The 61,739-nt window shown below is 41.4% G+C and overlaps 1 protein-coding gene and 1 long non-coding RNA gene across 3 annotated transcripts; both read left to right on the forward strand.

Moving 5' to 3' along the window:
• Positions 1 to 11,998: 11,998 nt before the first annotated feature.
• Positions 11,999 to 24,630, forward strand: LOC138105421 (uncharacterized). The gene is made up of 3 exons (XR_011148463.1): positions 11,999 to 18,859; positions 22,705 to 22,813; positions 24,581 to 24,630. It is a non-coding gene; the product is annotated as an uncharacterized lncRNA (long non-coding RNA).
• Positions 24,631 to 30,938: 6,308 nt separating this feature from the next.
• Positions 30,939 to 37,267, forward strand: CCN3 (cellular communication network factor 3). Of its 2 annotated transcripts, XM_069005380.1 has the most exons (5): positions 30,942 to 31,156; positions 31,253 to 31,481; positions 31,743 to 31,994; positions 33,877 to 34,085; positions 36,073 to 37,267. In XM_069005380.1, exons 1-5 carry the CDS (start codon positions 31,088 to 31,090, stop codon positions 36,367 to 36,369), a joined length of 1,056 nt encoding a protein of 351 aa, XP_068861481.1. In that variant the 5' UTR covers positions 30,942 to 31,087; the 3' UTR covers positions 36,370 to 37,267. The 2 variants fall into 2 exon arrangements, with proteins under 2 accessions (XP_068861480.1, XP_068861481.1); XM_069005379.1 differs by having other exon boundaries at positions 30,939 to 31,481.
• Positions 37,268 to 61,739: the final 24,472 nt, after the last annotated feature.

A 61,739-nucleotide genomic window follows, 5' to 3' on the forward strand; every position in this document is an offset into this window, starting at 1 on the left:
CACCTCCTACTTTACAAGGAGTACAAACCTCTGTTCATTGCACATACAGTATATTCTGCTAAAATACTGAAGGAGGTAAAACTCTAAGGATTCCTGCAGGAGTTAACTCTAAAAAATTAAAGCACTGGAATCTACAACATTCATTATATTGAAATTTCTCCAGTATCTATAATGAGTCCTTTATTACTAATTTATGTCAAACATTTGCTGGCTTTGTGATACCAGCTCTAGGAAAATCTTCCACTTGCTCTTACCATTTTCTTTCTTTCTTGTCTAGAGGAAGGTTTGTTAGCAATCCTTTCTTGCCTACTTTTAAACTAATTCTCTACATATCACAAATATTTAGCACTTTTTCCTGGATCCTGGTTAAGCACACAGTACACAAACTCCAAACTGTAAGCCAGGTGCTTGATGAGGCTGGAAGAGGAAATAAGTTGTGGCGGAGCCATTGCCAGCTGTGCCTGGGGTCCTGCCCTAGAGGAAGGACATGCTGAATGGTCAGAGCTGGCTAAAAGCCACTAGGAGAGCTGCCTACAAAAAAGTGCTTACGTTCAGGTATTGCACAGATTCCCTGACCATGGACTTGTGGAGGAGACAGGAAAACGGAAGTAGTTACTAGAAGGGCTTTAAAAATGCCACAGGTGTGTTATTCATTTTATACCTATAGCTATATAAAACCTCAAGTCTGCAGAAGCCTAGTGCCAATATCTTAAACAAGCGAATTTCCAGTAACAACCATCTGCTTTTAGCCAGGATGTTTGGGAGACTGGAGAGTGTATTCAGCCTTCCACATGACTTGAAAGCTCTCTCACTTCTGTTCCCAAACTGGGAGGTGATCTTACCTGCAAAAAGCACATCACTTCATGTTTTCTTCTTGGAAAACAGACCACAGATATGGGTAAAGCAAGCCATGCTTGGCTTGCACCTCCTAAACCTGGGGAAGATGAGATTTTGGGGCAAAAGGAGGAGTGTTTTGGCATCCACTTCTGTGAATTAATTTTCTTTAAAATTCCTCCCATTTCTTGTGACCTGGTCTAGGCCAAGAATAAGAAATAAATAAATGTGCTCCTTGGGAGCATTTCAGTAATACCTAGTGATAAGTTGTCTCTGGCAGAGATTATTTCAGCAGGATCCAGAGAGGATTTAAAATCCAAACAGAGACAGGAAAGCAGCCCAGCACTCCATTTGAATTGGTGGTAGAATTAAATCAAATGACACAGCAGCACATGAGAACTCTCAGCAAATATCTCTAAGATGGCATTTTAACATAGGATTATTTTGTAACTGCTCCTTTTGAGAGTCTGCAGGGACATAAAGGAGCATAAATTACACAGACACTTGCCTGTACTGTGTCTCCAAATTCTAGTAGTACACAATGAATGAGAGAGCAGGGGAGGTACAACCAGTCCTCTCAGTCCTCTCAGCTCCTGGTTTGATGATTAAATTTCTGTGAGAGTAGGTATGGTCTCGATCCTGTTTTCAGGGTTTGGGCCATGAAGGAATGTGAGCACAACAGCTCAATAAGCTTGCTATGTACCCATAAGAGCTTGTGGGAATGGCTCCTATTGTGGGATCCTCATGGAAAGTGAAGTTATGGGCCATCTCACAGCCTGCCTGAAGATAGAACCTGGCTTTGCAGAGTTTTCTGTATTCATCTTTGCAGAATCTGCCTCCTATTTTTGTGTCTGGCCTGTGAACACACTAGGTAATGTTTTGCAGTTCCATCCTGTGTGCAGTGAAAAGCAGACATAGGTGTGGTTGTGCATGGGGATTTCTGCAGGTACAGCTGAAGTCATGCTCTCCCCCTTGACGTGACCTCAGCACTGGGAGAACTCCTCCCAGCTGCAGTTCATCTAATTGGAGGCATGAAAAACTGAGTCTGCAATTAAGAAAGCACTGAAAGCACAGGTCTCTAGACTGGATGCCTATCAGTTATACGTCAGACTCCCTCTACCAGCAGAATCATGTTGTGAATCTATTTGTAGAACTTGATTTATGAAGACTAATAAGACAGACAAATTATGTCAACTTATGGCAAAACCCATGTATTTTTCTTTCAGTTCAGATTCCAAAATGCTATTTTCTTTCTCATAGGGCTATTTTTAATGGCAGAGCCTATGTGTACCCTACCCAGCCCTGTATGGAATGCCAGGACAGCTAAAAAGCACTGCAAATATGTGGCCCACCAGAATTCAAGCAAAAAAAAATACAGTGCTCACCGATATTTATCAGTCATTTCTAAACCTGGGCAGAGCCAGGGGATTACAATGGTTTCTCTTCTTTCTTAGCACTTTGGGCAGAAATCCTTGTTTTCTATTCAATCTGTGTCTTCATATCTGATGTGATAACATAACTCAATGTTAGCTGGAAGATCCTGGTGTCATGATCTAGTAAACCGAATTCTGTTAAAACTCTACAAATATCAGACACCATGTATCTTGCCAGTCTACATTCTCACTGTTTCTTCTACCATTTCCTTAAATATGAAGCATTTAAGGTTGTGAGTAGCCACAGACCCATTGGTTACATCTATTCTGTCATGCAAAAGAAGCCTTAAGGCTAGGCTTTAGGCCAAACTCAACACCCATCCACATTAATTGCCTTCAGGGTAATTTCAGAGTTCTTTCTGAGATAATTCATTGGATTTGTTAGAGTGGAGAGTCCCATCCTGTTTGCTCTGCTTTCAGCCTTTGGTGCACTCTTCCTCTATGCATTTCCCCCTGAAGTGACACCACGTGGCTGACAGCAGACAGAAGAGTCACCTATGGAAGAGAATAAGTGGGAAATCTTTCTCAGGAAAACTCTCTGACCCCCAGTGTTAAATTATATAGATTGCTGAAGCCTCTATTCAGGTTTTCTATGTCTCATTAATCCAGACTAAATCAAAAGCAGTGTAAATAGATAAAAATGTAAACATGTGTATCTATACATATACATAAATATGCAAGCATTTGTAGCTCCTGGAAGCACAGGCTTGTTTCAAGAGAGGATAGCTTAGGTGTAATGTTAACACAGGCATGAGAGGAACTACTCCAAAATAACCTTCATCTGACTTTTTGGACCTAGGTAGATGTTAACAGAAAATCCATTTATAGCAGACGTTGGGAAGGGAAGGAACTCTAAGCTCTGTAATGTCTATTAGTTCAAAATCCCAGAACACACTCCAAAAGTAAAGAAACAAGACTGGTGATGGCACCTGTGTATTTATTATTTTATTTGAATATGTACATTTCTTTTGCTTTGCAAAATAGTAATTTTGCTAGAATTACTTTGCAAAGTAGTAATTTTGCTAAATTCGTTTCTGCTATCACATTCCTCTAAAAAGTTACACATTGCTTCTGCAAATGGGTCACTCTTGAGATCTCCATTCTCAGAAGGAAGAAAGAGTTCTGCATTACTACAGCAACCACAAAGTAGAGCCAGTGCCTGGCTGTGCTACTTGGAGAAGTTTGAAACATAAGGACTGCAACTGTATGCCAAATACAGACTAACAAATTCCTGGGGCAAAGACAGGAGCAAAGAGGGGCTCAGATGGGGCTGTGACTGACTACAAGGACCTGGTTATCAACTGGCAGAATAAGGGTTCAGTAATTGCAAAACCACTGGTTTAGAAAGATTATTTAGTTACTGGTTGCACTTGCCTTTTTTCACTGACAAGGCTTGAAAGCTAAGAGAGTTATGGAGAAAACAAGATACTTTTTAAGCTAGGGTCCAGTGTTTTTGTATTTTGGTGAGTAACAATTTCTTCCCAAAATTTGGAATTACTTGCTACATAAATATACATTCCTAATGTCAGAGTCTTAGAAATACTACAGTGAAATCTGCTTGCCTGGAGACTTAAAAGTCTCTATTTGAAAAGCTGGACTTTACAGGACAAATCTTGAAAATTTTTTGTGATCATATTAATTTATCATGTGTATCACACTGCAAATTTGAGCATGAACCTGTCTCTGAAAGACTGAGTGAATTCTTGTAATATTTTTCTGTATTGTGATAGTTTTCCATATTCCTGCTTCCCCTTCTACCTAAAGTATTGGCTAACAAACTGTGTATACAGAAAAATACAGTAGCCAGCTATAAACCTTCAGGTTTCTAACAGTTTTAACACTTAAACTTCTCTGTATCATTCAAATTTCAATATAAGATTTATTTCAATTTCTTTCTCACTTGGATTTTTGATATCTGATCCTATTGAAGTGACTTTGAAAGATACCACATTGACATTTTTGACTCATTGGCATAACGGAAGAAAGAGGAATGAAAGACTATTGTCTTGTGTAGGAAGAAGTAAAAATACTGAAGTTTTTTTAATATATATGTTGCAGAAAATAGCTAGAGGGGGATAGACACAATTCATCAGCACTTGATTTAAATTGCTGTATCTTCACTTTCCATGTGAACCAGTACATGCTTATTCCTGTAGTATGCAGACTGTGTGCTTATCACCAAAAGCTTCAGAAATATGTGGGTGTAGTCAACATCTGTGATTGCTTTCCTGAATGTTCTGGGCTGTTGCAATCTTTTCAAAATAGAGGCAAAGGGAAACACCTTTCACTGTGCCTTTCAGGCAAGAAATGCACATTTATAATAAATTCAATTTGTGCCTCTCTCATATTTTCCATTTTTAAAATCCTAAATAAATATTTTAATCCTACCAGAGCTTCCTTGAAGAAAGAAAGTAGATAGCTTTACCTCCACTGCACAAATGTGAAGACTGAGGCAGAAATATAATTCATTACAAAATATATCTCTAATTTAGAAGTCAGGAATCTGTATCACTTAATCCTGAATACTCAGCAGAGCGGTCAAAATGGACCAGTATACTACAGGAATGCCAAAATGACTCTTCACAGAGATGTATCTGCATTTTTCATACACAGAAAATAGAATGGAATAAAAGTACACCAGGCCTTATTACCAACATGTATTCACATTTCTGAACATTAAATATATTACATGTGGCTTCTGAAGTCCATATCAACTCTGGTTTATACAGTCAGTACCCATTTCTGATTAAATCATCCTGCAGTCCATTTTTATTTATGACTTGACATAGAAATAGTCTTTGATCCATTTGTGAGCTACCTGTGGATCACTATTACAGCTAGTTTGGCCTAGATATATTTTCCACCAAAGAACAAAGCCTTAGAATGAGGTTATGCCCAGCCTTGGGCTACTCCTTATATCTCAGTTTTTAGAAAATTATTGATACAGAAGCAAGGGGTGGATTATTTTTCCCTCTATTCCCCAATACAATGCTGCTCAATATTATTTGAGATGTGTACTTCTAAGAAACAAGGAGTTGGCTGTGTAGGAGAGGTGAGTCTCTTCAGCCCCTTCTCTGTGTTTCCAGGCTCTTCTGTGGTTTGTGCATCTCTGGCTGGTACCTCTGACCAGGGCATCACTCTGAACTGGGTATGCTGAATAATTTATGGATCAGGAGAGTGCTGCCTGTTCCAGCTGCTGTACAGCTAATTTCAAACAGAAGACATGCACAGATGCTCAGCAACCACCAGTACAGTTCTTTTAAGTACAGGGAAGGATTTGTGAACTCATAATTTCATAAAGGCCAGGAGGGAGGGTTACAATCTCTGTCTAACCCAGTCTCCTGTATGGTACAAGTGAAGTTAATCCTTTTTCCCCACTTTCTTTATTTGGCCAAGATCCACCATCCCCAGAGGACTCCACAAACATCTAACAGTGAGAGGTGTTCCTGGGCCTCCATGAGTCTTTCTGCTCCACTCAGGAATGAGCTAGAGCTGGGACTTTGCTTGGGTCTTAGGGCAAACTGGAGATTCTGTCCCTGCAGTCCCTGTAGCCTGAGTCTGTCAGCCAAATTCAGGAAACCACACTGGTTACATACCCATGAACCACACATGGCTAAAATGCTGCCAGCTGGCAGCCCCTGGCTAGCACTGGCTTTGAAAGAGGTGGCACAGGTCTAGCCTCAAATTCTCATCACCTCCCTTATTGTCTCCTGGCCTCCTTCACCTTCCTTTAACTCTCGTCCATTCCCCTACTGGCTTCACTGCAGAGGCAGAAACTGGACTGTGACACACAATTAATTGATAATTTACTTCTTGCCACACAAGTATTTTTCCTTAGAAATTGAACTAATATACAGTGTTGGAAGAGAGAGTCATGTCCTACTAAAATTCCTGGGTGAAGTTTGATAAGAGTCAAATATACTGAGACACATCACATTTTCCCCTGGAAAGAGGAAGAAATCCCCAAAGATTTTGAAGTCTGGTGCTACAGAGCAGGATTTTGAAATTCTGTCACCTTCATTTCTAGCAGATAGATCTACTGTGATTGCAATTTGAAGGTAAACTTCATGGTGAACATCCTTAAATTAATTTGGATATCAGTTTAGACATACACACACCTATTTTTAAGGACAAGGATATTGATCTTGGCAAGGCAATAAATTCCAGTAATATCTCTCTGTAGAATAAAGCCAAGACAATTCAAACATGATTATTTTTTGTCTTTGCAACATTTTGCCAAAACTATGATATTGTTGGACAAATAATTCTGATTTATATTCAACAAGAGTAGTAAAACGATTTTATAGAGGAGACAGCCAGAGTGACATTTTACCATAAATCACAATGATTTTTACTGCCACAAGATCCCACAGCTCAACTTCAAATACAACTGTGCTGTAAACTGCATGGATGAAGCTGCATTCCTTCTGAATGAGAGCCATGTTTCCCTTTCACAGTGAATGACTCCACATTCCTATCAGTGTCTAGCAGATAGTAACAATATCCAAACAAAAGCATGTTTTACAGCTGGTAAAGCAGTGATGGGAAAACTTGTTCAAAATGGTGTCACTCCATTGCATATCATTCTTCTAAAATAAAAAAAAAGAGATAAGCAAGGTGCATACCAGACAGTAAGCTAGTTTTTTTCTGTCTTGTTTCTGTTTGTTCTCTTCTGGGATAAATTTTCCTGCTGATAGAATATGGAAGAATATAACTGGAACCAGAACAGTATTTAACTACTGACCTGGAACATAGTACTCCTGATCTTTATATAACCCTCAAGGCACTTAATAAGATAAAGGGAATTGGGAAATACATATATTCACTTTTTAACCTAACAAAGGAAAGTCCACCAAGGACAGTTGAAATTAAAATAACACTAACCTCTTATATACTGTTAGGCATGTATTCCCGAAGGAAAGCTGACATTTCTGTTCCACAGTTCTTTCATTTTCTCACTTGAGAACTGTACTCACCAAAGCCAGGTGCACGAAGCAAGGTCAAGGGTGCAGTGTTCTGATCTGACTCTGGATTAGATTTAGGGAAAGGTTCATCTCCTAGGCTCAGGATATGATCTTGCTGTTCCAATGCCTCGCTGAGCTGAGATGAACATGCAGCCAAAACAGAACCTGAAAATTATTTTATTGCAGACTATCACATACCCTTTATTTCCTAACTCTAGACATCATCTCAGCTCAGGTGGCAAGGGTTCCTGCTCTTAGATTATATCTTTCTCAGGACTTCAACTCACTTGTGAGGCCTTATGTTCAACTTGGCCATGACTCTGTTCTGTGCCAGGATGAGGCCTGGGTACACGTCCTTACATCTACCTCACTTCTAGGATGTGAAACCAAATTGCCCACACTCCCCCTCGACACCAGGAGTCCAGGGCCACACACAGGGCAGCCTCACTCCAGAGCTGCAGGCAACTACAGTTTTGTCACTCATCTTCCCCTCTTGCTTCTTTCATTCGAGCCACAGTTCTGGGGACAGCTGGGTTCATGGATCATTTGCTAAGTGATATGTCAATGAAAATGTGACTATAAAAGACACAAGTATAAGAAAGCACAGAATAAACATTTTCTAGTGAGAATACAAAAGCCACTTACATGGCTGGCGGTGCATGGATCATGATTATTCATAATTTAAATCCAGGGGATGGCAGTCCTGAATCTCCTCTTTGCAGCACACTCTTCATCCCAGCCTCTCTCCAGTGCAGTGGCAGATAAAAATGGGAATTGTGTGGGAGTGCAAGCTCAGGATCCTCTGAAAACCTCTGTGTGAATGGAAGAAAGTTCAGATTTAAATCTCTAGTCATAGACAATTTTGGGATGGGGAGGAAATGCACTTATACCCATATGCTAATAAAAATACACCAGCTGTAAACTGCTGGCATATGCAGAAAATTGTTCTTCCACAGCTGCTTTAAAAGAAAGAGCCACGTTCCTTTCTCATGCCACAATTATCATCACTAAATATAAACAGGGATAAAAGGCTTTTTATGATTTGCACCTCTCTATGAAATAATATTCCCCTTTCTCTTTTAAAAGAATTTATTTTCCACTTCTATGGCTATAAATGTATCCAAATCAGGAAAATCTTGCAGGTTAAGCTACTCTTGTGAGGGCCAAGAAAAGAAACCTCTTTACCATAGAGCTATGGACAGTGGGCTTGCAGTATAGTCAGGTGACAAAAGTGCAGCTACCTCAGTCAGCTGTGGGGCGTGCACTGAGCTTTCCATGCAGTCCTGATATTTCTGGTGTGCTTTGAAAAAATAGCAAGTTACAAATTATTAGTGATGGTGGCCATAGAGGAATGTGAAAAAGTTCAGGGTCAGCTTGCCAAAGAGTGGTCACCTTTCACCCCTCAGAGCAGCACCACACTGTTCTCAGTCAGCTTTCCTCCCTCATGGCTATCTGGGAAATAAGATCAGTAGAAAATAATGGTCCTCTGCAGCTTAAAAAGACAACAACAAAATCAGTGGACTAGAGTGTATTGCCTTTACCTCCACTTACCAAAGACAACCTTCCTTGAGGGTCTTTGTGATCCAGAGAGCCAAATTAGGATGTCTTGAGATGGCCTGGAGGAGTCAGAGCCTTGTGGTGTACCCAGCCCCTTCCCCCACAGGCAAAATTTTGGGTTCGCTCCAGTCCCATTGATTTCAGAGATTACCTTGGCTCCCTTTCCTACAATGCTCATCACAAGCCACTTGCCCTTTCCTGGTGAGAGGTTGGGATATTGAAGGTGCATGTTCTCCTTTCCCATGGCTTGTGGGATGCAAGTGTGCCCAGCCACTTCAGCAGGTCAGGGTCAGGTTTGGCCTGTGCAGCTGCAGAACCTCAGCGTGCTCTTCATTGCATAGAGCAGCCAATCCAATTAGCAGCTTTACACTTGTTTTGGGGATTTTTTCTGACTTTGAAACACCAAGAAGTAAAGAATGTGCTCTGAAGCAAGCACATTTTGGAGGTGCTGCACCTAATGAAAAGAAGTGAAAAAACTTGGATTGCTCTTATGTTGAAACTGTCATGATAGTGTTTACTTCTACTGATTTTTTTCTTAACATCCTGAAGTAGTTCTGATTAAATAAATCTTGCTCAAATTAATTTTCTTTCCTTCTACCCTCCACCACCTATAAAGGCACCAAAAGTCAGGCCACCATTAGGATGCTGAACAGTGAGTTCTGGCAGCAGGATAAAGGTCCTGTTAGCTCTCAGTTCATCTGGAAGCAAAGCAGTGTTGTTTGGACATTGCTGTATTTGCCATTCTCAAGGTTAGTTGATGCAGAGCAAGACTTACATTTGGATGAGCAAACAGAGGTGCAGGTTAAAGGAAAGAAAAATGAAAATGCACATTTACAGTACCACTGGTAGACAGCAATCTAAACTGATTTTATCTTACAAGTCTGAGGGGTGGGAAACAGTGTGAGTCTGAGAACTGGAAAAGAAACATCAGTATGGGAATAAGAGGAAATAATTCAACCAAGAATCAAGACCTGTGGTATTCCAGCTGGGACCTGATTTGCCTTATGAAAGTTTCAGATTTTTGCCTCATAAGCTGCTCTTCTACAGTGGGGAAGATGGAGACAGAAATAATTTTATGAGCTTGAGATGTATTGTGTATTTTGGCACCCCCAACACAAGAGATTGGCACACTGGAGTGAGTGCAGTTGAGAGACACTGAGATGATAAATGCAGGAGCATGTCTTGCAGAGGGGCTGAGGGAGCTGGGCTGGGTCAGTCTGCAGAAGGGAAGGCTTTGGGAGGAGATAACAGCAGCCCCCAGCCAGTGCCCACGAGGAGGCTGTCAAGGACATAGGGAGCCAGACTCTGCACTGCTGTGCCTGGTGGGTGGATGAGAGACTCTGGGCATAAGCAGAAGGAGGAGAGGCTTCACCTCTGGAATTTTCCCCCTGAGGGCAGTCAGGCACTGGAGCAGATGACCCAGAGGCTGTGTGACTCCATCCTGGGGGTGGGGGAGTTAACCCCCACTGACCTTACTCAAAGCCTTCAGCAATCTGGTCTGACCCCAGAGCAATCTGGTGTGACCCTCCTGATTTGAGCAGGATGTTGGCACAGAGACATCCTAAATTCCCTTCCAACATGAGTTTTCCTCTGATCCAATGATTTATTATATTTTTCCCAAATTGTACATATAAGAAAGCAGATAATAGTTTTGCCTAATATTTTAAAATACATTTCATCTACTGTGTCCAGCAAATGCCTTCCTCTGACTGCTGAAATTTGCTGATAAGTGTGTCATTTATTATGGTGATTTTTATGATTTGGCACCACTTTCACAAAAACCATTCAGAAGTCATTTTATATCAAAGCAGGCAATCATACACAGTCATTTCAAGTGGAAACCACAGGTCATGGTGAACTGGACAATTCTCTGATTTTTGTGAATGAGAAATGAAGATTTAAATAGTCACCACCAAGAATTTAGTCTCCACATTCAATTAATCAGCACTTCTGTTTTTCTGTTTTATTGAGTATAGCTTACTTGTCTGTCTTAAAGAGTCTATCTTTTTAAAGACTAGTGGACAATTTATGACTAGAAATAAAGGCAAGCACACTGAGGCCAAGAAATGCTCCCAAAGTATTAAGCTGGTTTGAATATATGTCAATAGAATTGAAGCTGCTGTTTTCATGTCCCTGAAACAGCAAAACCAGAAATATTTGGAAGCTGTTTTGACATTCTTGAACATACCATTAAGCAACAATAAAAGAGGTTGTCATAGCTGCTGTGTCATAACGGAATGAGTTTGTCTCTCTTCAAATGGGTAGTGGCATTTTGCTAGTCAGAACATCAGGAAAAAATGTTAAAATCAGAGCCAGGGGAAAAAAAGGGTTCACAAGACAGTATAAATCACTATTGTTTTATATTCATTCAAGACTTACTCCTTTTTTCTTTCAATCTTCTAATCCTTCTTTGAAATAAAAAGCAGGGATGTCAAGTCTAAACCAACCAAGATTAGTCACATAGAGAAAAGAAAATATCTGTAGTTATTATTTCTATGTCTTGTACAGCTTGTCAAGAGAAAGTTGGTAAAGCAAAGTCTGGTTTCAGTTCTTTGCAAGTGAGTTTGCATTACCTGCTGCTGTTTCCAGGCCCCACCAGAAGCACCTCACATGCACTGGCCTTAACTGCATGTACCTTGTGTCCCACTCCTTTTACAGATTAAGCATATCTAGATATTAAATACTCAGAACAAAAATATAAACATGCAGCAGGGAGTGAATTGGATTAAATTATTGATGTAATGTTGTTTAGCAATGGGTTTTTCATTAGAACTGGCTAAAAATGGTAAATTGTAATAAGTAAAAAGCTAATCCCAGGAACGAGATTATGTCTGATATTTAATAAGTAGTAATATGGAAGCAGCTAAAAATATGTATCCTTAGCACCTTTGATTACACTTATCTACAACACTATGATGCTTATTTCACTGCCATGATATCTTTGTCACCATTCTATAATCAAAGTGGAATGAAACACTTTTGCAGAATTACTGCGTACTGGAGGCAGCACCTTTCCAGAAATAAGTTTTTCAGGAAAACAACATCTGCTACTCATAATATTCATGCACACCTATAAGTACAGCTGTTACTAGAGGTGTCTGACAGACAGGACAGAAATGGGTGCAAGATTTATCTGTTAGTTATATCACAAGACAGGTTTTAATACATTAAATATAAAACAAGTGAGAAAATCCTAGTTTAGAGATCAAGTTGAGGTATTAGGCTTTTCAAGTTCTTAGTAATGGATAATATATTATCTATGCACTCTCAGAGTTGTACAAACACAGACAAAATTGTCCCTGTCCTGGTCACTCCTGCTTGTGGATAGATCATAGGAAGCAGTGAGCAGAAACATCCTTTGAATTCAATTAGCCTATTGACGTGATGAAAATTCTCATAAATATGCCCTCAAATGGGCATTGGCTCTGTCATCTATCACAACACAGAGTACAGACAAGCCTAGCATGAAATTCTTCAAAAGAATTTGGGTTTTGATCTTTGCTTTCATCCAACCCTGAGTAAGATCTACAGCATTTACAGCACTGAGGATGAAGCTATTCAACAGGCAGCACTTTGGCCAAAACTGGGGAGAGAAGCAGAGACTGCAAAAACTGAGAGCACGGATCTGAGCCCTGAGGGAGAGGCAGTCATAGTGACTGCAGGTGTGACAGCTGGAGGCTTAGTACTTGGAGGTAGTGTCATGTCCTCTTGAGAAAAATCACCAAGTACAATTATTTTATAATTTAATCTTATGTTTCCAAGTATCTCTGCCACAGAGCATATTTGTGGACAAATATCAGTTGCTTACACCTCAGTCCCTAGGAAAAAAATATCTCAACTTCTTTTCTTTTCTTGGACTTTCACTGCAGTGATGTTACAGATCCTCTCTACCTTAGTCTTTGGGCATTAGAAGTGTTAAAAAAATAGGCAACAACCTAATATTTATCCTCATTTGGTTTCCCTGTGTTTCCCTACTTTGCTTTCTATTGTATTTCTGCACCTAACCTGCCACAACTGCTAAAGGATTTATTGCAGAGAATTTCTTTCTATGGTTACAACTTAAAAAATATGATTAAACTGTAAGGCAGTCTGTCTGGGCACAAGAATGAAAAGGCTGAGGAGACAAATACCTATTATGACCTGTTCCTAAACACCACCACTGACTGCAATTTCACAGTTTACTCAGGCAATCTGCCCAAATACTTCACAATCATTCCTGTTAAAAAGTTTATACCAATGTTAAGCCAGAACCTTTCATGCTGATTTAGGCTGATCATTTCTTGCCCTATTCACTACAGATTCTACCTTACACTTTGGAACTAACTCTTACATACTTGGAAGACTGTTAACTTGTCTCCATGCTCAGCCTTGTCTGTCTCCAGTTAATGAATCCCAAATATCCCATACATCCTTGTTTGTAGCCCTCTGATACCTCCTTGCTCCTGTAAACTTCCTCCAGTTACCCATACATTGCTTCAAATGCTGTGCCCAACACCAGACACTGTTTTCCCCTTGTGAACAGAGCACCTGGATTATTGCATCTTGGAGGCCACACTCTTATTTGTACATCTCAGCTGAGGTTTGCCTTCTCCCAGCATTGTGACACCTTTGGGTCACGTTCATTTTGAATCTCTATTCTTTTTTTTTTTTTAAAGATCAGCCACCTATCCAGCTGTTCCTATCCTCAATTCAGGATAGGATTCAACCAGGAATTAGTTGTTCCTGGTGCTAATCTGCACTGTTCCCAGTGAATTTTGAACAATCATTTGGATGATTTCTCCAACCTTTCACAATTTCTTTGAATCTTTACCTGAAGCCTTTTTTTTCTGAAGTCTCTTCCAGCTGCTTATCTGCGGTAAGCTTAATATTACAGTTCTCTGCTTCATCACTGTAATTTATTCCACTATTGAAGATTTCATGTAACATATTGATCCCTTCTCTTTGGCTTCCAACTCTGTCCTATATGTGGGCATAATAGTTTCAGCAAGATTACATCTTCCCAGCTTGCTTGTCATTAACACAATTCAAATTGTCTTAGAGTTAACCTATGTTATCTTTTGCTTCACTCATCTAGAATGACTTTTTCATTGCACAAGGAAATTTGATGAGTTTGATATGAACCTTCCTTGAAAAAACACATTGCTCATACTCGTGTTGCCTTCCAAATGCCTATAGATGGCAACTTTAATTATCTATTTGTTCTAGAACACTTTAGCTTAACTAGAATTTCCCAGCTCTTTACTAAGTTAAGTGCTGTATTTGCTGTTTTCATACACCCACTATTAAACTTGATCTCTATAAATTCTCAAATATACTTCAATTTTTTCTGAGCTTTCTTCATCAAGTTATTTCGGCACCTAGGATGACTTTTGTCAAATTCACATAATTTAAAACACTCAGCTCACCTCAGGGTTCTCCTATTTGTTTTACCTTTGTTTTAGACTGAGGCCTTACCCAGTATTGGATTAGTTACCAATTAGTTACTTTTAAATTATTATGGATGCAGAAAACATTGTGTTTTCTGGGCAACATCTTTGGTGGGTCTCCTCCCCAAGGAACAGCTAATTGGAAATGACATTGTGCTTCCTGTTAATGAGTTAATAAAAACATTAATAATAAATAATAAAGTAACAATAAAGCAGTAATAATATTAACTTAGAAGAAACAGAATATCAGCTAGTTACTCTGCTGTCCTTAGCCAAGGGCTATTGCTATTAATTTAGAATTAATTTATAGCCAGCCCAACTTCTATCTGATTTCCTATGTGCTTCCTTCTAGAGCTAAATGCCAGTGCAGAGCTAAACATGTGACCAGAACTCCTTTAACTCCTTTTTATCCTTTCACCATTCTTGGACAGGTTATGCTTGTTCCTTTAGAGTATTTTCTTTCAAGACTTCCTTTAGGTCCTAAGTCTCTTTACCTTGGATTATATATTTATGAAATCTTACCTACAAATCCTGAATTTGTTGATTCCTGATCTCAGGATGCCTCTCTTTTTCCTAAGCACAGGGAAGACACCAGCTCCTTGCTATGCTTGTTACCTTTCTCCTTCACATTCATTACCAGCTCCTCCCCTTTTGATTAGAATAAAAACCAGAACAGCAACTCCTATTTATCTTATTTATTTTAATTTATTTAAGTATTTAAGCCAATACTTTAATTCCTTCTGTCATGAGAACCTATTTTTTAAACAGTTGTTAACTCTGGATATCATAATGTTAAAGTCCCTTTTAACTCTTTTCTATAAGACTGTTAGGGGGAGTGTCTAGTCTGGTTGTCTATGCACTCCACATTATGTACTAAAATGTCAGACCTTTGTTTTGGTCCTATTTTAAAGATTTCCATAAAAATGGTATAATCTAGTTCTTCAGGCATGAGAAAGGCTTTTATTTCTAGTGTTTGACTTTCAGAGGCCTTTTAAATATTTTGGCAATTGGAACCATCATTACAGATTGGAAGTCTGTTGAAAAGATACCTTAGAGACTTTTGGCTTTACTTTGCATTCTTACAGATAGAAATCATTTGGAAGGAAGAAAAAGGAAAAGAAAAAAGGAATTTACTGTCCTGCTGAGAGTCACTTTACCTATTTTTCCCTTGACCAGGCCTCCTATTGGAAAAGCATTGCAATGGATACCTGGACTCCAATGTCATCTCAAGCAGAAAATGGATTTTGACATTTCTTGTCAAAGTCTTGCTTTTCTTTTCTTTTGCCACCTTCTGATAATATCACAATAGAAGGATCCCTTGCTCAGAACAGCTGGACACCCAAAGGTCTGTGAGGTGCTCTCTCATTTAATTGAGCTCATTCTGCTAGGGAAAACATGGAACCAGTGCTGCGTTAACATGGAAGTCCCAGCAGATTGAAATGTACAGTGATCCAGAGCTCAAATCCTTGAATCTCCAGAGCTACCTTGGAGAGGTCGGTGCAGCCATGTAAACTATGGTGTGACACACCTCTGTACCACCATCCTCTCCACAGGGAAAAGAGTAACTCCTTGATTTCTTACCTGAAGTTACCAAATAGCTTCTCTCTAAACCACGAGCAAGCATTTTCTTCATGTTCTGTTTAATTTGCTGTTTCATATTACCCTGGAACATCTGCCAGCATTACCCCTCACTCCCTTACCCTCAGGGATACCAGACACCTTTGCAAGGCCACCAGCTTGGACTAAGTATTGTATAATAACTAATCTGAAAAGCAATAGGGACCAGCAAACTTCCAGTTTCCTGCACCATGCTATGGGACTGTCCTCAGGAGGAATAATATTGTCCACAAGTTTTATACCTTTTTATCTGTAAGATCTTAATTGCTTTATTTTGGTGAGTATCATCATTATTATGAGAATTGTAGGACATCGGGATGCTAAGTTTTTAAGCGATTTGCTTAAAAAGAAGTCTGGAAAAGTCAGGATTTTCCCCTTGGTCTAACAGTTGTGCTCCATACATGTGCCTCCTACCTGCTGTTGTTTAATACCCTAGAGAACAAGCCTGCCCCAAATCTGCTGATTTTGATGGAATTTTTCTCTATTAACATCACTGGGTATTGGATAAGACTCAGAATGGGTGCAGAGACAGGACTGCTATGAAGCAGAAAAAACAGAAAGTTAAAGAATTTGGGAATGCATTATTTTTGAATGAAAGATGAAATGGCTGAAATGTCAGTTAAGAAGGAAAGAAGAAAGGGAAAGAGAGAAGAAAACATGAAGAGATGTCCTGAAGTTAATCAAAGAATTACAAAATGACTGAATCTGAGAAGTAAAAGCTAATGAAGAGATTTATAGTCCTAATTACTTTAAATCATTTAATTAAGAAATATGACTACAGACTATGAACTATACTCTCCATGGTTGCTTAAGAGGAGAGGCTGATTTTCCCCATATGAGTAGATGAACTGGGCTTGCCATCTGTCAGGTAAGAACGAGCATCAAAGCCCAATCCAGCCATTATTTATAAATGTTTTGGGATGTTTTTGTTTAAATTCTATGACCTTCCTTTGGAAAATGGATTGAGTTTTGCAAAATATGTAGATCTCTGTTTTGCTGACTTTTATATGGAAAACTCAGACAGCTGCATCCCAATATTTGGCATCTCCATCTCTTTCCCTCATCTACACTTCAGTGGTTTGGCTCACACCAAAGCAAGTCAGCCAAGGATATGCTCAATGGAGCCCTGAGCTGGAGTTAGTTTTCATGCTGACTCTAGGAAAGGATTTCCCAACTGCACCCACAAGTGAAACAACTGATGAACTAGGTTAATTCCCCTCACTGCCCTTCTTTTTGTCCTCCCCTGTTTTAAACTTGCTTACTTTCCTCCTTTGCCTTCCTCTAGGCTCAAGTATTTAATTCTTTTGTTTTCAAAAAGGCTTTTCTCTCCCCTGAATGCAGAGATCTCCTTGTTAATGTGGGTGACCAAGATGCTAAGCTCCACAGGTCAGGGTAATTCTGGATGTATTGGCTGACGCACTCACACTGAAACTGGGAACAGGACCAGTACTGACTTCACTGGGAGAAGCATTAAATCCTGGGGACAGCTATAGAGGATTTCCATATCTAAAATTTTCCAGTGACTTTGAAACTTACAATGAGGTTTGGATAACCAAAACATTCACAGTAAGATATAATAATACTTTATCCATTCCCCCCCCCAAAATAACTTGAGAAGTTCTCTGAGAAAAATGTCAACTTGGATAAAGTTAAAATCTGAAAAGGACAAAGAACAAAATAGGTTGTGAAAAATTTTGGTTGAGAACATTGCAACCTGAGCACATTAAAACTACTGGTCTTTAAAGCAGACTGCTGTGGGTTTTGGAAATCATATGGGGAAAAGTAGAAATTAATATTATTAAAAATAAAATGTTTTCCCCAATCACTGTATGTTACTGAAACAATGTTAATCATGGTTATTTATATTTTTGCTATTGGAACTGTTAAAAACTAGCAGTTGTTAAAAAATGGGATACTTTAAAGCTAATTCAATTTTAAGTCATAGAATGATATTGTAGAATCATAGAATGGTTTGGGTTGGAAGGGACCTTAAAGATCATCTATTTCCAACCTTCTACAACAGCTTCATCAAGGTCATGCTACTTGAAATGAAGGTTCTTTAATTTCACAGAAAGATTTTCTCCTGTACAAAATAAAGCATCGGCATTTTAAAAAGCTACCAAATATTCAAGTCATCACATCCTTTGTGTGAGAAAAAAGCATATTTTTGCTTGGAGAAAAAAAAAAAAAAAAAAAAAAAAAACAACAAACCACAATGGACTCTACTCAATGCAGAATCAAGACTGAGCTGAGAGAATAGACACTGATCATATAACTGCATAACATTATAATAAAAAAAAAATCCTTCAATAAAAGAATATTTATGGGAAATAATTTCTCTTGTTCCTGGGATTCCTAGGCAACTGGGCAGCCAGGGCACTATTCCCTCTGGGGCAATGAAAATGTTCAGGTGGATCTTGTTTTGGATCACTGTGTATGTTTAAACAAAGCCACACAACATTGGTCTTAACCCATTCTTCTAGATTTGGGGAGATGCAGACAGGTTACCACTGTTTCTAAAACCTAGCCCAGATTTACCACTCTGCAAATAAGTAAAATAAGATGTGTTTATTTTATTTGACATTTAAAAGCAAAAAAATTATCTAAAGTACAAGAGATATGAGTACACTTTGAAGCAGAATTGTGACACCTGTCTCAGTGTAGGAAGGGCTTTTATTCAATAAATTAAATGAACCTTACATACAAACCTTATATTACATTGAGTGTATGTTCTAGGACTAGAAATGTATATTCTCCAGTGTCTTCTCTTTGTCTCTAAGTGCGAGTTTGTCATGTTCCAGTGATGAAACATGGTGTGTTTACTAAACAAAAGGCATCTTTCCAGTATCGTGAACTGTTGAAATCTAGCCAGGTATTTCAGGCTTTGCCCGCACTGCTTTCTTCCCTGACTGTCTTGTCTCCTCTAATTGTTTCTCTGACGTATTGTCTTGGTTTGAAAGACAGGTGTCTGTGAAGGAAGGCAGGAGCCTCTCTTGGAATGGCAGATGCGACCCCCCTTCCCTCCGAGGTATTATAATTTGAAATCAAGGGGCTTTTAGGCAAAGATGTGGGAAATAGGAATAACAGTTCTTTACTATTATATATCTCTATGTGTATAACAAGCAAACAAACAACAATAACTCTGGCAGTAACAGCAAACAATCACAAACCCAGTCCCAGCCTTCTCGGCTGTCGGGCCCTCTCCCCTCGGGTGCAGTTCCGCTCGCAGCCGGCAGGGGCGCTGGCGGCTCCCGGTGAGCAGGGCAGGTGCGATGGTTCCCCCGCGGCTGCAGGGGGCGCTCCGGAGCGAGCTCGGGGAGCACGCGGCACTGGGGCCCTGGGATCCCGGGGAGGGATGGAACAAAGGCTTCACAAACCCCTGGGCAGCCGATCCCGGTGTCCGGCCGGACCCTCAGGAACAGCAGGCAGGAACAGCAGGCTGGAACGGCAGGCTGGAAAGGCAGGGACGAGCACAAATCCCAGGTGGCAGACGCGATGTATCCAAGCGGGGAACCCCCCAGAGGTCTGGGCAGGCAGGGTGAGCATGGCTACAACGCAGCGAAGGCTCGATGCAACAGCGGGGCAGGGCAGCCACAGCCCAGCTCCCAGCAGGGCAGGGAAGGCGGGCTTGGGATCTCTGACAGAAGGAAAAGCAGCCGACGAAACAGCCTCTCTCTCCATCCAAACGCCGGGACCGACTGACCGCACACCCAGGTGAAACAAAAGAGTACCAGATGCACCCCCCCACTATAGACAGCTCTTTTGTTTGTCTGAAGTATCCAGCAATTTGTCCCCCTAGCAATATGTATGGGGAAAATTCCTTTAATAGAAAAAAAACCTAGGAGAGCTCCTAAAACCCCAACACGTATTCAAAGCTTCTTTTCTAGGTACTACAGACCAAGATGAACCAAGAAGGGCTATAACTGGCAAAATCTGACAGTAAGAAAAATCTCCCCAAGTTGATCAAGACGTGTTATAGCAGATTAACACTCCTGCTAGTGGGTTGCTCAAATAAGCTGTAGATCTTTGAAGCCTTGTGAACCTTGTCAACTTTTCACCCAGACCACAGTACAGAAATATCTGGAGGAAAGGGCACTGAGTTTACTCACTATGAAAATAACACAGTTGAATACTCACATACCTTCTTAACCTCCCTGGGAAGCTGTTTTTGCTCTTTCTACAAGACAGACTCCTTATTGATTGATGATATGTTTCTTCATTCATATTTAACATGTTCATAAATGTTTTAATACCTTGTTTCCAGAGATTTTAATAAAAAGAGTATGCAGACAACCCATGAGATGAGCTTCTCCACCTTCCTTAATTATGTCAGAATTTTCACTGCTGCTCAGCCTGTGTACTTAGCTCTGTCAGCTGCCTCCACTCCTTTGATCCCTGTTCTGCCACTGCTGCTCACGATACCATTTATTGTAATGCTGTGCTATCATTACTTGTTCCATGGATGACGAACTAGAGATCTGCCTATTTCATAAAATAAGGTATTTCCTTGTAATTATTACTATCAACTAAGATAGACCATCAAACATCACCAAAACTTAGTTTTCATTACATCTGCTAATCATACATAAAAAAGTTAATGCCTATATTTTTCTCTCAAGCATTAAGAGCATAAAAATGACTACACATTTTCCTTACAAATTGCTGCTCCATTAAGCCTTTCTATAAGTTATCTGTTTAATTGCTAATAGAATCCTTATTAACTAAAGAAGATATTTTAGTGGTTAATTATCTTGTTGATTTTTAAATGGAAAATTTACATCATCTAGGCTACTAATTTTATACAACCTAGCACCTTTTCACTTCTTTACTGGAACTTGTGCTATCTCTGAAGTAAATGTTTTAGAGTTTAGTTGACCATTTTTGACCAATTTTGATATTTTAAGAAAAAGAATTGTCCTATAATGCTACCAGTTTCTTCTGTTCATAAGAAAGGTTTTAAAGGTTTAAGTAGACTTTGCATTTGAAACTGTCACACTTACATGTATATTAAATATCCTGAATTATGCTAACAGGAGATGTAATTAAATTACTCAAATTAAAACATTTTAATTCATAAAAACTGAATCAGAGTAGAAAAGCAGGAAAACATATTATGCAGGGAAGAGGGCATATTTTGTCAAAAAGAGGAAAGGAAAATAGATCATCTACTCAACACAGGACTCACATTTGTTTAAAAGAAGATGATATTGCTGAGACAATGTTTGGATGAACAGTATTTGGATGATGAACTAAACACATTTTTTAATCTTACGCTGTGGAACCCAGAGTGATGAACAGAACAGTTTAAGAATGCCTTGCCAAAAGTTTTTAGCATGATAAACTTCTGGTTTCATCTTCCACTAATATGATGAAATAAGCTTCTTAATTTTATTTAGGCCAAACCTCTCAGGATCAGGGATTGTGTCTTTTTCTGTATCTGTATTGTGCCTACCACATGGTATTCTAGGAATCTACAATATTATCTATTACAAAAAATATAATTATAGTTAATAATTATACTATATACCATAGCACTGAATTACTTCTGCCAAGCACTAGGGCAGTTTAAAATCAGCGTTCTTGAACTTACTAAGACCCCTGCATTAACCTCCAGTTTTATCATTGCTGTTTTTGAAGATAAGGTTAGAATTCCATTGCAACTGATTAAAAAGTTGCATTATTAATATAATACATGCCTCTTTTTCTGCTTGTATTTCTCTAGCTTTTCTTTTCATTTTTTCTGGCTTGTTCCTGACCTCTTTCATTTCTTTTTCCAGTTTATAAATTTTTCCTCTCTTCTTGGCAAGGGGAACAAACTTGTGGCCTGGAGACTTTAAAACATACTCCTGTAGCCATGGATTTCACATACCTAGCCTGCTGTCTGCACCGCATTCCAACTGAAAAACTACACTGAAGGAAATATTTCTGGAAATATTTATGAACTAAAAGAACTTTACAACCACTTCCAATTGCCTGGCACTGGTACTGAAGGATGAATAGGTGTCAGTAGGCAGGACACACCAACAAGCCTTTGCCAGTCCTGTTAACACCTGTATGAGCCACTGCAGAGATTCAAGAGCAGAGCAATCAGATGAAAAGAAACAGATCAAAGCATTGCTCTGCTTTGCTTTACTATCCTCCCTTTTTTTTTTTTTTTAAAGACTGTCAAACAGAGGGAAAGCAGCCTGAAAGAAAGTGCTTTCCCTTTCGTTAAACAAACAAGTGAACGGCCATTTGTTGACAAGATGTCTCAGTCTTTCTCACCAGGCAGAGCTTTCTTAACTCCTGCTCAGCAGCCTTCACAGCATGCTGGTGCTACACTACAGGAGCACCCAGCAGCAGCAGTTGCACTTGCTCTGCATCATCCATTAGTGGATCTGAAGTTCCACACTTCTCTAAAAGAAATCTACATTCAGGTGGATGGCTACATCCCTACGGATTGAGGAATGAATTACTATTTCATTGTGGCAGTACAGTTGTAAAGAAAGCAGTCCCTGGCAATCCAATTTTATATATAGGGTATTATTTTCCATTGTTAAGATTTTGTGACCCCATCTACACTTTAGAGTTCCTAATTTCTTCCAACAAAACTGCCACAGGATGTCCAGTACAGTACTTGTCATGGGTCTAAGATCTTCAACCCAATCTTGCCTATTAGAGATGTATGAAGTCATCAAAATACTGTGTTGCTAATATTTATCTGGAGATCTCCTCCTTTTTTTTTTTTTTTTTTTTAGCTTTCATTTTAGATTTTGTGTTAATCTAGGCACTAAACAGCCAGTCACTGAAATTCACAGTGAGAGCCCTGGTCTGCAGTTTTTGAAGCACTGTTCGCACATCACCATAAAAATTTTAGATTTTTGTAGTTTGCAGGACTAGTCAAGAGACCTCTACAACGTGGCAGAAGGATACAATTATATTGCAAATGCCCATGAGTACAGATGTGTATGAATACCAATGCAGGATGCTCCAGAAGCAGGAGGTAATATTAATATCAGTAATGAGGTGTGGTGATCTGTTTACCCACTGCTTTTCTGATCCTATATTCCACACACCCCCCCCCCCCCCCCCCCCGGCTTTCCCTTGCTCCTCGCCCTGGCCACTCCCTCGGGTTCTCCCTAGTGGTTCCTGTACCCCAACTTCGCCCATGCACCACCCCTGCAAAGTGACAAAACCCCCTGTGCCCAGATCACGGGGTCTCTCTGCCTCTGGAGAGCACTGGGACAAGATGTAAGATTAAAGATTCTCTTAAACCCTTATGGAGAGACCCTTCTCGCCTCCTTCGCCGTCACTGTGTTGTAGAGCTGATAGCTGGCTGGAGTAAGAGTGTGGAGCCATCCGAAATGGACTACAGGAGGATAGAACGGCTGTCCTGCCCTAAGCAGCTCCACTGAGCCCTCAGGGAACGCTGCAGCTTGCTAAACTAAACCTAGCACTACAACAATGCAGTCATTTCCTACACTATCAGGAATGCTTTTCAGTCTACCTCCCCAGCTGTGTGGATTCTCAGAAGATAATGACTGACAACACTTCCAGCACATTACAAAATTTACCTCTAAATGCACTAATAATCTAGAAAACTTAATGTTCATATTTACTTAGTATTTGCTTTAATTTACAGCTTTGTGTTAACAAACTCATTAAACAAATGGGATGATACTTGATTTCAGAAGTATCTTCCTGCACATTCCTCTGCAAAAATTTTGAGATTATAGTGTTCCAAACTAGATGGTTAGTCTGTTGGGATATCTTTCAAGTCTAGAGAAGTAGCTAGATTTCACAGACCCAGCATTATGTGCCAGATCAGGTGGCCACCACCTCTCCAGTCCTTTCACCCTGGTAAATTTCCTCCAGTGCTCTCTCCAGCTTTGGCAGAAGCAGCAATTTGAGGTTAGAAACACTGCCCTGGAGTTTCTTGTCACACCACCTCTACAACTGAACTAATAAAACAAGCAGCTGGGTTGAATTTTTTCCCTGGTAGCAACACCATCATCTTTGCATCTGCTCCCCACCTGAACAAGCTGCAGTAGTGTATGGTACATACTGTCGCAGTGAGCCCTGAGGAGGAACGGAGTCTCCCTTTCCAATGGGACAGGACCACTTTTATTCCAGGACGTCCTGCATGCCTCCTAAATCCCCTCTTTGAAAGAAGGCTAAAAACTCATCTCAAATTTTACCCACAGATTTCTCTACCTTTGTCCATTCCTGGTAACTTTCACAGAGCAAGTGACTGCCATGCTAACTTGAGTGTATATTTCCACTCAGCTTATTTTCAGCTTAGAAGTACATGCATCATATGTTATCAAGGAAAAAGTATGAGGGGGGAAAAAAAGTTAGTAGAATTCATATTTATCTTCCATTTCCACAAAAGAGAAAACAGAGGGAGTCTGCCCTGGAAGCCTTTTAGAAGGACCAAAAAAGGAACATGGGAAGAGGCCACGAACTGTGTTAAAGCACTCTCCATAAACAAGCCCCTGAATTTGATTCAGAAAAAATGGTATGCTGATCTAAATAGATTTTTTCTCCTATAGGGATATCAGTAGAAAAACCTGGATAGAATTTAGAGAACCACAGAAAAAGGCCTGTATAGATTATTTACAAGGAATATTGAAAGTATTAAATTATTTGAGCTTGGCTAAACAGCAACACAATAATATTTTCACTTCACAAGTATTTTTAAACTTTATTTTTAAATGCTGTTTTCATGATGAAGTGAAGCTAATATGTGGACCACTCCTTTTAAATACAGTATCTCCCTGGCAACCAGACCAGCAAAAACAGAAAAAGAGATTAAATGACCAATCATTCCTTCCATCTCTCATGTCTTCGATTTCTTTGCTGGATGGCTGATAAAGTGCTCGGACCCTGTGACTCCTGTGGGTGAAGCCCAATGCAGTGTTTCCTTTGGCAAGACTCAGTGTGTGCAGTTCGATGGTATGCTCGGCTGTTATCCCATGGCTGTCTGAAGGAGAAAAAACCTCTTTGGAATGCCAGCAATAAAGGCTTGGCTATCACAGGGCCAAAATTTCAGTATTTCCCTATGAGTATTTTTAAGCCCTAACTTGCAGAAACATCAAGGAGATTTTGGGAAGATCAGACAACTGGTCCAGGAACTATGGATGGGAATAGTTCCCTGGAAGGGCATCTAGCTTGCCAGCCCAAAATGAGTTACTCACAGCAATGCAGGAACTCAGAACAGATGATGGAGAAAATGCAGATGTGTTACTGACAGAAAAATGACAGATCCTCAAAATCTATCTGAACTGAAATGTATGGTCTTCAAAATTATTCCAGCTAGAAGGAGGAACACCTTTCTGCCAGGCATGATCCTGATGTAACCCTCTTTGTGTGTAGTCAGTGTCCCTGCCCTTCTCAGTCTGAGACAGGGTGGCTGTCATGCACTCTCCAGACCCCTCGCAGTGTGCAGCTGCCTCTGTAGGGAACGTATTGCTCTTACACTTCTCTGTCTTTTTCTGGCTACTCACTTGCTCTATGAACAAAAGCTAGTTTTAACCTTAAAAACTTAATGATAGGAATTACTTCTGGGACTGCCTCTATACCTGCAGTGCAAAGGAACAACAGAGACTAAAAAAACTGCTCAATCTAAGAGGGTCCAGTTTATTGTACTTCATTTGTTTTCCTCACCTCACATTTTCAGAAGTTTACGGTTTCTAATTCAGAGCTCTCCTAATTCAAAAGCCTCTGGAGCTGCTCATTCCCAGGAAAAGTTCTTTCTTATTCAGTTATGACCAAAAAAACCTGACAAAAGCATATTGGAAAATGAAATGAAAACTATAAAATATGTTCTTAGTACTTATGGCCAAATTATTCAGCACTTGGCAGAGACCCGTGAGGATATGGGAAACACGCACAAAGAACTGCCCTAAATTTGGTAACAATACTTACTTGGAAATGTTCAGTTAGCTGAATTAGGATCTCATTAGCCATACCCCTTTCTGTCACACATGCTCTGAAAAATGGCTATTCTTTAGTAAAGGCAAAAAAGATAGGGAAATCCCACCCAGCTGAACTAACCTGATTGCAGAGCACCCATTAGGTTCTTCAGTTTGTCAGCGTTTTCTTCCTGCCTGTGCTCACACAGATAAATCTTATTTTCCAAAGCAATCTGTGAGGCAACTATTTAACAGCTGTTTCATCCAGGAAACTCCACCTGTATCTCTTACTGAAGCTCTTGAAAGAGAAATTAGGTGACACATTCATCAAGGACCTTGTTGGCCCTCTGCACCAAATTAGTTTCACTCAGTGAATAAAGAAAGGAAAACTTCCCCGATTCTGTTTATCCATTATGATCTCATGCAGTAAAATGGCCCATCTTAGATTCTCAGTAATGTTAATTTGGTAATTTCAGATAAAAAGCATAATTATATATTTAGGGTTAATAAATTTTAAAATCAAATTAAATAAACAAAGACTATCTGATTTATTTTGAGAGCAAGTATTAATGACCTTTTTCTGGCACAAGTGTCATCCCTTTGGTTCCCAGCAGAGTAGAAACTGTCACTACGAAAAGTGAGTACCTGTTTCTGAATATAAACACCTCCTGCCATCCTCAACAGGAGCAGGCATTCACACCAATGCAGCGCTTACCCTCAGGTTCCTTGTATAAAAACATTATTTTGGAGGGCTGTAGCATAGCCCTTATGTGATTTCAAGCACTTTGTTCTGTCATCCCACCCTTACTCAAATAATAAAGGGTACAGAGAATTCCAGGGGCATAAAAATCAAAAGCTAGTTAGTGTGTACAGAGTATCTGCTCCAAAGAACGACAGCCCTAAGCATTGAGGACATGACACATTCCCACCCTACTATTTGTACTATCTCTCTCACAGGACAGATGCCATGTTTCTGCTTCTTGTCTTCTAAAAATCTCAGCCTGCATGAAATCACAGCACCTGCCATCTTCTGACTAAAAAGGGAAAAATTTCTTGCCATGCACCATAGCATTTTGACATTAGAACCAATTATAAATGAGCAAATAATAATAGCATTCTTAAAAAAATGTACATCTCCTCATCTATTCCCCAAAATAACAAAGTCATAACAAAGCCATATGTAATAATTTCACCTGCTGACTGCGCTGTAAGTATTCCCAGCAGGCTTTAAAGCTGAAATAGGTGTGGAGAAAATAAACTTTTTCGGTGGAACATGAATTGTAGAATAAACTGGAACTTGTGAATTTCTTTTGAGCACATAGAATTGTCTGACTCATAGATAGTGATGCAACTCCCCATCCTCATATAAGTAACTCTGAGAGGTTCAAAATAATGTTTTGATTTTAAATGCAATGTTATTTCATTCCCAAATTTTCTTCAGTTGTATGTAAAATATTTTAAAATAACACTCTGAAATATTTTACTTTCAATATTTTCCCCCAAATTCTTATTTGCTAAAGCTGTTCTTTCTTCTATGGATGACACAGGAGGCATATCTCAAAAGAATAAAATCCAAGTCACTGTCATTTCCACAATGCTTATTATTGCAAAACTCAGAGCACCACAGCATAAGTTCAGTGGAATTGTAGACCACCACACAAAATACTGTAGAAAATAAAAACTAGTAGAATTCTTCCATCTGCAAAAGGATAATTCATTTTTAATCTCATCTCAAAAGCACAACCATGATTAAGTCTGTGGGATTAATTCTGATAATGACGTTAAAAATAATTACAACTTAAATCCTACTTAAAATAATGGTAGAGTTAATAGATTTAACCATTTAATGAACCTGTTGCTTTCCTGGAATATCCATCCCTCAGCTGAAGCAGGATGTCTTTTGAAGAGGGAAGACATTGGGTTCAGTACATGCACTACGGGGCCTGGTTTATTCAGCAAGAACATCCATGCCCATCTTGATCCCCAGTGGCCAGCAGTAATTTTGTTGTCCCTGTCACAGTACACACAACAGAATTACCAGTCACTCGGCTCTGCTTTTCTCAAAGCGGGCTCATCGCTGCTGTCCTTCAGCACCAGCTCTTGGAGCCGCAGCTCAAAGGAGCGGAAGAAGGACCAGCGGGGGTGGGAGGGGGGCCGGCTCCACAGCAGCTGATCCCAACACCTTCCAGCTGGAGGGGCAGGCCAGATGGAGCACTTCCCGTTCTTGTCCCTGGCTTTTCCTGCCAATGTCGGGGGTGGTGTGGAATAAACTACTTTGTTACACGCACACAGCGGTAAAACTTGGTATCCTTTCTCTGTAACCAGGACAGTTGCACACGTAGCTCATGCGCAATATTAATAATGCAATAAATGTTAGGAATTTGCAGCTATCAGCTAGGCTGAGAAGGGATAGCTAAAAATCAAAACTTGCAATATTTTCAAGAAAAATACTGCCATTTGTGAGGTAGACTACCAGAGAAGGCATTATTTATGGGACAGTGCAGGACAAGTGCTGAATCACCCACCTTATATTTGTATCAGTAAAAAATGGTAGGACAAAAGAGCAGAAAGAGAAAGAGAAGGATATGGTGTTTATGATAATTTTAGTCTAAAAATAGCATCACTTCCCATACACGAAGAATGGATGATAACTTTGTGGAGCCACATTGTGAAGCAGTGACTTTCACAGGCAGCTGGTTTTAAACAGAGAGATATTACTATGAATATTTGAATTTTTTTAATGCTTGATAGATACCCTGACACCTCTGAATAGACATAGGATCAACCACCAGAAACCCTCTAACAGCTGAGCCAGTTATTTGTAACTCTGTTTCCAGTCTTTTAGATACAGCTTTCTTCAGCATTTTGGCGGCGCAGAAAAACCTTTAAGTGTATTCTTAATCCTGGGCTCTGTTCCTGAACTTACACTTCTCAACACTGTTCTCCAACTGTGTTTCCCAGCAAAGCGAAGAACAGAGGTTAATTTCTTTACATCTTAGGAGGGATTACTCTTTGCAACAGCTACAGCCAAGGTGGCAACCCAAATATTAACTCACTTAATTACAGTTCTTTTAAAAAAGCAAACACAGAGAAACTAAAATATTTATTTGTACTTACTAATTTTGTACCATGAATAAACGCTATTCATTGCCAGCTGAGCCAGCATGAAATCCCTCCACTGATCATTATTTTACTCTATGAGAAGTAACATAGGCTACTTTCATAAGATAACTGTATGGCACACTTTGTAAAGTTGTAAGATAAGTACAAAAAGATTCAAAGTGTGGAAGATGAACCAGCATCCGAGAACTGGTAGTTCAATGGACTCCAAATTATGCATGGTGGAACTGAAATGTCCGGAACAGTATCTTTGGGCCTACTGTACTAAAATGTAGCATAATCTCATTTTCATAACTGGTATTTCATAGACAAATAGAGTGCTCATAAACAAAGAAAGCTTTAATAAATCTATTAAACACATGTAAAAGAGGGGTTTTTTTTCTAAATTAAGTATGCTGGCAAATATTTTTTAAAATTTCTTTGCTTTTTTTCTGCAGTTTTATGTAGTGAAACCTTTTTTTGGACACCAGAAGATATTTAAGAATGGTGTGAAGTTATCTCATTCAACGGTAAGGAAACTTTCAGTGACTGTGAATGATTATCGGCACTGAAAACCTCAGCAGATTCACAAACAGAGGGATGTGCAAAAACAAGTCTTGTATGTGCCCTCTGGCTCACAGCCTTGCTTCTGGGAAAACTACAGGAACAGCCTTACTTCTTTTTAGCAAATCTTCATGCCAGGCCAAGAGCACTGGTTATTCTGTTCACAAGCAAGGTGCTGTAAAAAGTGTCTGCACTGACTGCCTAAGTCACAGATTAAAAAAAGCAAGGCAAAAAAAAAAAAAGAGAGATAAGGAAGGGAAAATGACCGTCAGGCAGTGGATGACTTAAGCTCAAACTCATACCCAAGCTGCTAATAATGTTTGAACAACCCAATGCTCCCCTGGGCTGGTCATGCTGTTTAGGACTGAGACAATTGAGGACCAATAGATGTCCAGAGATTACATGTTCCAGCACCAGTGAAGTCTGCTTCCCCCAAAATGCCAGGCTTTTTCAGAAACCCTGCTGTTGCCACTTAGCATGAAGAAAGGAATGGTCACTTTCATCCTAACCAAAACTTGTATCTTGCCATTTCTGGTTTTGTGTTGACTTTTGCTTTGGTATAGAACTACAGTAGCCTTGTAAATTCATGAGTACCACTTTTGTCATGTCTTAAAAGACATCTTGTTTTCACTAGTCTGTCAACAAGTTTTATTTTTCAAATATTTTCTCTTTAACAAGCCATAACAGAATCCAGTGTGTATTATCTGCCTCAGACAACTACGGATAAAGAATATCTGTATCCTAGCAAGACCTAAGAAGGCCTGCCTTAGGCAGAAGGCAATTCCTGATGAGTAAAACCTGTTAACAGATTTAGTCTCCCTTACAGTTGGCCTTAAATCTGTCCTGCACATGCTAAAATAACAGCACAGAGCACTGGAGTTACTTCTACAAAGCATTCCTGAGGCCTGGCCTGTTTGCTCTGTATCCCCTGTGGTTGCACACACCATGTAGGCACTGAATAGTCTATAACCACTCCAACACACCCTTTTACACAGAGCAGGAAGGACTCCCTATGCAACATCTGTTTCCCATAAACTCGTACACCTGCACCTCTGTAGTAAAGAACAGTGCCTCTGACTTAAAACTAAAGAGTTCTGTGCCCAAAACGCTTCAACGCCTGGGTCAGGAGCAGTGTAGGCCCGAGAGGTGTTTGGCTTTGGGGAGGCTGGTCTCCAGCGCCAAGCACTGCCCAGCCATCCCGGCGATGCCAGAGACCGCGGAGTAGCCGCGCAGAGCTGCGAGGCAGCACCGTGCCTCCCCAGGGCGTGTGGCCGCAGCCCGGCCCGTGTGGGGAAGGACAGTGCGGGCACACGGGCCGGGAAAGGGGCCGTAGGGCCGGGCACAGGGCGGTAGCCTCCTCGGCGGTAGCTTCTCGACTTCAAGCACTGGGCCAGCCCAACCTCCGGGCAGGGGCCGGCTCTGCCCTCGGGGCTCCGGTCCCCGCTCCATGCACCGCCCCTGGGCAGAGGGGTCGCGCCCGGCGCCGGGCAGGGCAGCGGCTCGGCGCCGCCGGGGCAGGTGGCGGAGGGAACGGGGGGGAGCGGAACGCCCGGCCCGGCTCCAGCTCCCCGCCTCTGGCCCGCGCTGCCCGCCGTGTGGGGGTGGTGGCGGAGGGGGGTCCCCGACCGCCTCTATAAAAGCGGCTGCAATGGCTCTGCCGGCAGAGCCGAGAGGGCGGCGGGCAGGCGGCGGCCGGGACCATGGTGACGGGCGGCGGGCAGGAGCTGCCCGCCCTGCTGCTGCTCCTCCTCCTCCTCCGGCCGTGCGAGGCAAGTGCGGGGCGCCCGGCGGGGCCGGCGGCTGTGGGGAACCGGCGGCCGGTCCGGCCCCGTGACCCGGCCCCCGGGGCCGCTCTGTCCCCGCAGGTGAGCGGCCGGGAGCCGGCATGTCCCCGTTCGTGCGGCGGGCGCTGCCCGGCCGAGCCGCCGCGCTGCGCCCCGGGCGTGCCCGCCGTGCTGGACGGCTGCTCCTGCTGCCTGGTGTGCGCCCGGCAGCGCGGCGAGCGCTGCTCCGCGCTGCTGCCCTGCGACGAGAGCAGCGGCCTCTACTGCGACCGCGGCCCCGAGGACGGCGCGGCCGCCGGCATCTGCATGGGTAGGTGGCGGCCGTGGGACGTCCCCCGCCTGCGGCGGCCCTCGGGGGGCGGCGGGGAGACCCTCTCCGGGCCGGGCCCGCTGTCCCGCAGTTCTCCCGCCTGGCCTCCGGCGAAGCGGCCGATCCTCCGCACCGCCAGCGCCACGGGAGACTGCCCCTGATGCTGCGGGAGGTGCCTGTGCGGCCGCCGAGGGGCTGGGAGGGCCGGGGAGTGCCCGAGTGCCCTCCGCCCTTGCGAAATGCCTCCCCTTTTCCTACTAGTGCTGGAGGGAGACAACTGCGTGTTTGATGGGATGATTTATCGCAATGGGGAGACGTTCCAGCCCAACTGCAAGTACCAGTGCACCTGCCGCGACGGCCAGATCGGCTGCGTGCCCCGCTGCAACCTGGACCTGCTGCTCCCCGGGCCCGACTGCCCCTTCCCCAGAAAAGTCGAAGTCCCTGGAGAGTGCTGTGAGAAGTGGGTCTGCGACCCTGACGATGAAGTGATTTTGGGAGGTTTTGCTATGGCTGGTGAGGAAATTAAAATGAATTATCGTAGCAATTGTGAGGAGGAGGTGATAGCATACTGAAAATATCCACAGGGTTGCACGTTGCTTGCATGGTCGATTTTTTTTCTGATCTTTTTTCTCACCTCGAGTGACTAGTAGATATACCAGTGGTTATGAATAAAGGCAGAACTCAACAGGTAAAAGAAAAGATTCAGAGGATGAACATGCATAGCAGTTTTAAAAGTTAATTAAGTTAGTTCCCAATTTTTTAATTTCTTTTTATCTGGTACACATTAGTTCTGTGACCAGAATAAAACAGCGACAAGATACTAATCCTCTGAACATTCCCACACCAAAAAAAAACCCCAAAACAACCAACCCAAAAAACTCCCTTGCAGTCTTGCTAGTTGCTCTGCAAGAATATGTTACAATGTATGTACTATTATAACAGCTTTGTCTACAAGAGATTTTTTTCCCCCCTGAATTCTGCAGCTCTTACAAGTGGTCAGCATGGCAGCTAAAATGCCAACGAATTCCAGCCTGTCTGTGCTAGAGTGCTCATGTTTATTGTTGGCATTAAAAACACTACAGAGTACTTGGAGAGGCAGTGGTTATAAACACAGTGAATGGATTTGTAAGAAAACCCAACCCACTCCAAAGTGCAGAACTCAGGCTTTTTAAAAAGCTAGATAATATTTTCCCCTTTCTCAGTTTTTCCCTATTTTCATTTTTTCTACTACATTCTATCTCCACCCCCTTTAAATTATACTATTAGTTTAACATGAATTTTCATAACTTTCTACTGAGAGTAGAGGGCACTGCATTCTCTTCCAGGCACTGACTGCTCTTTGTGATCCTGGGCAGTTAGTTATGCCAAAACTCAGCTAATCCGTTTAAAAAAGAAGTGAGAAAGGATTGAGGAAGAAAAGCTTTAACAGCTTTTCAGTGTGCTATGAAGTGTTAGTTTTAAAGCCCATAAAGTAGAAACAAAAAGTTTGACACTTTTTATTACCTTTCCTTTTCTTTGGTTGGCCTGACAGTGACAGGGTAATCCATAAAATACCTACAGACAAATTGTCTGCATTCTTTTAGCAATGGCCATCCCTCTTGGGAGGCCACCTTTTCTGGATCTTTGCCATTCAAAAGGCAGAAAGGCTGTTTTAGAGGAGCTTAACAGCAAGAGCTGTAACTGACGGCTCAGTTGTGTTGTCTCCTGTTTGCTCCTGCTTTGATCAGTGAACCATACTGTGCCTCAGCAATATTTGCATAGTGCAGCTTAACGTTGCCAGGAGGGCAGGACAGTGGTCAGGCTTGACCATGGCTTTAAGTACCTGTGATAGCTCCTGGAAATGGCTTCCCTGCTCCCTCCCCACCATCACCCTGGCTGTAGTCTGTCAATAATTGACAAGATGGGGTAATTTTACGACTCTCAGGAGTAAAAGGACTTTAGTTCCATGCTGTTTATTAGTTTAGATAAATCATTCAGCCTCTGTCCACTCATACCTAATATAAATATTTTTATGACATAGCTTTAGAACAGATTCGTGATATATTTCTACTAGAAAGGGCGAGGAATAAAAATCTCTTAGGATTCTAAACTGGTTTAAAAGTTGTTAGTAATTCTTCCAGCTGTGGACTTGAGGGAACTGAATCTAAATGCTTTGCTGATTACAGTGATACGCACCTTTCTGGTTTGGGTTGGTTTTATTTTTTAGTTTTAGGAAGTTGCCATTCAGGATTCCTAAAAAGACAGCTTTTAAAATTTCTGAATCCTGTCAAAAGCATGGATTTTGAACCTTGTTTTGTCTCACATGTTCCTTCCCAGATATGATAGAGCTCAATTACATACTGAGGTTTCATGTGACTTTTTCTTGTAATAAAATTCTGTGGGGTTTTGTCTCCAGCCTACAGACAGGAGGCCACACTCGGAATCGATGTGTCAGATTCAAGTGCCAATTGTATTGAGCAGACGACAGAATGGAGTGCTTGTTCCAAAAGCTGTGGAATGGGCTTTTCCACCCGTGTTACTAACAAGAATCAACAGTGTGAAATGGTGAAGCAGACACGACTTTGCATCATAAGACCATGTGAAAATGAAGAGTCATCTGATAAGGTATGCTGCAGGGAGTGAGGCAGAGCAGCAGAATCTCTTCAGCTCTAGTTCTAAAGTTGGAATTTTATGGTCTATAATGCTCCAGATGCAACAGCACATGTGCAGCAAGCTAAGTGGTTTTGGTACAGCATTAGACTTGCTGTGTTTGCTCAGTAGCTTTGTGCTGCAACTCCAGCAGGTCAAGGGAGGTGATTCTGCCCCTCTGCTGCACTCTGGTGAGACCCCACCTGGAGCACTGTGTCCAGCTCTGGGGCCCTCAGGAAAGACATGGAGTTACTGGAGTTAATCCAGAGGAGGGCCACCAAGGTGGTTAGAGGACTGGAGTACCTCCCCTATGAGGTAAAGCTGAGGGAGTTTGGATTATTCAACTTGGAGGAGAGGAGGCTTTGCGGAGACCCTACAGTCCCTGCCAGTACTTAAAGGGGGCCTAAAAGAAAGGTGGAAACAGACTTTTTAGTAGAGCCTGTAGATAGGACAAGGGGTAATAGTTTTAAACTAAAAGAGGTAGATTCAGACTAGATATAAGGAAAAAAAATTTGTACCGTGAGGGTGGTGAGACACTGGAACAGGTTGCCCAGGGAGGTGGTAGGTGCCCCATTTCCAGAAATATTGAAGGTCAGACTGGACAGTACTCTGAACAACCTGATCTAGTGGAACATGTCTCTGCTTATTTCAAGGGGGTTTGACTGGATAACCTTTAAAGGTCCTTTTCAACCCACAGTGGTCTATGATTCTATGATAATTTAAGTCATCCCAAACAGATCACATATATTGCATATGCAGATTATTTTGACAGTTCACAAAGTGTAACTTCTCCCACAAATGCAACTGTACTACCTGTACATATACATCAGAGTTGCTTCAGTAATACAGAATGGATATATCACATTTCTAGTCTGTTGAGTATCTGGAACAGCAGAGAAATGTATGAAATGTCTGTTTGATAAAGTAAACCTTATCTTAATCCTTATGATGTTTTTTCTCCAAAAACAAACCCAACACTGACATTTCTGATGTAAAAAAAGAATTTTATCTAAGGGAGATGACTTTTTTTGTTTCTTCTCCACATTAAGTGTTTCTATCAGGGAGAATAACATGTATCTAGGTAAGAAGCCCATCAATTTCTGTAATGTTCCAAATGTCGGAAAGCATTTCTAAGGCCTTTGCTGAACAGTCTCTGCAGTTTTAAGTATTGTGTTTTGTAAAGGAGATGAAACATGTGGGAGGGGTTGAGGTGATTAACAAGAATGATCAGAGGTCTGGAAAACATGTTCATCTAGGGAAAACCAGATAGAACTGAACTTCTTCTGAATGCAAGAGAAGAGAGATGTGTTCTCATAACCGTGTTCAGATATTGCAGCCTGTTTTGAGTCTATGGAGGATATAACAAGAAATGGTGAGTTTAGACTGCATAAAAATTAAGATGTGAGTGAAAATGTTCCAAGCAGTAAGAATAGTGAAATCTTAGGGCTGTCTGCAGCAGATGTGGAGTCTCTGTCATTGAAGACTTCCAAGGACAAGTTAATCAATCATTTGTTAAAACTAATGTGGCTAAATCTGGTTCTGCCTTGAGTCACAGGAATGGGTGATGACTTTTGCAGTTTATTTTACCTTCTTTTTATTTCCCTGAATCTAGTCCTGTAACTTGCTCATTTGACTTGCTGATTCTCTGATGGAACTACACTAGACTGAGAGGTTTTTCAGTATAGTTTATTAATGAATGTAGACTGGGTTTGTCTCAGATGACAAGAGTGGACTTTAATTATTTTTCTTTCATTACTGGTCCGGTAACACACTGCTGTCGAAGGGCAGATCTTGCAGGTGTTACCTGTAACTAACTACTGAAGCAGTTCCAGAGTTTTCTTGCTGTTGAATGAATAAAGACAACAAATTCAAATTTTCAGCATAGACCTGTATCTTTGCATGTCAGTTGTTAAATGCTGTCTTATGCAATGATATATTTATTGTCTCTTCATATTTCTGTTAGAAAGGGAAGAAATGTAACCGAACAAAGAAGTCAGTGAGAGCCGTTCGCTACGAATACAAGAACTGCACGAGCGTGCAGACGTACAGACCCCGTTACTGCGGCCTCTGCAGCGATGGGCGCTGCTGCACCCCACACAACACCAAAACCATCCAGGTTGAGTTCCACTGTCCCCAGGGCAAAGTCCTAAATAAGCCAATGATGTTGATCAACACCTGTGTCTGTCATAACAACTGTCCTCAGAGTAACATTGTTTTCTTCCAGCCATTAGATCCCATGTCTAGTGAAGCAAAAATATGAAAAGCATGAATTAGCGCAAAAAATACAAGCAGTTTATACAACACTTGACCCACAATCAGGTGAACATAACAAATGCATATATGAAACATCTAAAATATTTTTCTGAATGGTCTTTCAAACTAGGTGCTTTTTTCCCCCCTGTAGTTTATTAAATACCTCATTTTATGTTTGCCATCTCTGAATGTCTTTTATTCACTTGAAGGAAATTTTGTACCTTGGACAGAGCCTTCTTTTTTTCTTGATGGTGGCATAAAGATTACAAAGCCAATAGCTAGACTTTCCCCTTGAGTTAAGGGGATTATGCTGCAAGTTTCAGTAGGTGTAAGACTGGGCTCCTTGAGAGTAAAGGGATTCCATGAGGAATGCATGATACTGTATCACATACGCTTCCAGGCTTTTAACTTCACTTTCCATACTGCATATAAACACTTCAGCAGTGTTCTTTTTTCTTTTTAATGAAACTCTATTTTTTGATGACAGTAAAAATCTTACTGATGAAAGTGTTGCTTTATTGTGGCTTATAAAATACCTTCTGTCAATACCTCTGACTTTGAGGATTAAGTTTGCACATAGCCCCTGAAACTACATAGGTAAGATCTCTTATCCTGAAGCACAGCAGATTGATAGCTGGCAGCAATTAAATTTCTCTTTGGTAACTTCAATAGAAGTCTAATCCAAAACCAGCTGAAGTCAGTGTTGTATAAGAATTTGGTTCTAACCAATGTGTGTCTGTAGATAAAACTATTTGGATGCAAAAATAATATATCTGTAAATTCTTCTAAAATACTAACTGTATCATATGGTGCTTCATTTCTTAGAAAGGTGTATATGTAAATAGAAACTGTACATACTGTAATATAACTTGACTAAGTAAATAAACTTTATGTGATCCAAAATATTTTTTCCTAAATTTGTTTTTCTTAAACTACCAGCTTTTAACAGATAAAAGCAATGGGAAGAAAAAGGGTCGCAGACTCCTAAAAACAAGATGCTTTCTTGCGTTATTCTTTATGTTAATCGCTGCGTTAAAAGTCATGCAGTGCCTTGCTACAGGGAAGCATGAATAATTTGTGGGGCACATATAAGAAAGGAGGTTTCTTTCAGAGTAAGTTAGCATGGGAGATAGGATGATGTAAATAAAGTTAGTGTGCCCTGAAACATAGTGGTGGTGGTGAAGAATAATTACACGATTCAGAGTTCATATTTGGTTCTGAACAACTTAACAGAGTATTTCATTGGGTTGTGCAACACTTCAAGCCTCACAAAATCAGCTTGTGATCATGTTTGTGTTAGATACTGTATGGCAATATCCCCAAGAAATATAGAGCCTGAGGAGAATGGCAGTTTCATGTATGTTAGATCATGTATGTAGCAGGATTGTGCCAATAGGTCCTAAGTACAGTTGTGGAGACATTCAGCTGCTTCGACTGAGACCAAGTTTAGCTTGGTGTGTGTCTATCTCTGTTAGCAAGCAGAGTTGTTCTTATGCCACAATTGTTCTATAACCATATGATAGGAAACAACTCTGTCTTGAGAAAAAAAGGCAGAAAGCCTAATCTTAACATATTTGGCCTAGTGTTCTTCTCTGAAGGAGCTATCAAACTCCAGTTTGGCAATTCCTGAGGGGTGGAATTCAGCTGGGGGCTGAGACTCCTCATTTTAGACAATGAAGCCTAAGATAAAGATAACTATGAGCAAGCATCAACAGCTGATGGGTTTTTAGCAACTTTTAGGTTATCCTTGAAATTATGAGGCCCTGGTGCTAAAACTGATTCAGTTCAGGTTTAGATAGATCAGGTCCTCACCTGGGCTCTTGCATGTCTTTCTCCACTAACTTCACCAGTGATGAATTTCTCTGTAGTCATTGCTATTGTTATCAACACATTCCTGCCTGTTTTATACTTTTCCAACAGCTGGAACAAGACTATGTTTGTGCATACATGCAACACTCCCTGCCCTTGCACTGTTTATAGTGCAATCCCTAATCATAGAATAGTTTGGGTTGGAAGGGACCTTTAAGGGTCGTCTGGTCCAACCCCTCTGAAATAAGCAGGGACATATTCCACTGCTTCAGGTTGCTCAGAGTCCTGTAACCTGACCTTGAATGTTTCCAGGGATGGGGATCTATCACCTCCCTGGGCAACCTGTCCCAGTGTCTCACTACCCTCATTATACAAAATTTTTTCCTTATATCTAGTCTGAATCTACCTCTTTTGTCTTAAAACTCCTTTCTCTCAGCCCTTCCTTGAAGAAGAGGTACTCCATCCTTCTTACCAGTTTTGTGGCTCTCTTCTGGACCTGGTTCAAAAGGTCCGTATCTTCTAATGTAACACCTTCTGTGCTAGGAAATGCCAAGAGCTAGACAGGACATGGCCAGGACGCCTCAGAGCAGCTGAGAAGTGATTAAGGAGTAGATCAGAATCCAGGAGAGATGGAAGAAGGGCTTTTTTTAAACTACTTTCATTGTACATCTCCTCCTGCATCCCCCCACCCCCCCACCCCAAAAATCAGGCTGGCTTGTGCAATGCTTCTCTACTATAATGCAAGCTATCAAGTATTTCTCTGGGTCGTCTTGCAAATTACAGGCATCCTGATTTTCAAAAGATGCATCAACTACTGAGCAATGCAGCAATAATGTCTGGACAAATTTAAACAGTTTTTGGATTAATAAAACCCAGCTAATGCTGAGCCAGATGTAATTAGAAAGGAATGCAGTCAACCACTGATTTCCTATGAAGTAAAATGGTTCATTCACTTTATTTTGACAGTTCCTCTATTCCATTCACACCCAAAGTTATTTATACTTGGGCATCAGCTTATCATTGTTGCATTGCTTCTCCTCTATTCCCATGCTTTCCCTTAATGTTATCTGGATTTTCATGTCATTCCTTAAGTTTTACTTTTATTGGATCATACAAGCAAAGCACAGGCACCAGGGAGAAGCAGTTCAATAAGTAGCTTCCACTTTGCAGGCAAGTTAAAAAGCTTGTCTGGGATATGAACCCACTACCCTTTGTACATTGTCATCCACTACTCTTAAGTTTGTCAGTTTTTTTCCCCCAACAAAGGCAGGAGTTTTATTTCTGGTATTTTTGAAGAGACATAAATGCAGCTTCCTGCTGGGACTCTTCTTGTGGATTGTCCATCACTTCTTTTGGAAAGGGGAAATACGGGCACTATGGCATATGAGTTCAACTGCAACTTGAGTAACTCCTTTTGTCTATACTGTTTCACCAGCACTTTAAACAACAGTCTGCACTTCAGTAAATCAGTGCCAAAATGCCCCCATAACCTTTCGTAGTGCTGCTCTACCTGATTTCTATATCTTTAACTCATTTTGTGAAAAGGTAATAGTGTTATTATGAGCACTGCAACCTCCACAAAAGAGAAGTGCCACTGTGTTCAAATCCTTACTAGCCATCTTTATAAACACCAGAACCACAGCAGTCTTGATGTCTTCTTATGTTACTATAGCATTTCAGCAGGAAAACATATCTTTTGGAAGGAATCATAAGTGTTTCCTCTGGACAAAAGGAGCCAAAGATCTGACCCAGTTTTACTGTCTTTTAGACTATATACATAATACCAATTCAGTGGCTATTACCTCAGCTCAGTAGAGACAGATTTTCATCTGCTATCAGTTTGGTTATATGCATTTAGATTCATTTTACTTTAAGATGGACAGTTACTATCTTAATCTTTGGGCTAATTTCAGCCTGTTTCTGAAAAAGCTCTTGACACTGATTTAGTTAAAACACAACAGTGGTGTGTCAAACCTGTGAAATTTATAGGAGTAAACTCCAGTGATAAAATCCTGAACATTTCTGTAGAGCTGTTATTTTCCTAAAGAAGCAAAGTTAATTACTCAGATTGAGAAAAATTAAATTATCCAAATGTCAGCAATTCATGTTCATATCTCCAAGGATTCATATCTGAGCATCTCAGGGAACATCGCTCAGCGTTCTATGTATGGGTCCATACAGCAATGTGAACTGTGTGTTGATGAAACAAGCACAAAATGCGCTGGTCAGCTTGTTCTTCCCTCTAAGAACCCAGAGTGCTGAGAATATTTCTCTGCCTGTTTTTAAGGGTTCTTACGCCCCTGAACAACACTGTTTTAGCCTCCAACCTTGGAAAAAATTACCAACAGTCAGACAAGAACTAGAAAATACAGTGGTGTGAATTAGGTGATAGACTACTATGTAAGATTGTCACAGGGTGAAAAATTTAGAGATTTTGGGCTTCTCTTTGTAGTAAATAGATAAGAGTAAAAAATATCAAAATGGAGGATTGTTGTTGTTCTCTAAACCTTCTTCTCCTTCTTCTACTACTCCATGTTCTGCAGTAAAAGTAGTTTGGAATGATTGGATAGAAAATTCCGCAGTTCCTAATCGTGTTACTGAATAATTGGTAGGAAAGTGAAAATAATGTACGTTTTTAGTAACTATTCGTTAAAATCTCTTTAAAAGGCTGTGTAAATCTTGATAGAGAGGCTTCACTCCTGCTTTTCTGTGCTCTATGCTGTACCTGGGTCACGCTAGTGGCTGTGTTCCTCTGGTAAGACTTAATAAACAACTATCTGGAAGCATTGAAACTAAAGGAGATGTCTTGGTTTATCTTTTAAACTCCTTGCAAGGACTTTCAGCAAATTCTCTCCCATCCAGAGGGACTTGATTTACGGCACGGTTCAGTGTCATTCCCATGTTCTCTGAACATATGTACCTTTCCTTTGCTACCTCAATTGAAGGACTGCCCCAAAAACAAGTCACTTAACAGTTTTTGGTGTTAACAGCTGGTAGGCTAAGTACACCTTCAATAACTGATGTTGATGATACCCAGTGTTACACCCTGTAGCCTGAGATGTTTATAGCTACTTCCAGGACTCTTTAATCTCTAGGACTTCATCAAAACAGCATGCTTCTTGTATTTAATCTGCTTTGAATTTCTCCAGGGCAGTAGTCAAACACATTGAAAATGTCTTTTTTTTTGCCTTCACTGTGTAAGGAGACCGGTTGACAGCCTCCTCAACTGAAGCCTGACACTAGAGTGAAAACCTCAAAATGGGTAGAATTCTACAATTGATTTCACTAAGATCATGGCCTCACCCTTTTTGTTTTCCAGTATATTTCCAGGAGTAGTATAATGTATAATGAAATAGATTATAATGAAATAAAAAAATAGAATGTTACTATTTTTTTCTTTCTAGTCCAAGGCATAATTTTTCTTCACCCTATTTTCAATAATTTCTAGGTGTGTGGGAAGATGGATGGAAAAAAATTCATTTACTAATTCTAGTCCTTGTATTTACGTATTACGACAAATGTGAACTTCATGAAATAACATTTTATTTCTCTCCTCTGAGAACTCAATACACTGGCATTTCTTTTTCTTCTTATTTTTTTTAATAATAAAATAATTATTTTGTACTAAAACTTTCTGTGTTGGCAGAAGCTTTGTTTCCTGTCTCAAAAAATAATTCTAGTTATGTCCACCATGCTAAATTTTGTAATATGAGATGTCTATTGAAGGCACAAAATGTAGTGTGACCTGAGGGAAAATTCTGCTCTGATTGTCCTGCTATCAATCCCAGTTCATGCATTACACAGGTATGTACACCTGTTCTATGACCAGAGCTACTATGCTGGTATCAGTCAAGAGACCTACCATACAACTACAACATAAAGAGTTTAGTTTCAAGTATCTAGCAAATATTTTTAACATTTGTTTTACTCCATGATGTTAAAATTTTTATTTCTATAAATGTGTAAAGTTAGAGCTAAGTCTCTTTCTTTGTCATTAAACCCATGTTTAAAGATGGGTTTAATGTTCTCCATGGACTGTAGAGGGAGGCCAGCAGATTGCCTGCCAGTGAGCTTGCTGGAGGACACAAAATTAATCTCACACTAAGCCTCTCCACTCAGAGAGGACCCTTGCTGGTCAACTGACTTAACTGAATGATTTTTAGATTAGCAAACAGGCAAAAAAAAAGCCCTATTTGTGTCCCAAGAAATTGATTTATTCTGCCTTGGACATGCAAATGGTCACACTAAAATAATGAAGAAAAATGCCCCACTGACCTAAAACTCTTCACTGTTAATGGACGTTAATCTGGTTGTTGTTATTCAATGTTAGAATAAAGTATTTCCCCCAAAATTTTGCATTTCAGTTCATACAGGGAGACCTGGATCTCTGGTCTCATCTGTCTCTCCTCTTCTTTAGCCTCTCGAGCTATCACCATGTGCCAAGACTGTTTTCCACCCTCTTCCATATTTTTTCCATGCTTTCCTTATCCCGCTCCTTATTTTTCACTTCCACTGTGCCCTCAAGTGGTAAATTATGCACGTACATGCATACTCCATGGCCAATGGCCTTCCCTATGCATCCCATGCATCCTGCCTTCTCCCTTTCTCCATGTGACCTGCAGCCTTCAGAATATACGTTGTATCCATCACAGTCCACTTGCTTGGAGCTAACTGGACCTTTTTTTTGAAGCGTGTCAAATTTATTTTTTCTTCTGGTAAAAGATAAATGCTATTTAGAAGGATGCTAACTGAGGGAGATTTGCTCTCCTATACCTCTGGGTCTGGCTCATTAAAGACCCAGGCTCAGCACCTCATGTTGCTTGATTCACAGAAATTCAGAAAGAATCTATCCATTAGGCCAAATTGAGGCTGCACATACCTAGGATTGTGCTCTGACCATCAGGACAGAAGAACAAGTATGTTAGACCCTGTGGGAGGATTGCTAGTTTGAGTTGTTTGGGCTTTTTATCATCTCTATTTTTCATTAAAGAATTGCACTTTAATATAAAGTCGGGAGTTTGTGCAAAGAGGCAAAATCCAAAAATCCTTACACAGATTGAGGCAGAATTAAATTCTTTGAATTGCCTTCATATACAAGTATAATCATTGAAATGCTTAAAAAGTTGGGCCTTCACCACTTTGCAAAAACTGTATTTTCAGACTGTAACATGTTAGACTGCCTACCTCAGAAACAAAATGTACATCTTTGGGGAAAAGAATCCGAATTTTAACATAATGGAAGCATATAACTTCAGCGTTCCGCAGCTTACGTGCTCACTCTGTGAGCTGTGAGTTTGCAAATGTACATGAAACTCTGTCATTCTCATAATAGGACAGTGCTAAGGGCTGCCTTTGGCACTGCTGCACTGCTTAGAAGAAAGACAGAAGAGCCCATCTTGGGGCCAGAATTACAAGCACTATTTCACTTCAAATTTACAAGGGAAGACGTGTTACAGCGGCACGGCGCAGGTCTCCTGCAAACCATGGAGAAGGGGGACACCTGGTGGCTACGGATCATTTGGACTTGTCAAGGATAACCTTTGGGTCTGCTGCTGAAAGCAGGGATGCATCTGGAAAGGATGAGGCCAACTGATGTTGCTTATGAAAACTGCCACTGGTTAGGGGGACAACAACAGCAGGGGAGGACAGGAGCCCAATTTTTAAATGTATCTAAATTTTTATTAGCATTATGGCAGGCCCCAGTCTCCTCCAGGACCTTGTTTGCTTCGTGTAGATAAACAATGCAGAAGAAAGTTTCTCATCCCAGACTTTCCAGTAAAGCAGGAAAGACACAAAGGATGAAGGGGAGGCCCTTTTCTCTGGTTAGCACACAAGGCACTAAAAGCTCAGAATATAAGAGCAGCTTCCTCCCCACCACACACAATTTGTGGTAAACCCAGGAAATGAGCCATTTCTCTTAAGTCACCATCCACAGCCTTAACCACAAAGGCTCTCCTCCTGTTCCTCCTCCTGCTCCTGTTAGCTTTACCCTTTCAAGTCCACTCTGCACTTCAGAGGATCATGTTGCAGAGGAAATGAAGCAATATGCTTTCTTTTCAGATAATAGAAGGGGTCTCAGGCACCACAAAAGAGAGGCCTTTAAAGAACAGAAGGACAGTGAGCCCAGGGAAAATTATGGTCCTTGGAATGGTTATTATTCACTCCATAGAGAAGGGGCTGCTCTCTATATAATGCAGATGTACTTAAGACAGTCCTACTTCATCTGATTACAAGCCATCTTGTTTTGGGTTACACAGTGCCTGGTGGAAGATGGCTTTGCATCTCTTCCTTGGGATGCTTGTGAAGGAAATAGCCATCCCTCACTTGCACTAACCACTATTCAATGTGGTTGCCAAATCTTTCCTCTTCCAAGCTGTAGTGAACATTTTAGCTTCCCTATCAGAGTGAAAAAACCCACAGAGGGATCAGTATCTGCAGCCCATGCAAAGTGACAGAACTCCCAACTCCATCAAGAGACAAGGAAGATCAGGAGCCCCAGGGCTTGGGAGCGAGTCCATGCCCTGCCTCCCAGGCACTCGGCACGAAAAAAAAAAAAAAAAAAAAAAGAGGAGAAGTTTCTGCTGCAGCCTTCAGGCATGCTGGAAGTGGGAAGGGAGAGGGAAGGGCAGGAGAATTGTTTTGAGAAATAGGAAAAGCCTCAAGGCAGCTGCAGCTGTTACACAAAGTTCTTTGAGGTATCTGTGTTCTTCTATTTAAGCTTATTTGGGTTTTTGGTTCCTAGAAAGAACTGATATGTTCTTGCTTTAATTCACATTTGTTCAGCATTTTAAAGCCTCTGCCCAGCTTAAGAAAAAAAAAAAATCTTGAAATGCAAGTGCTGAACTTTCACCATTTCCAAGAAAAGAGGTTTTCCAGAGGTTTTACAGATTTACCACGAGGGGGAGGCAGCTGAAAAATTATAAGGCATCTGTTCTTAGGACTCGTTTTTTTTATGAAAAAACACTGGGACATCCACAAAAAGAATGCAAGCAAATCTGTTTTCAGCCTTAAGGAAAATACTAACCTTTTTATGTCTATTATCAATTCATATCCTTTTATGTAAGTTTATTTTTAAAAAATCTTATTAACTGTAGTTAGAGTAAAATTAATCATTTCCCAGAGGAAGGGTATGTGCTAATGGAAACTATGCTCTTGCTTTTATATATAGAGTGAAATAATAGAAATTGCTTCTCCAGAACTTAACCCACAAACACATGCTGCATGATTCTTATGAAGTAGTAAAAAAATCTTTCTAAATTTCATGTGTCTTACAATTCACATTGAATTACAAAATTCATACTTGTGCTGAAAAAAGCAGCTGCTTTCTCTTTCTCTTTCTAATTAATTTCCCGTGTGTCTGAAACAGAATTTTTAAGGATATAAATATCAAAACCTGAGAATATGAGAAGTCTTAAAGTGATAACTAAGGTCACCAAAAACCTTCCACTGCCCATAACATGACCAGACAAGGCAGGGGAGAAAGCCATATGAGGCAGATAAAGGCTGGGTCTCCAGCAGATCAGTGGCAAATCCAAACTACAAGGGACTGGTAATGTGTCTCTTGGATGACTTTTCTTGTTGAAGTGATGAAAATAAGAGGAGGTTTCTCTCTCAGTTTCTCTGATGACTATACTTCAACAGCCATCGAGAATGTGAAGTCCAAGGTCAATGTGAACAGAGAGCTATGAAAAGCAGCTGGGGAACTCTTTGGGAACATTAATTACAAGCCTATGAGAAATGGTCTTTACCCCTGTGTGAGACATGAATCTATCAAAGATTGGCATTCAATAGCAAGCCTTCAGAATAGGCCACCTTTGAAAGGTTAATGAATAACCTCGAAAGAAGCCCTTATAAAATTGTAAACATGCACAAGATACTAGCCAAGGGCTTAATAAAATACACAAGCCCCACATGCAAAAAAACAGGCAAAACAAACAGAAACCTATGGCAACTCCAAACATAACAAGATGGACCTCATAAGGAGGAATTAACAGCAAATCTCTCAATAACTTGCCTTTTGTGGCCAGAGGTCTGCTATCTCCCCAGGGTAAAGAGCACAGAGAAACCAAATTAAACTGTGGTTATCTGATGTCTCTAGTGAGATTCACTTTGTCGCTCGTCAGAGCTCAGTGGGTAGCTGAAGTCCAGGACTGGGAGTCAGAAAGTCTGCGTTTGGTTCCCAGCTCTGCCACAGACTTGCTGTGTAGCACTGCTCTACTTACTCAGCCTTTGTTTGCCTCAGTTTCCATGGCATAAAGAGCCAGGGATTGCAACAGTGCTGCTGCACAGGGCAAGGCTGCAAAACCCAGAGCAGGGCTGCTAGCACACCCGCCACGTCAAGGGGGGTAACCACTGTCAAAATGCTAGTTTCTAGATGTTCAGCATCACATATTTTTGAGTTGCTAGGATTCCTGGCATGGAAGGATGGCTTTCAGACCAGCCTCACTCTATGGACAGTGGATTAAATGATTGCTGGAAGATGTGGCATTTCTTAATTGCAGGAGGTTAGTGTGCCCAGATGTCAAGCAGTGTGGTGAGGGGAGACCACACAGCAGTACCATGTCCCAGGAGCCCAAGGCCACATTGCACAGCACAGCACTAACAAGGCTGGAGAGGGGCTGTGGTCCCTCAGAACCCCACTGAGCTGCTGGACTGTTTTTCCAGATATTAGTGACCATGAGTTGCTCAAGCTGTAGCTGTAGGGGCACTCTGCTGAGCCACAGAGAACTGGGACCATATCATACGGCAGTGATGATAGGGAACAACCGTGCAACCTTTGTAATACGTCAGCACCAAAAAGGTGTCTTCATCCCCACGGTTACATGACACCATCTGCAGCAGAGCCAACCCCAGACAATGCACATTTTTGGCCTCCTGTGATCCCTGCAGTTTACAGATGGTGTCATAGCCTGGGGCAAACTCAATTTCATAGAAAAGAAATCTTGGAGGGAATTCTGAGACCCTGGTGCAGATCTATAATGCCACTTGGCAAGGTCTCATCCCATTATGTGCAGTAGTTTCCCATACTACCATGAAACAGGAATCCTGCATCCACCCTGGTTTCTGATGGAGGTGTATCTAACCACAGAGAGGGGAATTTTCAGGAAGCCTGTGGGAAAAGAGGGCTGCAGCCAAAGGCAATGGGAATGCACTTGGCATACAGGAACATGGGATAACAATGAGCTAGATCCTGGCACAACACTGGGATTTAGCCCAATGCATATTCACTACACATGGAAGAAAGTCAACAGAGCCTCTCCAGTGCCAGGAGATCAGGCAACCAGCCTGTAAAAAATGACTGCCACAAAAGGAAATATCTGAATTAAAAACTAAATCCATTTTAAAAGAGAACAATTAATATTATTGCAAATTCAATCCTTCCCAGCCTAGAAATGTCACTAATAAAGCTGCATGTGTGACGTGATTCAAATAGGTTCCCTTATCAGTCTCACTCTTTATTTGCTTTAAGAGTTGAATCATTATCATCATAAAAAGGTTTGTGTTAGAAGAGGCATCTAGTTCCAACAACCTTCCATTAGAAGGTGTCTTGATGTCATGAATTATGAATTATATTATTAATCTTGTTGTTACAATTCCCAAAAGTAACCAGGACATCATATCTTAACCTGGGATCTGTGGTCAAAACAAGAACTGTGAAGCTCAAGAGCCCACCTCTGAAGAGGCTGGGTGTACTGCTTATAGCAGCTGGAGGAGGCTCCATGATAACAAACCAAAATGACAGGGGTCAAGGCAATAGGAGTTGATGTCCCCTTGCAGACAGACAGGGAACTAAAATGTATGAGCCAAACAATCTATGCTTACTTTGAAATAAGATGAAATCAGACAGGCAGGAGGTGGAATGGCTGTAGTGGAGATGTGTTTCTTGATTACAGACCAAATATGGAAAGGTCACTGGATGCTACAACCACTTTGTAGCATCACAGGAACACCATCCTGATTCCTCTAGGCATTTCTCTCTGCCAGATCCACAGTTTGTACCTCCAAGGTCTTTACTTCCTACTAAGACTTAGAGGAAGGGTTAAAGGAAGCCAGTGAGTAAGTCATTTACAACCTTCTCCTCATCATCCTCAACACAGGACTTGTACACAGACCTTACCTGGTCCAAAGCACTTCAAGTTTGTACAGCTTTGAGACTTATGTTCTCTCATGGGAATATAAATTAAGGCTTGAATTTGTCCTTTTGGAAAAAAAAAATGAATGAGTGAAGTAACTTCAGACAGTTTTCTTGCATTTAAATAGACAACATTCCTTGCAATGATTAATAATCATTAAAATAGGCAGTGGTTATATGGACTGTAATCCAACAACTTGTGTCACAGGAACTGCTTTCTTTTTAGTTATGACATCAGCCACATCTTAGCTTCTATTATCCATTAGACCCTTTTTTTTACCCTCTTGCATTTTTGACCTAAGCTGTCATAGAAGCTGCCTGGGGCCTTTGTTTTCACAAAGTCATTTTTAGCTGTTCCTATATTTCAGATGAAAATGTCGTTTACATTTTACTTCTAGGAATACAACAGGACAAGTATAGGAGTACAATAAGACAAGACAATAAATAAGACAATAGGAATTCAGTAATACAAGATAAGGAGACTGGGAAGCTAGAGTGACAGAAATTTATTAAGAAGTTGCCTCGGTCATGGCCTGGCAGAGAAGATCCCAAAGACCACAGGAATCTTCATAAATTGTTCTGTATGCATAATGGAGCTCTGCACAGGGGACAATTCCCATAAATGACTTTGGCAGCTGAGGAACCAGTCCTCCAGCCTTCAGGGCTCTCTCTGTTGTGTGCCCTTTGCAGGTCTGTTTTCCACTGTTTGATTTCATGTTTTTGAAGTTGTTTGAAATTTGCATCCACAAAATCATTACAAGGGAATTGTATCAAGATGTGTTTTAATAGGCTTTATTTTTCCAGGCAGTCTTTCTGTCCACCTCCCAAGTCCCAGAATTGTACTGAATACATAAATAAGAAACAGGGTTGTGAAATCACCTCCAATGTGATGCAGCCCAGGCCAAGGCTCAAAAGACTGTGTTGTTCAGTCTGACCTACATCCGAAGGAAATGTAAAACCTGATTCCTGATGCCCTCACTGTGCTGTGGGCAGTGAGCCAGTCTGAGTACAACCCTGTCACTGCATCTTAAAATCTCTCTTCAGAGTGGTACTGCTTTTGATCTGCTTCCCATAGGTCTTGAGAGCTCTGAATAAAAGCCAATTTTACCATTTTTTTTCATGGAAAAAGGTCAATATTTTAATTGTGGTAAAGATAAGGACAACAGCATGAAAAAAAATCTGTGTTCTCTTAAATTATACCTGTAATACATCGCCAAAAAAAGTTCCACAGCATCTCACAGTCTGCAAGGAAATTGCCACCAGAATAAAATTGCCCCTAATATGACCATGTTGCAGACACTTCTACACTTTGAACAATTCTGGCTCTGAGTTTTTCTGTTTCAGTTCTGAATTTTACTGTTTCAGATAGAGAGTCAAGAAGTATCAGATGGCACACACAACACAGGTGGTCACCTGAAACAGAAATTGTAAGACGTGGAGCAAATAGTTTCTGACTAAGAGAAAGGCTACAATCTCAGCATAAACTTTCTCCAGGTATTTATAAAATATTTATATCATCACTTGGAAAGAAGCCTAATTAGATGTGCCTAGCATGACGGTGCTTGTACTTACAGCTCTGGTGCAACATAGATAATGATAAAATATAATAATAATAACTACAATGTGGAATCAGCCTCCACACAACATCTAGCACTCTTGTAACTGGGATAGCACTTGTGCCTAACAAACAGCAGCTGAGACTGTCCAGCCTCTGGGAGCTTGAATGTTGCAAAGCCATTCAGATCCAGCAAGAACACTACTGAGTTTTGGCCAACCAAAGAGCATTCTGGTTTGAAGGAAATTAAAACAAGATACTGGTCTACATGGGGAGTCCATACAAAGTGGTTTCATACTGCCTTGCTTTACTGTCCCTAAATGCTAAGACATGTCACTGTTTTTATTGCAGGAAGGTGCAGATGCTCAGTGAGCCTGGCCCTGACTTACATAGCACAGGGAGAGCCTCAGACATACCAGTCCTGATCAGCCTACAGAGAGAGCAAAGCAGTACCAAGGGAGACTTGGGTTGCCTGGGGACTGGAGGAGCAGAAACAGGCTGAAACTTCATGGTATATAATAAAAAGCTATACATCTTGGGGATTAAGAGTATTTGACAGAAAACATGGGATTGTGATTTGAGGAGAATGACTGACATGTATTACAGCTATGGTGAGCCAGCCAGGCATACACATGCATACAGAAGGAGAAATTTTTCTGTGAGTATAGAATATAACTGATATTCCAGGTTTTACTAAGTACAGGTATGGGGAATCATAAGGTAGAATTGGGTTGTGAGCTGTAAAACCTGCCTACAGAGGCACAAAGGAGCACATGGTGGCACACAGAGGCTTGTCTCCACCGGGCCCGGGGGGGAGGAGGTGTCACACGGCAGAGCCCTGCAGAGAGGAGCCTGCCGGGGGCTGACGGACGGGTGAACAGCGAGTGACCACCCCAGAGAAGAACACTGAGAAAGTGTGCTGCTGATGTGGCAACCTGGGACAGGTCATGCCATATAAGGAAATACTGTGCCTTTGGAAAGTGTATAAAATCAACTCACTCCTTTGAATAAAGGATACCGATTCCCTACTGGTCTGGGTCTGAGATTCAGTCACTGACATACAGGTGAAGGATTTTTGCTTGGAGGAATTTGCTATGCATTTTTCTTACATATCCTTTTTCATTAAAGTAGATTTTACAGCTAGAGGAGCTATGAAGGAAACAGGCAACAGGAATGCCTACCTTACAATACAATATTAGAAGCATCTGGCTTAGCCTGGAGCAAACACCCACGAATAAAAATTATGATTACTCTCTATAAACACAGACAAGTAGAAAAGCTCATTCACGAGCACATGGGCACAGGCTGGCAATGAAGTTTAGGCTGGAAGTTTACAAAAGGGTTCCTAATGGAGAAAGTCAGCAGTATATTCCAGTGGGAAGGGGAAAAGCACCAAACCAAGCTTATTTCTAGGACAATGCTTGTTAAAGACCTCTGAACCTTCCATTTTACTGCAGTGGCAAAGGACTTGAATTTAAAGTTGGATTACTTTACAGACCTAGACATTGGACCGTCCTGGCTGTGCACAGCTCAAAGGAAGCACCTGGACACTTCACCTAAAATTAATTGGGATGCCAAAATTGGGATTCACACCTCCTAAACTGCACTCAGAGGTGCCAACTTTGGTGGGGACCACCAGAGAGCAGATTCAGCCACCTCTACACACACAGTAACAATTCTGCTTTTCTTCAGCTGACAAGGGCAGGGGTGTTGCTCTCTCATGTGGTATATCTTAGCAACAAAAACTTTTGTCTGGGAAGCACAAAATCAGGACCTGATGGGAGCTGACCGTGTTCCATGTTCAGTAGGGAATAAGTAAAACAAGAGGAGGTCAGAAATCTCTGGGCAGATGGAACCGTCCCTGCTGTGCCTGCTCCTGCCCCTGCTAATGTTACCAGGCATTGGGTAAAATATGAGAACAGCTCTGGAGGTAGAGAGGGGAGTCCAGGCCACTTCCTTACCAGCTAAATGCCCTCTGCCCTCAACTAAAAGGTCATGTTTGTGCTCTTCCTCTCCTGCAAGGAATGCTGATTTTTTTCCTGCAGTTTTCCCAAGAGCAATGCACCTTGCACAGTCCAGAACAGTCTAGAGCTGGCCACTAAAAAGCTGCGGTTTGAAGGGGCCATGGTTTTGAATGATGGGCACTGTTGTAATCACCAAGGTATGGGAGGAGAACCAGCCCTAGCTGCAGGTATAGCCTTAGGCTGCTCCAATTTGCTGGATGACAAAGCTGTAAACAGCTTTCTTCAGGGTTGTAAGCCTCTAGCCCAGAGCTTATAAAAATCAAACAAACTTTGCCTTTGCCTAATCTTAAATATCCAGCTTAAACTGAGGTACTTTCCCTTTTAGACCATTTTCAGGTATTTAACCTAAGGAAGCAATAAAAGAGCCAACAAAACTTCCCCAATAAAATAAGGTTCATCTCCTTTTTTTTCCCCAGCTTAACCTCTGGGAACAGACTGCAATGACCATCTCTAAAGTCTTTCTGCTTCTCAGCTCTATACCTTGCATCTACCCAACTCCCACTTAACTGAAGAAAATGTGAAAAACATCCCTCTTCTTTTCCTCCCAAAATACTACAGGTTTTTGGACAAAAACTTCGGATATGTGAATACAGTAGTACATACAAAATGATGGGCTAAATAAATCATAAACTGGGAAGACAAGACCACAAAGAAACATTTGTCATACTTCATGATACTTTTATTTTTAAAACTGACAAGCAGAGCAGGCAACACAGCTCCCAACACATGAAAGGAGAGGACATGCTGTAACATTTAACTTCAAACAACAGAACACAAATAGACTGTTGATCTGCATAATTGTTTAAGCCAGTGTTTCCAAACTTTTAGAGTAATGGGACCACCATTAATGCTAAGACCCTCTTGTGGACCACCATGTACCCTGTATCATCAAATTTTTAATTGAAAACACAACAGAAAGCTGTTCAGCTTGGTTCTGCAGCCCAGCTGTGGACCACTTACCAGAAGATTATGGACCACCAGTGGTCTGCAAACCACAATTTGGTAATTATCGGTCCAACTGACTCAAGACCAGGCATGTGCCAGAAAAAGCAATGGAGGGGCACAAATGTCATTACAAAGATATTACACATAACTAACCATATGGATACAGAGCTCTCTATACCACCCGCAGCTTTCCATGTGGGAACACTATTCCAGTTCCTGATTGTCTTCTTGCTAATGTCTCCCATACAGTGTATTTTTTGCAGCATATCCTGGGACTTGTTTATATGCATGAGCTTTGTGCCACAGCCAGTAGCTACAATTTAAGTATAATTATAAGTGGTAGGGAAGGGAGGAAAACTTGGCTACCAGTAAATTTCACAATCAATGGTTCTCCTGCTACTCATAAAAAAGTTTAATTGCTCCCCTTCTTGTTTGCTTCATTGTTTAACTAGTTATAGGCTGGGCTGCTTTTTCAAAGTCTCTGAGTCTTGTGAGCCTGTATTTTAAGGCCTGGTTCTCCTCCTCACTTAGAGGAGGTGGAGCAGTGCAAACCAGAGATCTCTAGCCACAAATGACTACTTTGAGTCTTGCCCAAATACAGTTTTCTTATATGTTTTGGGCATCCTTGGATTCTTGGTTTATGTTTTTAGGTTCATCCAAACTCTAATTACACACTGATCTTTGAATAGCAGATACTTGTTTAACCTGCTGTAATACATGTGCACACATGTACTCACATACACAGAGGGTTTATCTGCAGGACACAGTGAGGTGCTGTGCAGAAATGCCTTAACTATCTATAGATGACCTTGCTGAGGACTACACAGCACTGCACAGAGCTGTGCTCAGGAGCCCAGTGCACCTTAAAAGCCAACCTTTTCATTCAGGGTGTAGGTGGATACCACAAGGTAGAGAAGCCCAAGTTGTCTCTAAACAAGTTTACTCAGTTAGTACAAATAGTTAGTCATGACCCCATGAAGCAGTGTAGGCATATTGTAAGGGACATATTCTTTAATATTAACACACTTGAGGCTTCCATGGTGCCTTTGGAAAGGAACACTCTCATTCTGTCCTTACTCTGTCATGGACAGGTAAATAAATGCCAGGGAAGTCTCCAAGGCAGCAACAGGCTTAGATTATGCAAAGACCAAAGAGGCAAGAAAGGAGGATTTCAAGCTGCCAGAAGGAGTAAGTGGGCCTCTTTGGAGCTCCTTGACCATCCCTAAGGTGAACCCTTGCAAATGCATTTAAAAGCTCAGAAGAAATTGTATGTGAAATTAATCTTTGGCACTTCCCAATTCAGACTAGGCACGGCTCCTTGGACAGCATTTGTGGCTGCTTGGGAAGCAAATGGCACATTATCATTTGGATACAGAAAGGTTGGGTCAGTTGCTCTAAATTGCACAGAAAATCAGTGGCAGGGCCAAAAACTGAGGCAAGGAGTGATGATTACATGTTCTGTTCTCTTGACCCTACGCCTCCATCCCAGTGCTGCAAAAGGCATCTCACTTAGGCAAACACAGAGAGGAGGGAGGGAGCAAGGAAGAGTAAGATTAAAAACTCTGGAAAAGAGATTGCAGAGAGGAAGATGTTGCATACCACCCCTAAAAAACTGTTTAACACATGGAAACAGCAGCAGGACTCCCAGGCCAAGCCTGTGGAGACAAAATTATCTCTTGTGCAACATTAGTGAAGGAAAAAGACTAAGTTATTTCAAGAATGGATTTGAGCCAATAAACCAACCCATTTTTGCTGTGTTGTAGCAGAAATTTTTCTTACTTTTCTTTATCTTTGACCTTTCATTGGGGAAAAAAAATAGAGCTGAACAAAGCTGTACTCTGGTAAGAAAAATATATCAGTAGCACGTGGCTTCATGAAATAGAAGAGCCGTGGACGTTTTTTATTCAAGGAGGATCTCATAGATATGCTTGGTTTACACAAACACTATGCTGATGGTACTGCTTGCCTGTGGCACTCCACACGATGTGCTGTTCCAACACTGCTCAGCCCCTGTGTCTGAGAAATGAATGTGACAGCTAATGAAACAATCCTAAGTCCCTCCAAGGGAAAAGAAAAAAATTCTCTTCTCTTGCTTCCAGTGCTTCAAAGAGTGTGTGAACCTAATGATGCTCAGAGGCATTCACAGCCCCACTCCCACGCTCGGGGCCAGCCCGCAGGAAGCTGCTGGTGCAGCCACTGAGCTGCGTTCACACATGGCACAGCACAGGACTGTGGTGAGGAGTGCTCACCACACAGCAGCTGCCACAGCTGGGCTGGCACACCTCCGCGGGGGTGCTGAAGGCAAAGCAGCTCAGCTTCCAGCGAGGCGATGGCTCCGTGTCCTGCTGCAGCCTTGCAGCTCCCGACAGGAGACAGCCAGCTCTTATCTTCTTGACAGGGCTGTATGTGTGAACAAGCATTTATACTTTTTTTTTTCATCTTTTTTACAGGTTGTTTTTTGGAATCTGGGAGCTTATAGGTCTGAAATAGCACGAAGTCTGTTTTACTCATGATACCTCAAGTCCTGCTTGGAGAAAGTACAGAAAGCAGATCAGACCTAGTCTTATTTTATTACATCCTGGAAGCTCCTTGAGGAATTCAGAAAGCCTGTGAAAACCCAAAAACAAACAGAGAAAGAAAAGAGAAAAACCCACAAACAAAGAAATCCAGCTTTATTTGGGTTCCCCCTAAATATGTTTGTCAACTGCACAGTGCTGCTCACTGAGATGATATTTCCTCAGTTATCTTATGACTCACTGAGCTACATAAACTGTTTGCCAGTTTATATTTAGTGCATATTTAGTTTACCTCTATCCCTTTGCATTCTTCTTCTTATTTACTCTTCCCAACTTCCCTCCATCTCTGACTATGCCCATTGTGACCTCTCAGATAAGGAGATCTACAAACTAGTTTTTATGCTGTTTCAGGGCAGGTTTTTTTCTTCCAACTTGTCCCAGCAGCTGATTTGGTGTATGGTGGGATCTCCCCGCACTTTCTTCCCCACAAACAGTTTCTCTGAGGCCTGCCACAAATTTTCACAATAGAAGCAATGGATTGAACTCCCAAGCTCCACTTGGTTTTCACTCCACCAGAGACCTTAAAAGGAACTCTTATTTTAAAGCCCCTCTGTGGGACTTACTGTCCACATCAGTGTAGACTGGTACAGATACATCTCCTGTCCCTAACACTAGGAGGTTAAAACACTTTGCTGATCTATTGCCTTGCTTACCCTGACCTCCTCCTGTGTATTAAATTGCATAAATATCCTTGAACCCATGCATCCAAGGGGAGCTGCAGCTGAAGAACCACCTCAGGGAGCCAACATCTCTTGGACTGAGCCCACAAAACAAAGCTGTGGGCAGCAGCCCCAGGGCACTGGACCCCAGGCTGCCCCCATAACCTCATACTTGTCCTCACCTCAGGTCTGTGGCAGTCCAAGGCAGCAGGGAGGACCTTGACCAAGGACCCAGCACTCCATGTCTGTCCCAGAAGTAGCAATGGTGGCCAGCCTCTCCATGCCAGGCAGAAATGTTCAGCAGCCCCTGATACTGCCAAGGTGGCTTGGTCAGCAGTCAGGGACTCAAGAGCCATAATTCAACCCCTGCAGCTGCTGTGGTTAAACCATCTTCTTAATTACATAGAAAAATGTGCTTGAAATCATGACTTTCATTGGTTCAGTTCACCCTGCCTGAAAAGAGAGTGAACTGGGCAAAAGGAAATCACAGTTCAGAGCCAATTTTGCCTATCTGCACCAGCCTTATCAGGATGTGGGGACATTCAGTGACTGGGAACCAAAGGTTTTTTCTGAAACAGAAACATTTCTTAAACCAACACAGATTTTTTTCACAGTTTGTTGTGGTTCATATTTGTTGTTGCTTTTTTACCCCACTTTCTTAAGAAGCTACTGCCACTGATACCTCCAAGCACTGTTTAGCAAGCACTGAAGGTTTTTCTGTCACAGGCACAAACGATTTTTTTTTTTTAATTTGTCATAGGTAGCTATGTCCAGAAATTTGGAACCAAGAACAAACTCTTGAGACAGATCAACTTGCAACTATTACAACAATTGCCCTTGCTATGCACTGCTGTTTAAATCATACAAATTAATCTTTGCAAATGTAGGATACATTGCTTGAGCAGCTGTGCTTTTGAAGACATTGTGGACTCCTTACTGCAGGAAGACTGAAAATTACTTTCATCATACTGTTTAGAAAAAATAGACAAAGCTCAGGGATTACTAATGATGTATAAATAAACCAAAGTTAGCATTCTGGGGAAGCAGTATACAGCAGCAGTGCTTGAGATCCAATGTGGTGACCCAGGTAACAATACTCATCAATACTTTCCCGGAGGAGGGAAAATTAGGGAGTGTAGAACTAGTGACACCATTCAGTTTAAAACTGATAGAGCTTTAAGCTAAACAGAAGGAAACAACCTTATAAGGTTGTAAAGGGGCTTTCTGTTCACCCTTTGCCATGCCTCCTTTCACTGTGCAAGGTTGTTATCAACTTTCATTACTTACTCTTTTGGCAGATAATTTTTCTCCCATGAAATATTTTTACAGACCAAATTAAGATTATTAAATTAAAATCCTGGATGCTTGGCAATGAAATATGGCTGAGAAGGGTGGTGGCCGATTAGCCTGTGGCACAAGGGACAGAGGGAGCTCTTGGTAAGACAGTCTCTGGTGCCAGAGACTTACCGGTCACGGTGAGAGAAAGGAGCCTCTCCGAGGCCACCACGTCCTGTTATGTTAATCTATCCCAGTTTGGATTCCCCAGTTGGCTGTTGGCCTCTACCCCTCGTCACTCTCCCAGAGCTTCCCCACTGGTCCCCATTCCCTAATCCCACCTTTTCCCTGCCCCTGGATAAAACTGTGAGTTTCTTCATTGTGCTTGTATGTGCCTCTGCAACCTTTGGCAACGTGGGAGCAATAAATGCTCCTGCCGGGACGCACGCAGGTATCCTTCTTGACTCTTTGTTACCGACTATCTTACTGAACCCACCTGTGCTTCTGTGGGAGCACGTGTATGCCCCACAAAGCCGGGTCAGGGACAGTAATAGCACACTGTCAGGGACAGTCTGAAAGCACACAAGAAACAATCAAGTGCCTTGGCTAAAAAAGAATAAGCAAATAAATACTTTGTGGCTGGAAAAATGTTAGGTTGTGTTAGATTTCAGGGACATAAGCTCACAAGAGAGACAGGAGAGCAAGTTTAAATTGTCTTCTAAATCAGAGGCAACCACATGGAGTTCTAAACTGGGGTCTCATATTTTCTTGAAAAACACATCAATTTATTTTACTGAAACATTCACTACATCTGGAACCCAAGACAAGTAGCCACAACTACTAAGCTTATTGCTTCCTCTCACTGCAGGAATCCTGTAGGATTCCTGCAGAAGGAACCAGCATCATCAGGAGCACAGGAGACATCCCAGACTGGTCTGCCCATACCCTGAGAGCTGTTGTATGTGCCTGGAGAGAGGCACCTATACAGAGGAGTAACAGACCTCCTCAAATGGAAGAGTGAACTGAACGTGGGTCTTCTCAACCTCTACATTTGTCTCTACCACCAATTCACAGGGACAGGCTCCCATACTGACCCCTAAACCTAATCCTACCTCCTGTGGGCTCTTTCCTTCCACACCACACTTCCTGTGGTTCTTCTTCATGACAGATGATCAAAAGGGGGTAGGAAGAAGGTTCAGCCCCAAAATCAAACCAGATTAATGCATTAAAGCATAATACTAATAAACACTTTGGTGAGTCTCATGGCAGGCCCTGCTCTCCTGCTCCAAAAACTGCACAAAGCTGGAGCTCTCTTACAAAAAGCAGCAACTCACAATTTCACAATTTCTCTTCTACTTTGTCCACAGTTAGGCAAGGGGAAACATTAATTTGGCTTTTATCACAGATCTTCCGCTCTTCTCACAGTACTCCTTAGTAGTGATGGAAAAGAGGCAGGCCACTTGGTCACGGTAGAGAGCATCAAGAAACATTTTCAGCTTGAGAAGCAAGACAGGGAAACCTCAAAGACAAGAAGGAAAATACAACATGGAGGACAGAGAGCACAGAGTTCTTACAGGAACAGACATGTAACAACACCTACAGAAACTCTTACATAAGAAATATAGACCCAACCGGAGGCAGTACCAGCACTGGGCTTGTCTTGACCGTTACAAAGGAAGGAATTGGAGAGGCTGGTTTGCTTTAATTGCATGCAGACAGAATGAAATCCACACCAGCAATTCTATGTACTTAGTGCTTTCAAGAAGTCAGATTACACAAAGCTGAAAACAATTATGAGGCAAATTTTTTCAGAGAAAGAATTTAAACAGGAAAAATGTGAGTGATAATTGGGAACTATTTAAACACAATTTACAAAGTGCCCCAAAAGGCACACTCTCCCCTTGCACAAAAGAGGTCAAGTGGAGTTAAAAACAAAAGTAAAACAAAACAAAAGCACAAGCTGGCTTAGAGAGGAAATTAAATGAGCTTTTGCAAAAAACTCCACAAACAATTCCCCTCCACAATTCAGCCAGCAACAAAATATTAAGCAAACAAATGCCACATATATCATCATTAATAAGGAAGGAACTGCTGATAACAACAGTGTATCAGATACCAGCAAAAGTAGATGAAAGGAAATAATGGAATACAAAAAGCAGGGGGAGGGGGTTGGCATTGAAATGATAGTAGGGGGAATCTTTTTTTTCCTAAGCATATCAGAGGAAAAAGGCCTCCTAAGAGTAGTAATTATTCACTGTTAGATGGTCAAGTGGAAGAATCATAGAACCATAGTTCTAGGAGTTTTTGTTGTTGATAAAGGTCAAAATATTTTCACTGTGTACTTAAATCTCCATAAGGAGATTTTGATTTAGAACTGAAGAACTGGCGGGAAAGTAATGCAACAGTTGAAATTCAATTTGTTGCATGTTAAACGTGTTTAGAAATGCTGACCCAAAGGAACACTGCAATGCCTCTGAGGCAGGTAGCAGGATCCAGAGGACAATGCATGTCAGGGAAGGCATTAAGCTGGACCTTTCCTGGCTGCATGCACAGCCCTGTCCCACCACAGACCCCCAGTCAGGCATACAGTGCTCAAAGGATGCATGTGAGGAGGAAAATGCCACATTGTCAGCTGTGCAGGGTGATGGGGATGTTAATTAGGAGATCCCTCTCCCGTGCTGCAGGTTCTATGCACCATACCCACAACAGCACAGACTTAGTTACAAAGCACCTCTGGGCACCTCAGGAGCCCAAAAATCAACAAAAGTATGACCTAACAAAGGCCATGTGTGTTGAACAGTGAACCCAGGCCTCTGGACTGCATTCCAGTGCCTGGGTAGCAGTGGATGGACAGAGCATAAGTGGGGCCAGCACAAGTGTCTTTCACCATTCATGTCCGTCTTCCCCAGCCTCAAACTTGGACCTGGGACCTTACACAGACACCCTTGGGTTTTTTAGGCTTTCTGCCAGTTCGTTTAGCTTCAAATGCAAACTGATACCCCACTCTTGAAAGACTATTGCTATCAGTGCTGGTGCCCTATGAGAGGCCTCCGTACAGTGACTCCGAAGTCCAGACTCCTACAATAACTTGATCCATGGCATTTATGATGACTTCCAAGAAGTCAGGCCATGAGGACAGTGGTTTTAAATTGCTGTGACAGATGATATGTGTTTGGCTCACAGCTGGTTGAATGTGAATATGTTACGTGCTTGTGAAAGGATCTGGGTGAACAACAGAGAGAAATGCTATACCACTTTGCCTCGTCCTGGCAAACGTCCCTGCTGTGCCTGTGGGTCAGGCAGAGTCATTCTTGGGGAAGGCAGATGGCAGGTGACATTTTCTCTGAAAATCCTGGGAAGGGAAGAAAACTGCAGGCAGGAGTATGTGGTGAGCAGAGGGAACATCCTCCTTTGGCAAAGCAGGAGCCCTTCAATAGAGCAGAAAGTGGGACATGCAGCAAGGTGCTTCTCCAAAATCCCAAGAGGGGACTGGCAAGGCTGGATGCAACTGAAGAAGCTGGTATGACAGGGCAGGACTAAGCCTAGGCTTGATGGAAAGGACCTATCCATAATCACACAATGAGCAGGAGTGCAATTTGTTTACAGGCTTTTTAAATTTAATCCCAAATTTCCTTAAGTTTTCTTGTCATGATTCTTCTGGTAAAGCCTGGCCATGGAGTTCACAAGCTCCTCTGGCATCTGGATGCACTCATTTTCAGAAAAAAATACAGATACTCCAAGAGTACTGGGTATAACCCACTCTTCTGACAGCCAACATCACCTCAAGACAAGGCTCAAAACCAGACCAAGGGCTTTTCACCCACTGCTGCAATTCCACCCTCTCCAGACAAGATTTTGCATTGAATATTGCTCATAGATGAATTAAAAAAGAAAGTTTTGCTTATGAGAAGCCTTAAAATAGCATTTCCATGGCACATCCTCCTTGGGATCAAAAAGAAAAAAAATTATCAATCAAAAGATATTAAGATAGTTGCTGGCTAGAAAAGGAAGAAATGTAATCATAGGTGCATTTCTGCAAAATAGTTTTGCTTCTTGTTTCTGCCACACTTAAGGGACAGCCCAGAGGGGAAATAGTGGGAAATGACCATTATTTTGGACGTGATGATCTTAAAGGTCTTTTCCAACCTAAATAATTCTATGATTGTATGACCCCACAAAGCAAAGCTGAGGCTGTGGCTGAGGCTGTACCTGGCTAAAACCCTTGTCCTTGGGTCTTCACTGACCTTGGCCAATAGTGGCCTGGAACTGTGGATTTCATACAGACTGGGTACAAGGTCCTTTTCTCCCTTTGTATAGAAGATGGGATTTCCAAATTTTGGTACAAGCATCTGTAGAGATAATTGCAAACATGCACCCAAGCTTGGCTTGATCTACCTCCTCC

This window comes from Aphelocoma coerulescens, chromosome 2, assembly GCF_041296385.1.
Source record: "Aphelocoma coerulescens isolate FSJ_1873_10779 chromosome 2, UR_Acoe_1.0, whole genome shotgun sequence".
NCBI lineage: Eukaryota > Metazoa > Chordata > Aves > Passeriformes > Corvidae > Aphelocoma > Aphelocoma coerulescens.

Excerpts from the sequence above, each read along its gene's own strand:
- CCN3 (XM_069005379.1), top strand. The coding sequence starts at position 31,088 with ATGGTGACGGGCGGCGGGCAGGAGCTGCCCGCCCTGCTGCTGCTCCTC. Across the intron at positions 31,995-33,876 it reads GGGAGGTTTTGCTATGGCTG|CCTACAGACAGGAGGCCACA; the intron begins GTGAGGAAATTA and ends TTTTGTCTCCAG. Across the intron at positions 34,086-36,072 it reads ATGAAGAGTCATCTGATAAG|AAAGGGAAGAAATGTAACCG; the intron begins GTATGCTGCAGG and ends TATTTCTGTTAG.